We start from the raw sequence: 72,089 nt of genomic DNA on the forward strand, positions 1-72,089 counted from the left end.
ATTCTTCATTTCACCCATGTGTCCTACTCAGTGCTTGCTTTTTTCTGGTTAGCTGGGCTTAAGTTATGTCCCGATCTTCTGATTGTTTGCTTGGGTTGTAGCTCTGTGTACAATCTGTGAGATCTGTGTAGCTCAACAAACTAGATGTATGATCACACCACAGAAGATGATCGTCATAAAATTCTGCTCACTGAAAATTCAACAGCAACAATAACGTATCTGTTAGCAGCATGATGCACCAAATCCAGCTCTTCTGTGGTCCTCAGAGAGCCAGTCCTCCTTCCTGGGAGGTTTCACATGACATGAAAAGGCACAATTTGTTTTAAAATTCTGGCTGTCGTGCCCTGTTGTGGTGTTTCAGCATGGTATATATGGTTTCTGGAAACTAAAGAGAGAAACAACAGTCTTCTCTATGGTTTCCACACTCACCATAGCTTCTAGTGATGTCTGAACCTGGCACTGTGGTCTCCATCATAGCTACCACATAGTCCCTTGGAAAAAGCCGCAGCTGCCCCTGCCTCCATCTACTACTATCCCACTCTGCCTAGCAACAGATGAGTCAACATTAGTGCGCACTTAGGTGGCTGAAGACACCACCGTGTTCTCTGTACACATTTCTGGCTGTATTGGGTGACATTGTGCCAAATATGAGAGTGGTGTGCTACATCTACACAACATTTATGACACACAGAGATGTATTGCTGAAGGACAACTCAGAACTTCCTGGCCTGGGTGCCGAAAATGATGTTGTGCGTCTAACCAGACTCCCTCCTCTGAACCCACCGAGTGCATCCAGGCATGAGAAACAGGAGATCGATGCAGCTATTCCTCAGTAGATCTAGGAGAACTACCCTCATAAGTACCACTCTTGGTCCCAAGCCATGGATGCATGGTTGCTCCCCAGTAGTCGCCATGACAGAGTGCCCCATCAGGGCTTCTTGACTGTCCTGCAGAGGCACATGTAGGTGACAAATGTGATCATGGCCCAGATGTGTTTATGACAGACAGTTCTGTAGACAGCTCTTCAAGTACTGCTGCACACAAGCCGTGCAGTGTAGATATGCATGTAAGTTTCGGCGATGCTAGGCAGTGGGAAGTGTACAGGCTTGGTGTACTGCAAAAGTCACAGGCTGTATCCAACAGGTGGGTGCTTGCTAGCATGGGGAAGGATGCTGGGAGAGGGGCAGGGATCATAAAAGGTGAGCCCAGTGTTCGAGCAGCCAGAGCTTGCACACCAGCAGAAGATGTCTTTTCATGATGTCTTTCCTCTTTGCACAATGCTTTTCCACTACCTGAGTCTCCATGATGCTGCAGAAATAAAGATGCATTTTACTAAAGCGACGTCTTTCCTTTTTGATGTGGGGCAGGGAGAAGGTGTGTTTGTGAGCATACAGAGTGTGGTGACGTCCATGGGGACTGATGTCTTGGCCAGGGACAGGAAACAGAAGACTGCCCTTGAAGCTGAGTGAAAGAGCTGGGGGAGATGTGTGTAGAGGCAAAGTCAGAAGCGGGAATGGGGGCCGGTGAGTGGTGGGTGGTGGAGGAATGGGGAGCTGCAGCTGCTAGAGAAGAAGTTCAAAGCAGGCCCTGGCACAGAACAGCAGGGAAGCTTTTCCTATCAAACAGAAGAGGGAGGCATGTGGGTGGGAGGATGGGCAGCAAGGCCTGTTTGGTGCCAGGGACAGAGCTGGGAGAAGGCTTCAGTTTGTGCAGGAATTGCAGACTGACCCATCGGGGTTTTCCCCCCACTTATTCGTTCTCACAGAAAGCCTCAGAAAGTCTTCAGCAGGGAAGGAGAGGTGGAGGTATAGTGGAGATGCTTTATCTGGGGAAGGATTGCCATGGAAAAAGGCAATTTCTATGGGTGAGTAATTCAACAATTCAGTAAATAGCTGGTTTGACTGAAGGACAGGGGAAAAAAGAGAAGGGAGGGGTGGCAGAGAACATAGCCCAGGAACTGTGCGGACCAATGGCAGGTGGCATAGGCAGGACCAATGCAGTGTGAGTTTGAATTTCAGGTGTAGTGGCTGATGGGATATATGCCCACAGCAGGATGCCTAATTGGAGAGGGTGGAAGGTACACTAGCAAAGAAATCACTGGATTGTCTGTCAGGTACATGTAGGTAAAAATCCATAAAATATGACCACACAGGGTCGCTTGTTATCACATGTGAACCCAATCCGTGCCATCCCCTCAATCACCAAGTGGTTTCCTGGCTTGTTTGTATTCTTCCTATTCTAAAAGCTTGAAATGTTTCTTCTAAGACTTGGTTACTAGCTGTCAGCTCAGACTACCTCACAGGACTGTTGTTATAAGGATAAGATTGAGAGGAGTAGAATTATGTGAGCTGCCTCGAGTACCTCAGAAGGAAAAAAGGCAGGATACAAATTAAATAAACAAATTAAAACACACTGATACTTTTGGCCTCACTACTCTTACCTTTGACCAGTCCATGGCTGGAATGCAGCCCAAATGGCTTCCCCAAAATTGAATTTATTCCACAGACTGAAAAAGAAGCAACACCCCTCTATGTTTGAAGCTCAGTGTGATTAAGACTGAGAGACACTAAGAGATCATGAGACAGAGAGAGAGGGAGAGAGAGATTGTTTTCATTATAATCAGATTGGAATAGCATTCTTTCCTGTGAGTAGGATTCTTCCTGCGAGTAGGATTGCCGGATCAACAGCATCCCTTTCCCTAAGATTTCAAAGACAAACCCTGAGAGCCTGAGAGCAGAATGTGGTGATGGCACCGGGAAGGGCCCTTCCCTGACAATTGGAAAATGATATACTCATATGTGTGCTGTCTGAAAGAAAGAGAGACGCACACACAACGAGACACAATGTGGATTTCCTGCAGGAAAGGAAATACACAAGCATTATGCTTAGCTGTTCATTTTTACAATACAGAAATAAACAACTTGAATTTAAAATAACATAGATTTTTATATAGTGGCCAAAATTTGTAATGCATGCTCGAGTAACTGTGATTGCTGTTTACTGCATTTGAGAAATTGGGCATAGTTCAATTCATAACTGAATTTAGCACAAAGACCTGCTTAGCATACAGTTTCTGTTATCTGTCCTTCTTTCCTATATGAGAAGCCTTTCTATATATGCATTTTTTTTCCTGGGGTGGCAAGCACAGTACTAACAACACATTTAGGACAGGTAGATTTGATATGTTCAAGTAACTGCAGACATTCCAGATGGAAGGAAGATCCAGAGTTTGTTGCAACAGAATTCCAGAAATTCAGCAACGATTGGGATTTTGAACACCCTGCTTCATCACCTGGGTATTCCCAAAGTAATGGCAAAGTAGAATCTGCAGTAAAACCAGCCAAGTACCCCTTGAGAAAAGCAGAAGCAGCAGTCATATCTAGTGCAGTGATTATTGGACCCCTTCCTCCAAGTTCTAAACTCAAGTCCAGTACAGAGATTAACAAGTCCAAGAAGAGGGACACTTTTACCAACAAGCAGAGTTATATAATGGGCAGTGCTTACAAGAACATTCCTTGGGGACAGCATCCCACCACCCACCAGTCGACATCCCTTGGTGACAGTATCAACAGAGACACGCCCAATATTGCCATCAGGCAGACATCCATCAGGCCTAGAGTCGGCCACACTGTGCACCCAACCCCTAACAAAAAAGGACAGCATCTGGCACAAGGTAACCTGATTCAAGATGATAACCTATGCTCAGCTAAGGTGCAGAAGAACAGCAAATGAATACCAAAGCATAACAAAAGACATCTAATGAAAAGCAACAGAAGAACTGGGTGATGCCAAGAATTTGAATGAGGGAAAATGATGTAACCTAAGGGATGAGACAAGCAAGAATTTCTACCATATGCTGACCAAGGCAGACACAGTCTGGGAGAGATGAATAGAGAAGTGACCTCAACAAGAACATGCCCTGAGTCTCCAGGGTTTAGAATACTGAATGGCAGCTGAAAGGTGTCATTGCTGAAGCCAGACATGCTGGAAGTGGGTGCACCATTAAAAGATATGCACGCCGAAAGACTACATGTAAATTTCCAAGTAGTTTTTTTCTATGTTATTGGTTCTTTCATAAAAGAAAAGAGATGCAGAAATGTTAAAAAAGAAGTGCTAGATTCAACCTGGGAGGAAACAGAAAGTGGTTGTGGGCAACAGCCATTGCTTCTGGCCTGAGGAGACTGAGACTGTGTGTGGCCTAAGAGAGTTCAGTGGGAAGGCTTTGTTTAAATAAAACTTAAATTTAGAAGACATAGTCTGCGTCTGTGGGGATGCAGTCAACAAAAAATGAAAACTGTTAGTCGTAGGACTTCATTCTGTCTAAACATGCACAAGATTGTCACCTAAGCAGACCAGCATTCACTTGGTGAAGCTTTCCCAAGAATGGGATTCCACAAAACTTGAGACTGACCTTGTAGCACTGAAATCTACATTCAGGAAATCTGCAAAGACAACAAAATTCAGCCAAAAAGAATTCTAACGCTCATTTCAGAGCAGTTGAAGTTGTTAGACCCCAGGTACGAAGAGACTCCATAAGCAAGCCAACCAAAAAAGGAATAGCAAAAATATTTTGAAGTGAATGAATACATGTTTCCATCCAATGGTGCCACAAACCATTAAGTCCAAATTAGATAACCAATGCTCAGCTATGAGCCTACCTCCCTTCTGAAAAATAGAGCCAATTACAGAGTTGCTAATAAGACTACTTAGCCTATATAGGACAAGTGTTTTGAATGTTTAAAAACCAATTAAAACACTAGCTATTTTTAGTTGTAATAATTAAATTATATACGAGCAGTAACAGAATAAAATTAAGTGTTCCTCCAGTATGCCATTCCTCTAAGCAAGGAACTGACTGCTGTTTCCAAAAATGGGCTGAGGTCTGTTTGAGCATATTCTGAAGGCATATTTTGACATGCTTTTGACTTTTAACACACTTAAAAATAATGGAGCACAATCCTATCTCTTGTTCCTCAGTGACCTGAAGTCCCTGAATTCAGAAGCTTCCGATGGTTCAAGACTGCTCTCCATGACAGGTTTAACCCACTGCTTTCCTGAGGCTTCTTCCAATTTTTGCAGGAAGAAAGATTCATCCTTTATACAGGGTTTGTTCCTGGGGTTTGTATTTCTTTGCTTTTCTATATGTTTTTTAATCAGCCACAAGGTAGCACGGTAGTTTGGCTGCAGTATAGCAGATTTGCAGTGATACTTGAGGCGTCTGTTCTCATTCCTTGCATTTAATTGCATGTAATGGCAGACTTTCTTTGTTCTAGAGAAGAGGAAAAGCCTCTTGGAGTTCAACACATAGACTGGGGTGGAAGGGACTACATCACATGGGACATGGAGGGTGTCTGGCCAAAGGTCAAAGAAGAAATTCCCTCATTCATCCCTCCCATTCAGGCCCTTCTAATAACAGCAGCTCATCTGAGGGAGCAGAATTCAGTCCTCCTGAATTCTCACGCACCTCTGTCTGAGTCCCAAATATTTCTACACAATTCCTGTTTCAGGCTCGTCAGTAGCCCAAAGCGCATTTGTGCAACACTGTGTTGTGGGTCCTCCACCACCACCAGCATTGTGCACCCCCCACTGCAGGTTCTATCCTTGAAGTAAGAAAAAATGCATCATCCAAAAGACTTGAAAGCGTAAGAGATTCTCTGGAAAACAGCACTGTGAAGAGGTTGCACATATACATGAATGAATGCACAATAAATGTCTCATATAGAGACGTCCCCAGGTTTTTATGGTTTTGTTTCCCCCAGGGACCATCCATGAAATTTCCTATTGCAGAATCAAACCATTTGCCCATACACAGCAACTGCACATGCTCAGATCATCAAAATGAATCTACCAGGCTACTGGAGAAGGGCAAAAAGAAGACTGTTCCATTTGCATCTCAAAAAAAGTTAAACGTTTTCAGTCATAACACTTCCTGAAAATCAACCTTTTAATTTGAGGACATGTTTGCAAACTATTTGTCTTTTCCAAGGTTCATAAATTGGTTTTCTTCTGTGAAATCATTGGCTGTTTCTTCCTTCAGCCTTGAAACATCTATCATTCCTTCTTTAATGGCCCATCACTTCCAAATGAGTCATGGTTCTTTCATAGCAGCACTAAGCCAACTTTTAAAGACATATTTCATCTTTATTGTTTTGACATTTTCATGTAATGTTTGAAACAAATTGGAAAGTGTGCAAAGTTAGAGTAGAGAAGGAGATATGTGACTAGCATTGGTTATCCTGAATTGCTTGTAATGATGGTAGGAACTGGTACCCAAGGTCAAGCAGTTGCTCAATTGCTGGAGAACTATTATGTCAATTATTAAAAAAGGGGGGGGCAGAATTTAATACCAGAATTAAAGCTATCTCATAGCTCAAGCTCCACAAACCCAAGACATTGAAAGCTAAGGCTGATCCCTTAATATGCATGCTGGCCCTTAATAGACATCCCCTACTATACATATAATCAGCAATGATATTTTACACTGATTATGTAATACTGTAAAATAATTCATACATGAGTGATGATATTATACAAGTCACAAACTGTACTTGCTTACAACTTGCACTTAATAGAGTCACACTTAGCCCAAATCCAGGTAGAATACCTGAGCCAATCCAAGATTGTCCTAGTCCTATATGGACTTATTAAGCATCTGAGCCCTCCTGCATTGTAAAAGAAATCCTTTATGAGTTAAAGCATGCCTGCTTGAACCTCTTGGCCTCTGCCTACAATTTACTGTACAAACAAACATCATTTAGCAATGTAAATTGGAAGCATGAAGTTCTGATCTTGAACAATAGTGGGTGAGAAAAGATTGGAACATATCTGCTCTTCCATGCTAGGGGCTTGTGGTCTGACCTTGTGAGGTCACATTCCATAACCAAGGAACATGCATTGCTCATAGAATTCATTAGATCTCTTTTTAATATAGAATTCATCTGAAAAAATGGAACACTGCCAGCAGCCTCACTTCAAAATGAACTGAGCACCCTCAATATAAATTTGCCAGCCATTGCTGTTATGGGGCAAAACTTTTAAAACATTGCTCAGCATATCACCAGATCAATGAAAGATACATCTCAATGAATAATGAATCAATGAATGATGAATAAAGTATATTGGCGGTTTTTCTTTTTACCAAATACTACCACTTTTGATTTATTGTTAAGACATAATTCATATGCATTATGATACTGACCAAACTGATCCACTCAGGACATTGATAAAAAAAATCATATCATCAGAGAATAATATGTTTACCTCTCTATGTAGAATTTTGGGCACATGATAATTCAGATGATGTAAAAACACTAGCACATTATTTTAAAAAATGGTGCTAAAATACAACCTGCATGGATACATTTATGTGTTGGAATGAGATTTGTAAGGGCAAAATTTGAGCCCATTCTCACCTTCAAATAGGTTTCTGCTTAAAGTGCTTTTAATAACGATAAATACCTTAGATCTTTATTTTCCAACTTTTCCCAAAGGTAGCATCTATTTATTTAATCAAAAGCTGTATTTAAATCTATAAAGACTGCAAAAAGCTGTCCACCCTTAACCATATATTTTGATATAAGATGTTATAAAATATAACAATTATCCAGAGTAGATCACCCTTTCCTAAAACCAGGCTACTCTGCTGAAAGGAATGGCATTTTCTTTGGTCCATTCCTTTATTTTATGCAAAAGACTCTGCTTTCTCTTCAGAGCATCTCAATCTTTTCCCTTTTACAGCTTATAAAAATGACACCAGTTGAGCTAATAGACTGATACAGTTTCCATAGTCTATCCAAATAACTGCAAAATTGCAAATTAATTGGATACAAACTGCCACAGTTAAAAAGCTTCCATGTAGCCTGAAGTGCCTGATCTTGCCTAATCTTGGAAGCTAAGCAGGGTCAGGCCTGGGCAGAAGTGGGATGGGTGACTTTAGTGTATGATTCTATGATTATTGCTGTCAACTGCCTAGAGAGCTTTGGCTATGGGCAGTATAAAAATGTAATAATAATAATAAAGTAGACACAGTTAGACTTCTCACTCTAAGATGTAGCTAGGCATAACATCTGTTGCTTTCAAATTCTGCAGAAAACCACTGAGGTACTTTATTCAAGCTTGCCAAGGGAGGGGGTCACGTCTTTAGGTTTGGCGAAATGCCAAGCAGCGTTTTTTAAATCATTCAGCTTTTTCTGCCTAGTGACAGCTTACAGCAGCAACTATTTACTAAATTATGTCAGGCATGCTCTGTTTCATTCCGAGCCTAGTGTTTCTGGTGTTTTGAGAGGAATTCCTGTGTTCCTGTCAGCCTTCATGTGGATTTTTGTAACACCTGAAGCATTACAGGACCAAGACCATCTGATTCATCTTTGCTGGTCTACTGGCAGTGAAGATAAAAATGGCGCCTTCTTGGGATGTGCGAGCAGAAGAGAGGGACCCACAGTATGCATGCACGTGAAATTTGTGCACAGGAGAGACCGTTTTATAGGAATACTCCTCCTGATCACCAAGATCCTCTGGAGCACCAGTAGCAGAGAGAAGAGCAGTGAAGTGATCCTGAATTATACCACCTTATTGAGATAGGGGATAACTGAAGATCCCGGATATAAAAATGTATTCTGGTAATTCTGTAATTACCTATCATTGAGACAAAAAGTACAGGAAGATCTCATCTGCAGGTAAATCAGCAGACACAGGAAGCCCCTTGGTTTTTCATTTCGACAGCAGTGACAACTGAGGTGCTCGAACCTTTTCTCCTGCCTTAATTCACTTCATGACGTAAGCCTGCACACAGGACATTAATCCTGCTCATGTTCGCCAGCAATTGGCATACAAAGGGTTTCTGCCTCTAACACAGGAGGTCAAATCTAGCCTTCATGACTAGTAGGCCTTGAAAGCCTCATCTTCCAAAACTATCTTGCGAAAACCAGGGTTCCCTGAAGGGACCTTGGCGGCTTCTAATTAGAAAAATGTATAGGTGCTGGAAATCCTTGGGGATTGAAGGCTTAGCTGAAAAGGACCATTTCACAGTCTTTCCAAGCTTTGTATTTTATATATAACTCACAATAATATTATTTTTGGTGCTTGTTAAGATAAATATGCCATTGTGGTATGTGAAATAAAGCTTGGGGTCCAATATAATGTCAAAACCTGCTTCCAGCACTATCCTGCCTCGTCTCCTGGAGTTTGGAAGCAGAGCCAGGGACCAGGTCAAGGGCTGGCATTGCTGAGCACCTTCTGAGGACCATCCCCTGTGGCCCCATGGATGTACCAAGGAAATAGGGCACTCAGGAATGAGGTACAGAGGGCATCTTGGCACTGAGTCTACTGTCCGCTTAAGAAAGATAGATTGCTGGCACCAGATGTTGCCTAGTATTTCCACACCCGGCAACTTAAAGGCTTGTTACAGAAATAAGCATTGGGGTTTATGTAGAAGTATCATCACAGCAAACGGAAACAAATCAAAGTGAATGTTTATTAATACAGGAATCTGTTACAAGATATTTGAAATATAAATGTACCATTTCTGATAAGTTACTAAAGGCATGAAGGAAATCTTAACTTGCCTCTATGTTTCTATTGTCTTCAACAATAATTTGATCAGAATCTCATAAAGGGAACATTTCTGGGGATAAAGCACTAAAGACATGCAGCCATTTATTACTAGGATACTATTTATTGATGTTATTTACTGATAGCATATACAATAGCCAAGTGTTAGATTCCAATGAAGCAGTGGATTGAAAAACTGTCCAGAATGCATGAGTTTCAATTACAGCATTTTGTTAGATATTCTATTTGAAGAAGCAAGTGGGAGACTGACTGATTTTGAACAACCAATGTCAATCTATTGTACAATCAAAAGGAATAATTTCTATTAAGCAGAGGCATCTTTTATCTGTGTTTTTAGTCTTCTATATGTGAACAACATCCATAATCCACAGTGGAAATGCAGTGTGCTTACAGTCTATTTTTTATGGCAACAGAGGAGGATTCAATCCATCTGCGAGTTTTACTTTCTCCCACATTGTTTTTTTTTTTAATGCATTTTCTTTCCATCCTGCTTATAAAGAAATGTGCACATTTTTATAAGTTATCAGAAATGAACTCAACAAAATTCCCACCTATAAGAAAGGCCAAATCCTATTGGTAAGCTACTCCCTAGCACAAAGAAGAGTATATGGGACCTGCCTACCATATGAGTTGATAAAGATGAGAAGCCTATCAGAAAAAAATAGGTGGCAACTCTAATTTGGCACCACAAGTATGGTTGGATATGCAAGGATACTAATCCAGAATTTTAAGAGCCAAATGCTCAAAGCTTGAGGAAAGAATTTATCCCTTTTGCTTTTGCTCACATGTCCCCATCCTCACCACTTAATCTCAAATTCTTTCCATCCTGTTTACGAAGAAAGATGTTCTTAGCAAAAATGGAAAAGAGTGAAATTATTATCTGTGCCTACTGCAAAGTTGGTGATAACACAATGGTGGGAGAAAAAAGAGGACCAACCTTCCCATAAGGCAGAGTAAGGAATCACCTTAGATTCTGGGTGTCCTGAAAGGACCCCAGATCAGATCGGTACTATGGTGTTCAGGAAGGAAAGAGTTAAACTCTCCCCTTGGAAATTCCACTCCACCCCCAGGATTTATAAAAGGAAATTGATCCAATGGATACTCCCTTTTTTTTTTTGTAACCCTTCCCCCATAGGTGAAATGCAGAAAAAATGCAGGGGAAAAGATAGAGAGAGATTAAACCCTCCATTCCTGGAACACCATGGCCCCAATCCCAAGGGCCATGTGCATCTACTCTGGAGTAAAAGCACAACAGTCAACATTTAGACTTCCAGAACTGTAGAGTATCAGAGAAAAAGGAACAAAAATGCTCCAAACAAATCAAATCTCAGCACAAAGGACATGGTGGGTAGGGGGCAGAAAAGAGAGAAAGGGGCTTTACATCTCTTCTTGCTGGTGTGGGACAGAGATTGCAGCATGAAGCAGAGATTTCCCCAGTAGTACAGGAAACACACAGGAAATCTGCGGAAGTCCAATGATTCATGGCATTAAGAGCTGTCCATCCGGAAGACCCCTTGTTCATCAGTTTATAGATTAAAATGACTCCACAAAATGACTCAGGTTTTTGTTTGGTTCTTATTTATGTTGCTATGTAGATTCTAGAGGAGAATTAATGAATAAAACCCTGAAGTATAGATAGGAAATATGAGGAAGAATAACATTTGATGAAGTTAATGAGTGAAAGAAGGAGATGCCTACAAGCTTAAATGAGTTTAATATTTGGAATAGACATATTACTCCCATTTCCTGTACATCAGTTTAATTATATAGCCTATTTACTTATTCAAAGTTGCAAGACAAGAGGTGAAAACACCACGAGAAAGCAAAAAAAAGGAAAACATTTTGAAATGTGTCATTTTTAATGAATTCAAAAGAACAGAGAAAACATGATTTCCAAGCCAGTGGCAGAAAAGATGACTCAATTATGCACCCCAGAGTGGGAGTTTTCCCAGTTTCTGTACCCTTTCACTTGCTGCTGTAGCAGTTCCTTTCCACAGGAGATGAATGAAGCAATTTGACACAGAACTTGCAAGAGACAGCAGCAGTAACCCAAGTGGCTTTTGAAACAATGACACAAATTGTGATTTGGCTGGATTTTGCCAGCATCTGCTTCAGAGTGCTCCAGCAGGCACTTCCAGCTGCAACTCTGCTCCACAGTTGTTGGAGACTCCATTGATAGAATTACTGGGCTGCTGTTGCTATAAATGGAAAATTATGTACTTCCTTCTGCCAAAGAATGTCTCAAGAGCCATTCTTCTGTTGCCCTTGCTAAACAAAGAAGGTTCAGAACAGAGTTGACTTCCCCACAGAACTCAGGGCAAGATACCTTTTCACAATTATTTCCTTAGCACTTATTTCTCTTCAGTTCTTTGTTCCTTTAAGACAACATTCAGGCAAAGTGAGTCCCTTTCACACCAAGGGCCTAATTCAGTTTTGGAGAAGATCACAGGGTGAGTCTTCCAAAGGATGTTACCTTTTCATTAGACAGCACTTGCTACTCCATCCTTTCCTATGTGAAAGACAATAAATTAAAATGGGTTCCCATTTACCTTTAGCTTCAAATTCATTGTATAGGTTGTGAATCCTCATAATAATCAAGTACACTTGTCCTGTGACATTTGGCATTTGCTGGTGGGATCAATGGAGGGTCCTGTATGAATCGAACCAGCACAAATATGACACCACAACTGGCATTCACAGCCCTGGAGGCTGGTGGTTCCAGTGTCAGTGGTTTGGTGCATCCATTCCAGATTTTCATCTGAACCTTAAAGGGACTGTCCATGGTGCTGAACTCTATCCACAAAATAGCTTCAGCACCATGGACTGTTTCTCAAGTGTTCAAGATGAAACAGTAGGGTGTGTCTATAATTAATATCAATATTGGTTGTATACCAAATACTATAAGAACAAGCTCTCAAGCCATAAGGTGTCTTGGGTAAGCTTCAGTTCAAGAGGAGTGACCTAAAGCCCTGGGCAAGCCAGTGCAATTGAAATGAGGAAGGGGCAGCTACCCTTGTCACAAGCAAGCACAATAAGCCAACTGGAGATAAGAAAAAGAAACACCAGACACTCTCACCTGGAGGTACAATATAGCTATCATAAATAGCAGCCATTAATTGCCTTCTCCTCTAAACCCTTCTGAAAACCATCCAAGATGGTGGCCATCACTTCATCTTGTTGAAGCAAGTTTCATGCATGGTTTGAAAAAAGTATTTATATGTGAAAAAATAATTTCTTTTCTTTTTCCCGCATCTCTCCCTTGTCAGTGTCAATGAACAGCATCACTCTGTTCCATTGTGTGTTGCTACTCACACACACACACACCCCATCCCAATGGAAATGTTTTACCCCTCCTCCATGAGGGGGAGGAATGTATCCAGAGCAAAAGGCACAGGGGGTGGGAGAGATATAATCCTTCCCTCCTGGAGTTCTCCGAATCAGGTTTCCCTGAGATTATACTGGAGTCAACAAAAATACCAGGCTCACCGATGCTTACACAATTAGCACCATGCGCAGTTTGTCCCTTCCCCCCTTCCCCCACGTTTTTCTTAATCTGAACAGCCCCAAGCAATTAAAAAATTGCTAGGGGGAGTCACTCCATCCCTTTGCTTTTTTTCTTGTCCTGTTCCTGTTTTTGCCTAAACTCATTTCTGTATTATCTGGCAGAGATGGGCACAGGGGAGTGGTGGAGAATTATGTCCTGACAGAAGGAATACAAAAAAAGCAAATAGGATTCACAGGACAGCTAATGCTTATGAACACACGTGGTATGACTCTTCAATGTATTATATGGTGACAGGAAATTAATGTATCATGTGAACCTGCAATGAATATTGGACAGTAAATGAGCACTCTGATGGCAGGATGGGAAGGAGGGCTTGACCGCAAATCTGAGGCCATGCAATGGCCTTACATTCACAATCAAACTCGTTTCAATTGCAAGCCCTCAGGCCTGTAACGAGCACACATCATCTGACCTTTTCTGCATCAGTCTCTGTACTTTAAAACCAGGCCATGGCATAAATCTACTGTACAGGTATATGTCAAACAGTTGCTTTCAATGTCTCATCTAGTTAAGGTTAAGCATCTACAGACTGCAAGCCCTAAGCTATTTAAGGTCAGAAGCATTTCACAAGAGACATACTAATTTGGTGCTGGCAAATTATATTTAAGCCTCTCTCTCTTGCCTGCCTGCCTGCCTGCACCCAAGTAAACAAATACAGTATGGAAAATGGACAAGCATATTTAAAAGGTTTTTAAAGGAAACACGCAAATACACACAGCCTTGGATGACCCTGCTGAGTATAAATGACTACATCAAGTTTAGTAGATTTTGAAAATGGAAAACAAGGCATTCAGGATTTGATGGTGAGGCTTCATGCATTTGAAAGCTGTGCTGTTCGATAGGTCTATGACTCCATATATGGCCACCAGTCTTGGCTTATAGGGATGAACAGCTGTAGGATTTCAAGGTCTCCATTACAGGTCTGTCTTCTGCTTTCTCCCTGCTATTTATTTACTTTTAGCATCTGCTGCAGTTTTTTTCTCTTTGTGGTGGTAAATTGGAGGAGGACGGATACACATCACTTGCACCAATGGCTGGCTGGGAATTATATGACATTGTAGCCCCAACCATCTGAAGAGCCCTGGATTGGGAAAGCTGGACTGACCAGGAGGCTGTCCTGGAAAGCTTTCTCAGGACAGCCTCCTACTCTCATGTCGGAAGCTCATACTCTTCTAGCATTTTTAGCGCTCTTGCTTTGATTCCTTAGCCCTCCCTTCCCCTACAAAATGTGCCTGCAGATATCACTTGGATGGTGCCTTTTGCAGAACCTGGACCTTGTTCATTTATAGTCCTCTTTGTAGTAAAGGGCAGTATCCAAGCCAACATTGGTGCCATTGTAAATTACATTACGCTAACATATGTAACTTGTAACATAAGGCCAATTGCATTAGCTGGCCAACAGTTTCTCTGGGGAAAGCCTTCACATCAGCTAGTTCTGTTGGTGGTTATTTCAGAGGTCACTAACCCTAGGGCAATGCAATTCACAATAGCACTGGTGTTGCCTTCACCAGTTGTTCATTGTGTATACCAGCAAGGAAGCTGTAATGTCACAACCATCGAGTTGTCTATGTACTGGGTAAAGTGACATCCTGGAGTTCTTTTGCCATGTCTGTACATCAGTTGGCTCTTTCCGTGCATGGCGAAAGGGGGTGTGTTATTGACATGCAATAATTATAACCTTTGTGCAGCAGTGGTGTTGTTGTGGTGTATTTTGTCCTGGTGGTTCTTGTTTAAAGAGGTATAATTTTGGATGCTTTACCACTTGAAGTGCATGCAGTCCTAACTGCATTGCACAAGCATTTAGCATCTGCTGGCATCCATATGTTTGTCCTGCCAGAAACTAGTAACTGAAGAACCTTGAATTCCATAATTGGGGTTAATTTACACTTTTACGAGTGCCTTGAGGAGACTCCACTTGGATCACTATTTCTTCTATGTATTTTCCCTGTGTAACTCAATATGCCTAGACAACAGTGAATATAGCTGATAGTAGAAATGTTTACACATATCTTTCAAGAAGCGCTCCAAATATCAAAAATTTGTAGCTTTCACAAGTTGCTTTGAGATTTCAGATTTGCTCACTAGTAAATATAATTAAAAAGCTATTTTTCCACAGCAACGTGGCTTCCTTAAGTCCTTGTATAGCCTACTGTCTTGTGTTTCAGTCTATTCCCACATAGACAGTGATGTGCCACTTTTGCACTTCCTTGCATTTAAAGGAAACACTTATGAATTGGAACCATGTGTCATCTGTGTGCTGACACTTTTCTGTAATCATATCTCATTTCTGCATGGGTGCTGGAGAAGAGCAGAGACCTTTCTTCCCCTGTTAACATGCATTTACTAGCTCTGATGCAACAGAACTGTCTTCTATTTTTTGTAACTTTGTTTATTTGTTTTAGGATATCATGGCCTTAAAAATCTTTTCTCATATGTGTGCTAGCTGGTAGCAGCCAAAAGCACTCTCACCCCAACACAGTAGGGGACCAAACTAAATTGTGCTCCATGCTCTTCCTTTAGAGAAATAAAGCAAGATATAGCTGCAAACTGCACAGGAGAAGAACCATATTGTTTGCCCTCAGGAATCAGTCAGCTGATGCTGCGCCTAATTTTTTTTTATCTATAATCTTCAGCCATTAATTTTCAGCCATTTTTAATCTATAATTTTCATGGTGCAGGGGAAGTGGAATGAAAAGAGATCACATCTGGAAATGAGGGAACAGTGGAGAATTTAGAAAAAAAAATCTTAGTGTGCAGTGCTTAAGGGTTTGCCTTATTGTACCAACATACCTAGGATCTGCATGCATGTTTCTTTTTCAGCTTAAATCCTCTTCTCCAGCACTTTGTAACTGTCCCAGACCTCTTGTGCTTTTTGGAAAAGGCCTAGAGGACTTTATAATACTGCTGTGTGCAGAGTGCAAGAAAGCTCCATAAGATTGTTTTCTTTTGAGGGTTTAAAGGAGACCACCATCACCACTACCTCCTCCTCGCTCAGCTTTCATGCCCCTGCAGTTGATCTGCTGAGATTGCCAGTTCACAAAGAAAACTCCTCCTGAATTCCACATCAAATCAGATCTCCAAAGGGATTTAAGTTTCTGAGTCCATATGAATGTGCTTGCCATTTAAACAAAAACAGGGTCTTATACAACTGCACAAAACCACAGTAAAGCCGTATTCCACACTTGTCACTGTATTATCAAGTTGCATCCTCTGCTTTGGTGCTTGCTGAGAAAAATCCCCCCTCCCCTGCAACCCACAATATCAGAAAATAAAAACGAAACATTTTTTATTCCTTATAACAATGGCAATATGGTTCTTATTTTCCGGGAACCCTCCATGAAAGAAATTAGGAGAGTAAGTACTCGGAGGAGGGCTTTCTCTGCGGTGGCACCCAACCTATGGAATTCACTCCCCAAAGAGGTCCGCCTGGCACCGTCGTTACTGGTTTTTCGGCGCCAGGTAAAGACCTTTTTATTTAAACATCATTTTAATTGTTAAAACATATGATCTGGCCAGGGCAACTTCTTCTTCCTTCTCTTTCTCCTCCTATATTTTTATTTACTTAATTTATACTGATAATTTTAATCTTATATTTATAAATCAATGTATTTTTTGTATTTTGTAATTAATGGTAATTTATTATGTGCTATTGTATTTCATTGTATTTTATCGTGTTGTAAGCCGCCCCGAGGTTTCGGCAAGGGGTGGCATAGAAATGTTAATAATAATAATAATAATAATAATAATAATAAAAAATTGCTGGTGATTTTGGGCAAGTACACAAAACTGCCTGCCCAGTACTTAGCAAGCCATACTTAGCAATCCCCCCTCTTGTCAATGTCTTTGTCAGTTTCATCCTCCACTTCATGCTTCCCTCGTGAACACTTTTTTAAAAGACTGCTTCGTATTCAGTTGAAGTAAAAATATCTAGTCTCAAAACTCCTTCTCTTCTGCAGCCACCAGCCATTTTCAGCTTCTCACACTGTTGGTGTCCATTGTTAGCTGTCAGATAGAAAGATGGACAGATGAACAGATGTTATACAGCAGTGAGTAGGATTGTTAAAGATGTGCAAATATCATGGCAAAGCAACAGAACAGAATGGGAATTGTGAAAGTTTCGAAGCAGAGCAGTAAAACTAAGAGGCAAATGAAAAATGCCAAGGCACAGCAGTAAAATTTAAAGGAGAAGTATACACATTTCCTAGTAGGAGGCATTTGCCCCTGTACCCCTGAAGAGCTCTAAAGAAACCCATTTGAATTGTGAATGCATTCAGGACATCCTCCAGGATCCTTTGTTCAAGATTTTTATGAGAAAAAGTTAATCCATTCATTTCTATGAGGAAAAAATAATCCAGGCTGAGGCAAAAGGGATGAGGGAACATGGTAGTGGCAGGGCTGGGGCTGCAAGGAGAGGAGGGGATTTTGCCATTCCTGCCAGCCAGCTCTATGGCTGTTCCTGAGAACCCATGATTAAATTAAAAAGACATGAGAAGACACCATCATGAAAAGACACCCTCAGAACAAATCCTCTGAAGTAACCCTGCAACTGGCTGTGGCTTCCCAGCGCTGCTTCTTTGCAAAACCAAAAACAAAAAAACAACACTTACCATGGAAAAACCACACTGGGCTTGGATGTCACACTCAACCTTCCTGCAATCACCCATGATAACAATCCACTACAGCTAATGTGTGAGAGCCAGTGTGGTGCAGTGGTTAAGAGCATGGGACTGGGACTCTGATGACCTGGGTTCTAGTCCCCGCTCAGCCATGGAGCCAACTGGGTGACTTTGGGCCAGTCACAGACTCTCAGCCCAACCTACCTCACAGGGCTGTTGTTGTGGGGATAAGATGGAGGAGGAGATGTAAGCTGCCTTGAGCCCTTTGTAGGAAAAAGGCAGGATATAAATTGAAAAATAAATAAAAAATAAATAATGTAATGTGCAAACCAGATCACTATGGCTGTGAAGGAAGCAGAAAAAATGACCACCTCTTGCTCACAGAAGGGGTTAGAAAGACCAGGAGGGGATTTCACACAGCATTAAAATATTAAAAAAAAAAAAAAAAAAAGCAGTCAAAGGAGAACCAGAATCGGGAACTCCCATTCTCTGTGATCTGTCCTTGGTTCTGAAGAGGATTCCTTACCCAATGCTGCAGATCTTCTTGCTTTTGACTGTGCTTTGCAGACCAATGGTAGCAAGGCACACATGAAAGAGTGATGAAGAGTGTTTCAGGACCATGTGGGCCAGCCTCTCCACCCCTTTGCATCATGTCCACACACCACATAGCCAATCCCCACAGTAGAAAAGCTTCCCAATCGTCTGTACACTGGGCCAGCAGAGGAAAGGGCTTTGCTTATGCACTGATGTACATACAAATTGCTCCAACACAGAAGGGATAACCTGGGCAAATTAGTCATTGCCCCTCATGTGGAAGAGCTTTGTACATGTTTCTTTCTTCCATGGTTTACAGGTGGATGGGAGAGAAGCATTTCTGCCACAGGAATCACCATCTGGGTATGTGGCTACAATATCAGCAGTGCATAAGCAAAGCAAAGCAAAACGTGATGTGAGGCTGATCCATATTCATTTTTATTACATTTCTGTACTGTCCAATAGCTAAAGAACCCTGACCAGTTTGCAGTTTAAAAACCATTAAAATACATTATATATAATATACCCATTTGCATACAACATTTGTAAATAGACAACAGGGGCACTATATGTATGCATCCAAACAATTTCTAAACAATCAATAAGAGAAATCTAGGATCTGGCTGAAGTTCTAACCCATGTCACATTCTTTTATAATCCTAGGCATGTTCAGACAGAAATATTCCTGACACCACCAGCAGTGCTAATATTCAGTCTAAACATATGGATACCCTTAGTGTGTTAGAGGTGAGCATTATATGAATCTCCCCAGTATTTTCCCAGGGAGGGTCATAAGTATCAAATCCAACAATGTCAATGAATCAAATTCTCCCCTAGTAATGGCAAACATTGGCCCACTCCTTGCCAGTCATAGACAATGTGCCAGTTTATTTTTGTTTTCTGGTGCCAAACAAATAAGCCTATACAAGGAAAATACAAAGCATGGGACTACTAATTATTCCATCTTATTATGTTGTTTTTTTAAATAATTCTGAGCTAAGTGCAGCTCCACTATCAAGATTAGGCTTCAGTTCACAATGGTTAATGTTAAGCTCTCGAATGGCTTTTAAGTTTATGTATTTTTTTTCTCTTTAAATGGTTCCAGCATGCAATCACAAAGAGTATGCATCTAAATAATTAATCTTTGCAGTTTTCTGATGGCCTTTCCGTTTTGTTGCATTTAGGCTGTGGCCCTAAGCATGCGTACCAGGAAGCAGGTTCCATGCTGGACACTCTTCTCGGGAAGCCTATTGATCTCATATTATGAAGCAAATCATCCCAGAAGACAAAGGGCTCAAAACTGATCTCCCAGATACCCCTCCTTTCCCACACACACACATGCATTACAGCCATCCCCCTTCATTACCGTCTCCAGACTATCTGCACAGCATTTTTAGTGGACCGAAGGTGCTACTGGGGGAAATAAGAGGCTGGAAATTGCTCTTCTACCATTGCTGTTGATCCAACATATCTCTGGATCCAACACAATGAAAATAAAACAGAGATAGCATGCATGTGAGTAAAAACCTCGGAATGCAATATAAGAAAATCTTATAAAATCTTATTTATTTACAATAAATAAATAAATAAAACCAGTGATTTCTATTAAGCACAGTACCCGCTAATATGATGAATGGGGTGGGTGCCAAAAAGGGAGTAATTGGTCCACTTCTGAGCATAGTTCATCTCTGTGTACAGAGCCACATTACAGGTCATTGTACAAATTACACACAGAGAGTCCAGAAATAAGACGACCAACAAAGTGATCCTGTGTCCCTACCACCCGCATTCCCAGCTCTGAGATTGGAAAGTAGCTCTGACCGGGAGCTGTAGCTGGGGACCTGCGCTCAGAGTATCTCCTCCTCTTGTAGTGAAGACTGGCTACTTCTCCGAGGTCAGAAAAGCAACCTTGATGAGTGGGGAGGGGCAAGGAAGGGAGGAGACTGGTGCTGCCAAGATATGAGCATCCTATCAGTCTCCTCCCCTCCTGTGCTGCACTTAGATGGCTGAAATGGTCCTTCTAGCTGCTTTGCAGAAAAGGAGGGGCACAGAGGCAAATTTCACCTCCATACTCCTCCCACCTATCATAGGATGCTCATATTCCTCTGAATTCAGAGAGTTACAGGCAGCCTCACTGGAGAATTTATTACTATTACTATCATTTCTGTATTGCCCCACAGCCAAAGCTCTCTGAGTGGTTTGGAATAATCCATCATACAATGGTTTGTGCTCTGAATATTTTAGAGCAATACATTAAGTGCTCCCCTTTCACACCAGCTTTCTCTACTCCATCATCCCATGTGATTCAAAGTGTTGCCTTTTCCTAGCCATGGAAAGAAGTGGTGTATTTATTTTCCTGATACATCCCTGATTGTGCTGGTTCCAACTATCGAGTAAGGTCCCTGAGAAACAGGCTGTTCATCTTCTACTTTGTTATTCTTCTCCACCCCTCAAACTCAGGTGAGACCATGACAGTTCACCCAGTACATGAACGCACAGAGAGGACTTGCATTAATAAAAACTTATTCAAAAGCAGTAATGAACAGGGAGAAGTAACTTGCTTGAGGCATGAAAGATTCAGCTTATCACACATCTCCAAGAACTAAACTGCACATAAGCCGCACCATCTCCTCCTAACTGCATCCTTCTCCATGCCATCCACTGGGTGACCCTTTTCTCAAGCTTCCATCTTTTAATCTGGCAAAGTATGGACAATCCAGTCACTTACCACATTAGTGGGTCACAGTGGGTAGGATGTTAAGGGGCATATTGTGACAACTATAATTATGGATATTTAATTAAATCTCTTTAGATTGGGAATGTTCATCTCAGGACTATGGGTTAAATGAAGGCTGCTGTGTTGGGGTCCAGCTTCAGCCATCCAGGATCCCACAGATGGCCATGCCCCCTTTCCCGCCTTACTCCCCCTTCTCCTGACCTTGCCATTGATTTTAGTTCTTTGCCCTCGAGCCCACTCACCACTGGAATGCAGCCACTGAGAGCATTGCCAAACATGAAGTTAGTCTAAAAGAGACTCAACATACTGCTTTAGACATCATTCTTCCCAAATAGGAACCATTTTTTCCACGATAACAGCCCCTATAGTAGGAATCTGGGTGATTCAACCATGCAGGAATAGCAGATCATAAAGGCGTCTCCCATGGACAATGGGCTAATGTGATGAAACAGACCCAATCGATCAATCCTTAAATCAGACCTTATATAGTCATACCATTCCTACACAGTCCCCCACCTGATGAGAACTGTTTATTAAAATGAAGGGATTCTTATATGGGTGGGACAATGTCTAAGGCACATCCAAATTTCATGACTGAAACAGCTTTCAGGATCAAGTGAAAACTTGTACAATTGATTCATCCTGCATTTGTAATAATATTATTTGCTTATTTTATCTGGCCAGGGTGACTTATTTTATATTGTTAATTTGTTGTATGCATTATATTTTAATTTTATCTTGTGAGCCACCCCGAGGCTTCAGCGAATGGGGCAGCATAGAAATGTTTTAATAAATAAATAAATAAATAAATAAGTGTCTTAGTACAAAACACAACAAACTGAATCAGGGGACAGACTGAGGTCTTTGCCCCAGGACGGTTTGTTATGATGTTGTTTGTATAGCTTTCAGTTGGTGATAACTCTAGGAACATGCTATTTGGAGCAACTGGCCAATGCTAAGCAGAAATGCATAGCTGGGAAACCATTTAATTCCCCACCCGCAATTCCATTGTTAACAATTTATAGTAAGAAGCATGTCAACTCAGAAGCCGTTTCATATTTTCTCAGAAGTAAGCAGGGAAGAACTGTTCATCAGCAGCACTCTTTAAAGAGTAAACATGAGCTCAAGTCTAGTCAAAAGTAAGAGGCATGTGTCTCTTCATGTCTACTCAAAGTAAATAGAACAGGGAGTGGAACTAAGCCATTCAATGTTCTGATCCCTCAGTCAAGGAGATAAAAGGTCTCACCCCTGATCAGCAGTTGATCAGAGGAAAGTATTTCCACTGCTAAGCACTGAGAAAGGGAGTAAAGAACACTTTACTCCTTTTCGCCTATGGGTTGGAGTTTCCCCATCCTTGATTTATATACTGAACACACATTGCAGGTGAGTTAAGACAGGCTATCCTGGTTAATGCTCCAAGGGCCCGGGAAGGGGAAGGGTTGCTCCCTTAGTCTACATTCTACTTCTCATTGCCAGTCAGCTTGAAAGGATGTAGCAGTGGAGACTTTAGCTCCTCGACTGCTGCCAGAAGGGGTGGGATGGACAGAGGCCCCAAGAACGACCTGTTAAGGTGAGCTGGCTAGGAGCTGTTTGGATCATCACAATGGCAGGTCTAGTACACTGAGCCAGGGTGATGATTCCCCAAATGAGGGACAGATGGGGGGCTTTCCCAGATGTCACAAATTATAGGGTGCCCACACAAGAGTTAAGAAAAGGAGGCATGTAGATGTTCGTTGGAAATCCTTGTTGTTTCATAGAAATTGTGTCGCTTCCACCCAATTACTGTCTCATACCTTCATTCTGTGGAGGCGGAAGTCAATTACATCTTGCAAAGGTCATTTTTCAATCAAATGAAGGTTAATTTGTTTTCTAGAGCTTTGTGTATTTAGATTTTCATTTGATTGTAAACCAAAACATGTATTCCCTCTTATATTTGAGTGTTTACTATATAATACATATCTTTGTGACTCTGGCAATTGCATTTGTCTGCGATGTGTTTCTTTTCTACTTCAGAGTGTATGTCACAAGAATGTGCCTTCGCTTCTACAAAACTTTTTAGCCTGACTCAGATTTGTTTTTGAAGCATCTTTGCTATTGCTCCTCACAATATATTTTCTGGTGGTGGTGGTGGTGGTGATTAAAAAATAAAAATAAAAATTAGTTGTGGAACTGCTCAGCGATTCTACGATCCTGGCAACCTCATTCTATGACCCTGGTGATCTCACAGGCAATACCCAATCAGTACCATGCACTAGGGGATCTTGCCACAAAGTTGCAGAACATCTTTTTCCTCTTACAAGACTCATCCCTAGTGAGGAAACATATATTCGAATCGCTCACAGTGTGGGTGCTTCCAAACTAGCCTGAGCCTTCACAAATGTAATATATGTCTTCCTTGTTTATCCTCAGTGACTATCTTGCAGCAGCATCAACAGCAATAAATCACATCATACATCACCTTTTATCAATTCTCCTTTTACTCTCTTCCCCCAAGTAAATTACATGGACGAGCCCAAGAAGTTAAGAAAGGAAAGCAGGTAGTTATGATGCATTAGTGTCACGGCTTGGATTGTTGGTGAACCCAGTGAAGAAGCTTCAGAAATGTAAATTGCATTTCCATTGTTGTTGCTAGGAGCTGATCATTTTCAAAGTCTTTCAAATTCAATGTCATAATTTTTTTTATTTTATTTTATTTTATTGCAGCCGCTGTTGTTATTAACTTGATCAGGTCAGTGGCAATCTCCATGACAAAGCCAAATGTCTGGAGTACCATTTCAGATTCAACTGGGCTGGGGGCATGGTTTTCCAGTGGGGAGGGTAGAACAAGATTGTCAGAAAAATTTAAAAGGCCAGCTTGAATAATAGCCAAATGTTAATAATAGGAAAGTAATATATTTGAAGAGCATTCACCGTTACTGCATTTTATATCATGTAATAGCTTTTATACCTATAAGAACAACATACTTCTTCTGTACAGATAACAGAGAGATCCACACAGCTTACCAAAAAAGAAGAAGAAGGGCTAAGGGATTTGTCTCTTCAGCAAGTGTGCCATGTACATCTGCTCATTTAGCAATAGACTCACATTGTATAAAACCAGCATGTTGGTCGGAAAGGGAAGTATTCTCTATGGCTTGAAACACAGGGAAGGGTCCCATGCAGTCCTCTCAATCATGCAACTTCTGCATCTGCTTGCCTTGCATGTGAAATGAACAAGTTACCCATGCAGACCTTAATATACGAAGTGTCAGCCTCAACGCCAGCTATTTTTAACTACTAGGCTTGCTTTGCTCCTTTTATTGCCTTTTCTCTTTACTTCGTTTATGTGAATTGGCTCATTGCATGTGAAAAGGAGAGAAGCGAAGAGAACTGGAGAACAGCTGGCTTTGACAAAACAGGAGGCAAAGGGCAGCAAGTAATGGAACGACACAGTTATTCTGAGGTAAATCTGTCAGCAGGCGTCAAGAACCTGCAGGGAAATGTTCATTTGGCAGGGCCAGGTGCCCTCAACTCACCTCAGTGCAAGATAGACAGTAGTAGGCTTCCTCTGGTCAAAAAAAATCCAGCAAGATGGGTGGAAGGTAGAACTGGGAAAGGTAGGCAGGAAATGGGAGCAGAAGCCTTGTAGTGAAATCCAGCTGAGCTGTAATACAGTCGATTGTTTAGAGTTCTCCAGGAACAGCTAGAGATATAATCATCCCTTTATAAGCGAGATGAGGGCTGCACAGCTTTGCTCAGTCCAAATGGAGCCTGTTCTGTGTGGAGGTGTACTGTGTGTTGGACATTTTGCACAGTTCCAAGTGTTCCTGTTGTTGGCATGTGCCAGCAAGTCATCTCTGACTTTCAGTGACCCTATGAGTAAAGGCCCTCCAAAAAGACCTGTCCTTCACATCCCTGCTGACTTCTTGTGAACTCAAGGCTGTGGCTTCATTTATGGAGTCAAGCCATCTCATATTTGGTCTTCCCTTTCTTCTTCTATCTTTGACTTTCCCTAGCATAATTGTCTTCTCCAGTGAGTCTTGCCTCCTCGTGATGTACCTAAGATACAACAGTTGCAGTTTCATCATTTTTTGTGTTTCTGGGAAAAGTTGGCTTGATTTGATGAAGGACTCACTTGTTTGGCTTTCTGTCAGTTCAGAATGTTTCGCAAAACTCTCCTCCAGCAACATGGTTTGAACACATCAGCTTCTTCCTGTCAGCTTTCTTTGCTGTCCACCTTTCACACGCATTCATAGTGCTCTGGAATGAAATATGGAGGATGATCTTGGACTTGGTCTCCAGTGAGATGTCTTTACTCTTGATTATCTTTTCCAATTCCTTCATTGCTGTCCTTCCAGGTCTGTCTTTTTCATATTCCTTGACTGCAGTCCCCCTTTGAATTGATGATGGAGGCAAGGTATGCAACATTTAAGTTTCACAATTTCAGTTTCTTGATGGTTGATATTCAAGTTGTATAATTCTTCCGTGGTCATGATTTTTGTTTCCTTAATGTTCAGCTACAGTCCTGCTTTTGCCTTTTTTTCTTTTACTTTCATCAGAAGTCATTGGAATGCATTGTTGCTTTCTGCCGATAGTACAGTATCATTTGCATATCTTACATTACTGATGTATCTTCCATCAGTGGCGTCTTGATCTGCAAAAAATTCCAAAATGGTAGGCTGAGACATCACATAGTAGCAAACCTGTGTTTGGTTAAAAGGAATGATTCCACTAGCAGCAGCAATTAGTCCTAAATACCAATATGACAGACACATTTGCAAGTGTGTGTTTGTGTTGATACTTAATTTGCTGTAGATGTATGCAAAGCATTATTGGTATATATCTGAAAGTGACTCTGATTTCCTAGTGGCTGCAAATAAATCACAAACTGTAGTTTGGACATTTCAACTGTGATATATTTCTAAGATCCCATGATCTGCTCCCATATTTACTATCCAGACACTAGAGGCTTCTCTACATGAAGCATTTAATGCAGCACTTTAAAGAGATTAGAGCATCCTTCACACAAGGCTTTTATTCTGAGGGTTTTCCCCTCTCCTTTTCTCTATGTTCCTATATGTCCCTTTATGAACACAAGGTGGTGCTGTGATGCAGAGCAGAAGTGTGAAAATGCACTAGGCTTCCATCTTAAATAATGGCACTATCTAGGAAAATGCCAGACTTTCCTCACTCTAAAACAGCCCTGTGGAAATAAATGGAAAACTGAAGAGAGGCCCTGAAGGAAGATGAGTTCATGAAAGCACTGCAAATGTCCATGAGGGAGCACACGATAAGTGCCTCCTGTACAAAATCCGTAAAGATTTTGGGATGGGCCAATAGGGTAGCTACAAGGGGAATAGGGCCTTTTCAGCAGTGGCACCCTAGCTGAGGATGCCGTCCAAAGGGAACCTCACCCAGTGCTTATTTCATTGCCTTTTTGGCACTAGGTGAAAATATTTCTAACCTAGCAGGCATTTTAAGGACAGATTTTTCTGCTTTTAGATCACTGCTCTTTTATCACTGCTTCTTTCACTTTGAACATCTGTGCAGTAGTGTTTCTACTCTTCTCTATTGATGTTACGTTGACTTTTTTATGTGCTATTTTTACTCGTGAGTTTTATTGCTTAAATTTTATGCTTTTAATTGCTTGTACACCACTCAGGGAACTTAAGTTATTGGGCAGTTTTAAAATATCATCAACGGAAAAGTTAAAAAAAAAATCAGAGAGGCTGTATTCAAAGAGGGTGGGCAAAATGAGGGATGCTCCATTGTGAGAGTGGAGTTTTATTCAGTTCAGTATCCAATCCTATGTTTTTTACCCTTCTGTCAGAATTAGAATGGGCTGAGCAAAGAAAAATCCAAGGCTAGAACTTCCTGAGTGAGCTTCTTGAGGGAAAAGGGCAGAGGAGATCTTGATGTTCTACCCGTTTTGCCTCACTGTACTGTGGATGGTTAAAATGTCCATACATGGCCTAGTTAAAAGTCAGCAGCTGCAAGGGCTGTACCATGTCAGGCTTCGGGTGATGAACTGCTTCTCCACACTAAAGGAAATAAAATAAATCCATTCACATAGGTAAACAGAATAGCAGGGATGAGGTTTTCAAGCCTGGCCTAGCCTCCTATGGGAAGGGAAGCTAAATAAGATCAAAGACCATTCAGTTAGGTGAACCCTGACCTATATGCTGAAGGGATACAACCTAAATACAGGCTTATCAAACCTGCTGGAAATAATTCAAGTTTCATGGCACTCCTTTCTTGATAAGGTAAAACTCATGATTGTGTCTTCATTTCAGAGAACTGAAATATGAACATCTATTGAATTTCAGGAAGTGGTCAGCTTTTTCCACACCTGTTTATAAAGATCCTTTTGACACAGGAAAATCCAAACGGCAAACTACGCATCTCACCAATTGTGTTTGCTCAAGCTGACCACTCTTATTTTGAAATAAAAAACAGTATGTGACCTTAGTTCAAAAGGTTCAGAAACTCCTCCACTCTGGACTGAGCCAATGTGTGCCAGTGTCATACTGAACATCACCCCTACAATCAGTACCACTTGCTCAAAAAGGTTCTGTCTAATGCAAAATGTAACCAGTTTGGGGACAGCTTGTTACTTAAAAAATCATAAACACCTTAATTCAGTCTCCCCTAAACTGGTGTTCTCCTGATCCAGATGCGTTCAACTACAATGCCCATCACCTTCAGCCCTCATTGGACATTCCAGCTGGGGAAGATGAGAAGCACAAATAAACTCATCAGGTAGGCATTGGATTAGGCTGTTTGAAAGTAGAGTTTGGGTCCAGTGCTTCCTTCCAGAAATAGGCACTCAAAGATATGGGCTAGGATGACCACTTGGGAATCACCAAAAAACAGAGAACTGTTCTGTGTAAAGGAGGACACATGGTCATGCTCAAGGGGTGCAAGTACATATCAACAACGGATGAAATTACAAAAACTCTGCCTCTCAATCCAGAAAGGGACAGAAGACTGGCTCTGTAGCTGCTGCTGTTGAAAGGGGCTTTGCTGTTCTGTACAACTGCCACATAATTGCAGGCTTAATCTGAATGCCTACAAGCAATTGTAGCAGGAGTGGATGAAGGTCATAGTCCATCAGCGGCTGAGGAAGTTTGCCCAAGTACTCCTTTCCACAAATGAATGAACAGGAAACTGGCTCTTCAGCCACTGCTAGGGAAATGTGCCTGTGTCTTCCAGATAACTGACACATAATTACAGGCTTAATTTGAACGCAGACAAGCCCATTGTGGAAGGAAGCAAAGAAGGTCACAGCACATTGGCCTCTTTTCTTCATGGAGGAAATATCGTAACATGGGGATGCATCACTGTGGAGTGTGTTGCCAAAGCCAGCCCTGCTGCTAGGATGGTGTCCTCAAAAAGAAAAAAGAACATGCATGTGCAGCAGAAAGCAATGGCACGCTTAGCGAGACATGGACAGATCTGCAAAAACTGGCAGATGGAAGCCTTTAATGAGCGTTTTGCTGGCTGGCTGCCATTTGTAGAAATGTGCCTGATCAGGAGAAGAAGGGAGCGGGGGGAAGTTTTGGAAGGCTAGAGGCTGAATCAGTTCGAACTCTGCCACTGAAAAATACCTAATACTTTGGGTTGTACAGCACAAGGGAATCGCATTACATGAAAGGCCTGTTGCCTTCCCTTGGTTCATTTTGTACATGAACCCCAGAAGCGGCTTAAACAGAGTCAGAGCACCAATCCATCTAAGCCAATACGATCAACTAAATATGGCAGCAGTTTTCTGGGAATCATGCAGAAATTAGCAAACGATCTCCTAGTGAGGCCCCATTCTCTCACAGTATGGGTAATCTGCTGAGGGCCACATGTCAGCAATGAATGGGGGCAAGACCAGAAGTGAGCAGCTCATCCCATTTCTCTTTCTGCCTCCCACTTTTTTCTGTCTTCCTATTGAGTAGGATAAAAAATTTGGTTTTTACATGGGAATCAGGGTTTTGATTTTCTGACCTGAGTCTCTCCTTTCTTATGTGATCTGTGAAATCTCAGGCAACCTGGTTAGGTACAGCTAACTTGGATTATGGTTATGCTTGTCCCCATAACACTTTGTTTCTTGGTGCAAGAACTGTTTTTCCACTCCGATGATGTTTTTTGAATACACTGAAGAGTCTTTATTTTTATTTTCCATTTGGTCCTTTATCTTACAGTCTAATGACCAAGGAATGGAAGATCTGTTTGTTTCTAGTGCATGTAACTGTTGCAATCAACAACTCTTTCCTTTCAGTTCTGTTTTGCCACAAGTTGTATATAGTTACAAATGAGGGGGAAGGAGTGAATGGGGAAATGAATGGCTTTTCCTTTACAGGGAAGGTCAGTGAAAAGCTAGAGGATATATTTTGAAGAAAGAGCAAATGGGTTGGATAAAGAAAGTAATGAACCAGTTCTAAAGGAGGGGTGGAGACAGCAATTGCTGCACATTCTTAACAGGACAGCAACTGTATGACAGAAACTTTGGATCATACTGATAAAGTGCTGGGTGTCAGAGTCATGCTGTGAAGGGCAGAAATGAGATCCTGGACACACCCATTTGTGTCATTCACAGTCTACAAATCTAAACAATTAGAAGGACCTCCTATCTCAGGGCTCCTCCTGATTTGGACATATATGAACCATGCCTTCTCAGGAAACATTGCGAAGACATCAGCTGAGGATCAGGTGTATCAGTGTATGTCTCTACTTCCTGATTCAGCATCATGTTATACTCTTACCCATTTGAGCTACATGTGCATAGGTATAAATATGCTTGCTCTCCCTTTCTGGGAGCTGAATGGGGAACTGGATAAGTTTTAAGGCTTTTGGGTCCAATGGGCTTTGGGTCTACATCTTTCAGGAAACTGTGATATTGTGGCTTATCTTTCAGAGGATTTGTGGGCACTAATCCCACACAGGGTGCTTTGTATACCAAACACAGAGAGACAGCTCTCCCCTGAATTTGCCTGTAGATTCCAAACCTAAAAAACAAGCTGTTTCTACTGGGTTGCTGAAGATTTGGGGAGGTTCAAGCTCATTTATGCAAAGTACATCAAATCACATCATTCTGATGACCAAGAGCATTTGTGGTTGTTGGTCGGTTGCAGGCTCTGAGGCAGCTTCAGGGCTCCATCTGCTGGCTGAGCACCAGAAAAGCAGCCCTGATAGTTGTAGGATTAGCCCCTCAATCTACTGCAACTACCAGGGCCCTCATGTGAACCACCTGGGAGCCCTGCAAGAAAGCCTGTATAAGAACTGGCTCTTCTGTCCAGAAGTTTCCTTGGCAAGGAAGTTTTCCAGATTTGCTGCAATGCTCCTTGGTTGTTGTGACCAGTGCTCTTGGACATTGCTCCTGCTCCAGCCCTCAAATGTTTTCATTGCTTCCTTGGTTTCTTGATCCCTGGCTTGCTTAAAGATGCCTTTGCCTTCTAGACTGGACTTACCTTGCTCTTCAACCCATGGCACTGGCTTTGGACTGTTGGATAAAGATTTGGATTCGTTTGGGATTGAACATTGGTCTCTAGCCTAGTTGCCTGGGTCCTGGTGCTAGTGTTCATTAGTCAGCCATCCATGCCCTGGATGCTGACAGTCGGTAATGTTTGTCTTCCAGGAGATACTGGCCAGGTATAAGACATAAGCCAGATCAAGTCACCTGAGCTTCCTACAGGAAAAACCCAATGACTAGCAGTGTCTCAATTGCAAGTGAGCTTCATTGAACCCTGTCATCCAGTGACACATGAGCAGATATTTGGAACTCCCTTGTGTAATGTTGATCCAAAACCTCTGTGTATCCCAGTTATTCTGCATATTCATCTTGAGGCTCATCGGTTCATGCCACAGTGATTCCCTCTAGAGCTCCTGGTCTACACAGCAAGTAGATTCATCTTTCTGCTGATACTTTTAGTCAATACAGCCTGATTCCCTTCCTTTCTACGGTTCATGTGTTTTTCTTTCCTCAGCAAGATCCTGTGAGGACTCATTCTGATCAACTGAGGTTCTCCAGTTGAAATACAGTTTGATACCTTGACGTTTCTGACTACCCAGTATGCTCTCAGGGGAGGAACAACTCACTCTTCCCAAAGGTCTGAAGTGATTGCATGCAGAGAGTTGTTCACATTAGGTGAAGGGACACATGAGATTATGTCAAAAGCAAGGTGGTTGTCAGGCTGCTTGCGTTGTCAGTCCCCAATGCAGAGATCTTCTTTGGGTTTCCCACCTTAGTTTCTGTATGTGGAGACAGCAGTACTTCTGCCTGTGTTTTACTACTAAGATATGGGCCCTTCCAATTTCTTCATAATATCTCCCTTCTAGCTTAACTGAAAGCAGAGGCTCAGCTGCTTTGGTTAGAACTTTTCTCTTCATCCCAGAACCGATTACAGTTAAAAAGTTCCTTTTGTATATTCATTATCCAGCTCTACATCCTGACCTCACCAGAAACCTACTTCCTTGAACCTCCCGTAGCTCCACATACCTTATGGAAAGATAATGCAAAGCACCTGTATTGTTCTTCAGGTGCTATATAGATCCTTTATCCAGCAGAGTTCCTCATGTGAAAGATGGAAATTAGGACATATAAATACCTTTCAAAGAGATCCTTTTCTCTCCTCACAACTGTGCAAATACTTATCCCAAAAGTAACAAGGCTAAGAAGTAGTGCCATTGTAGACCCTCAGTGACAGCATCTTTAATTAGCAAAATAGAGCACAGGAAGGAAGATGATCTGTTGCTCATCATACAGGTACTGCTTGCCAAGTATTAGAGCACACACAAAGTCAACCGAAGGGGCACATAAAGAAGCTTCCTTCAAAAAACTCAAAGGTTAGAACATCAGAGGCATGTGAACACACAAGCCTTCAAGAGATTTTTGTTGTTATTAGAAACTAAGGATGACTTGTCAAAAGCTATTCAGCCTTGTTCCTAAATAAGAGCAGAACAGAAGCAGGAACTGAAGCGGAAAGATGAGGTGCTTATAGGAGCTATGTTGGTTTTGTACTGCAGATAATGCGATGGTATCCATGGAATTTGCACCCCAGTTATGTTTTTCTTAACTGCATGTTGTTAAATCTTGCTGTGATGTGATCTAATTTCTGTGTTATCCAATAGTCCAAGTTCTCTGAGTGGCTGACAATTCAGAAATTTGCAAACTAATGAATAAAAGGTAATAAAATATAGCATATGATTTAAATGTACAATATTAAAATAGTTAAAAACATTTTCAGTTTTGTTAAAGACAATTGACATAAACGCCCCATCAGATGTCATTAAGCTGCTGACTGATCCAAAGATATCAACAGGGTCACATTTCTCCAACTCTCTCCTAACAAAGGTCATCATACAGGTTGACCAAAGGCTGCTTCCATATCAAAGGCTGCTTCAACGCCTGAATTGGAGTGAAATGGATCTAGATCATCCAAGAGTGCCTGGAGCTGCTTCACCACCATCCACACAAGAAGTTTACCAAGGAAAAGAAGACCTAAATCTCTGGTAGGTCCAAAGAGGTCTTCTTCAGGAGTGGTCTCACTGCCACCTCTTCCAGGCAGCAGGGAAGCCCTCCCTCTTGCAAGGAAGCATTTACCACTCCCTGGCCCAGCCAACTCTCTCTGCTGGTTTGTATGAGCCAAGAGGGGCAAGGATCCAATCCAGAAGTATTACATGAGCCTGTCTTAGCACCTTGCCGGTGTCCTTGAGCTCTACAGACTGATACTCATTGAAGAAAACTGGAGCAGGTTCTGTTATGGATACCTGATTTGCCTGCTGTATCACTGGAGTCTAAGTCCTGATAGATGCAAGAGGTTTTCTTCTGGAAATGCCTAGCAAATGTGTTACAGTGGGCTCAGCTGGTGTTACAGTATCCTTAGATCCAGCATGTAACAAGCCTAGGATGACCCTAAAAAGCTCCAATGGGTAGACTAGAGAACTATAGACAGAGAGATGTTGCTTCTTTGCCTCACATATGAGGGTCCAATTGCCTGCACCAGGAGTTTTTATCCAGCTGTACTTAGGCTGTTTTCTATTTGGTTTCTTACTCCCAGCTATAAGGCATGGAGCCTCATAGACAGACAGGGTGCTCAGGAGTAATTGTGCTCACCACCCAGAGCATTTCTGTATCCCAGTGATCAACCATGGTTTCAATAGTATGTCAGACATATTGGCCAGAAAAATCCCTATGGAAACCATCTAACAGGAATACTAGGCCACCACACAGCAGGGTGAGGATCTGGCAGATGGTTTAAAAAAAAAAAAAAAAAAGCTACCTTCCTTGCAGAGTGTCCCAGTTTGCCTGTCTGTTGCTTCAGATCTCAGTTTAACCTGACTGCACATAGTGAATCAGCTGTATAGTATATTAACAAGATGTCCAGAATGTTGCACAAGGAGAGAAGGATGGAGGTTATATACCTAGGGCCACTTGAGCAGAGCAGAACACGTGGCCCGCATAGGAACCCTACACCTTTTCTCAGGGGGTCCCAAGCCTGCAATTGCATTTGCAAAATGCATTCTTCAGAAAAGGACACACTTTCAAGATGCACATTTGGTGGCCTGAAACAAAACAAACACATATTTTCTATCAATAGGGGAAAGCATGCTTTGGGGTGTGATTTAAAAAAAATGTGCACCCAAATGCACTTTCCCCATGCAATCAGCAATAATAATAATTCTAGAGGCATTGGTGCTAATGTGGCCATTGAGATAGAGTCCGGCAGAGTGGGGATGATAGACACAATGAAAGAGAAAGAGAGAAAGCAAGGAGGAGAAGGATGGTGACAGCTGTAGGGAAGAGAGGAGGCGGACAGCAGCTGCAGGAGGAAGAGAAGGCGGGCACATGCCCTCTGCCTTAGGAGACAGAAGGATTTTGAATATGTGGGGTGGGACAGAGGAAAGGTGCAGAGAAGAATGATGCTATTGTATTAAAAAGCTATAGATTGTTTTTAGGTGGTGCACTAGGTAAAGGAGACAATGAGAGATCATGAATATTGCCTGGCAGTTGGAAGGTGGAAGACTCAGCGCAAAGTTCTACTTCACATAGTAGAAAAGTGTTTTCCTCTTTTGATTGATTCCACCTGCAATGGGGTTTTAAGGGAAATACTTGGGGTCTATCTTTATAGCAGGCCTAGTGCCCACAACACCTGTACAGATTTTGGGACTTTGCTGTTTCTTATTCCATCTGCTGTTTGTACCACTAAGCCAGATGAAAAGTCCTGGAGAACTCAAACTTGCAAGTTTGCAGAGGAATAAAAATAAGGGGGAATTTTTACAGATTTCATGGCAGTGCAGTAAACTGGAGGTGAAAACTGCACGTTTCAAGGTACAGCAGTAAAATTGAGGGACCACTACACAAACCTCAAGGCAGTGGCCATTTACTCCTGTGCATTTGTGCAGATGTTTGAAGATTTTGATTTCCAGTGCTACTTCTCAGGTTTTAGCATCATGGGGTGAAGGGCACTGAAAAGAGATGAGAAAGGATGGCAGCAACATTTTGATGTTCTTACCCAACAATGCACAGTGAAATGACCTGCCACGTTTGAGTGTTACAAGAACCCACTGTGGGTTTTTAGAATGGCTTGTTGCTGATTAGTGATGGTGGATTGTCTTGTCATTTCAACCAGGTCTGTATGTTTGAATCATTCCCATATCTCATTAAAATGTATTAGGTTGCTGTCCTATAATCACAGACTTACCTGGGAACAAATCCTATTAAACATGATTCACCCAAGTGCCTGGGTATGGATTTAGGGTTGTCAAAATGAATAAGCAAATTGAACGTACCTGTGACATCTGGGTATTCAACATTATTTCTAATACACTGTGAAAACTATAAGAATATCATTAGTCCTATTATAACTAGACAAAAACAAACAGTGGATTTATGACTCCTAGTCTTTCTGCATGTTTTGTCAAATACACAAAATGCTAATCAGCAGAGTATAGAAAAACATCTATTTCCGTTTTATGCTTCCAATCCAGTATACAGTTCTTTGTGCATGTATCCATCAGACAGAAATAAATGTATCCCTTGGATTAAATATTCATTAATCACAAATGCATTATGCTAAGAAGACAAGCTTTTATACAATTTTAGTGATTTTCCAGAACGATGGAACTTGTGCTTTTGTTTACTGCAGCACACATTTAAAAGACTAAAAACCTTTATGGTCTGGGATAAACAAAATAGCCATGCTGGGGTATGAGAAAAATATAATCATCACAAGCTACAGTTGAGCATTGCTTTATTAGAACCTACCAAAATGCCATAAATGTGTTGCATGCTTTCAAATTCTTATGAAATCCTCATCAGGCCGGGTACTACATGGGGAAGAAATAACAAAAGTCTGAAACATGGCTAGGTGGTGTGGCCTTTGACGTCTGCAGTACAGATAGACTCAATCTAAAAATAGAAATTTGCAGACTGAATGAATATCATTCATTCACTCATTCATTCATTCATTCATTTATTAAAAGCTTTTCTAACCCATCCACTATTAGCATCTCAGGGCAGCTTACAAAAAAATCACTGATGTTTATTGCAGGTCTCAGGTTACACTTGGCAATGCATTCTGGGTCAGAGCAACAGTCTTACTGGTCTCCACTTCTGAAAACTTGAAGACCAGCTGTAATTCTGACCTGCCTCTTTTCTTGAGTGCAACACAACTTCTAGAGGTGCCAGACCTAGTCGTGAAGTGGGATGAGCCTCCCAGTTCAGGTAGCAGGCCCGGAAAGGCAGCACAATCATGCCATTGGGCCTCTCCGCTGTCACTGTTGAAGAGCCACGTGCATCTGGAGTGCCGGGCAGGCAATGGCTTGAGTGCTTCCTTGACAACTTTCCTGACATGGCAGCAGGAAAGCAGCCTGCCTGCCTGGGCATCTAGTGGGACAGCACTCTGGGAAGCGGGTTAAAAATGGTAGAGGCAACTCACAGGAAGCCTACCTGGCCAAAATGTCTCCCTGCGAAGGTTCCATAGTTGCTACTCTTTTCAGGTTCTCACCGAAAGAGAGGAAAGCAGGACAGCTCTGCTCAGCAATATTGTATGTTATGCTAGATTCTCTTTTTGCCTGCTTGCAGCTAAAAGTAATGAACTGTGTTATTCAGCTTTGTGAATAAGCTGTTTAATCTTCATCCAATGGTGTGCTTATTGCTTCTGGATCCAGATTTTTAAAAAATAAAAACCACTTGCCTCTTGGCAAGAGAGCTCATTACCTCTAAATAGCTGCAAGCACATGGAAGGAATAATTACAATAAAAGGTCTTTATGGTGACTCTTGATTACTGGAAGCCAGGCAGGCTCCCTCCCCATTCACTGGCACACCACTGACACTCCTCCCTCCCCTCCCTTGCCCTCCCCTCCCCTGATGTCACTTTCCATGGTAGCTGGGAGAGAGGAGCCCTGGTCACATCTCCTCCTTGTGGATCAATCTCTCCCTTTCAAGGCAACAAGTCCACCATATTCTAAACTCCCTAGGATATTTTTCCAAGGGCCAAAGAATAGCTCTGTTAAGAACTTTCTGCTCAAATCATATACTGTACATATAAAAGGGTCTTTAGAGTCTCACACTGAACCCATAGCAGGGGAAGGATACCAAACAAAAAGTAAAAAGCTTAGTAATAAACTTGGCAGCCTAATTTTATAGGTTAATCAACAGATTTCCCATGCTACACAAAGTTAGGCATCTCTAAATCCATTGATTTCTATAGCTTTGTGGATGTCTAGTTTTGTATAACATCACACTGTAATCCATTGGTACTGCTGAAATTTAGGACTTCGGTATTTTTAATGCTAATTTGGTTGTGGCTAACAGATTATCAATGCCATATAGTGTGCTTGAGAAAACTTCCTAAAATGTCCTTCTGGGTCTCAAAAAGCACTACATCCCCACTGTGGAAATACAGAATCTCTAAAATTATGGTTGACTTAATTGAGACCCGTGGCCAGCTTCTCTATCAGACCATGCTACTCTGCCATGATAACAACAGCCTAATCTGCAAGCAACAGTAGATGATGCGGGGGGGGGGGGGGGCTTGTTTCCATGCAAAAATAAAAAATAATACAAAAGGATCACCTATTGATTCTTGCAAATTAAGCTACTGTTATAAACACCAGAGCTAGTCATCTTTTTTCCCATTCAGTCAGTTGGGAAATTTTAATATGAGGGTCAGTCCAAGACATTTTGATTTCTATATCCCATCTAAGTCAGTGTCGATAGTACACAAAGCCAGTGCTGCTATGTTGGCCCCTGAGTCAGAAAAACACATAAGCATCTTTCCTCATCCCTAATAGTAAAAACATGAGAGCAACTTAAATCACAGAATTTGCTGCCTTTCTAGGCACCCCAATCAGCTACCTCACCCTGCCTAATAGCAGGGCTAGACTTGTATACACCCATGATCCCGCAACTAAACATTCTTTAATCAGTGTGCCTAATTAAAATAAATGGAGCTGGGGACAACAGGCAAGAGACTAATCAGCATCTGTGTGTTCTCTCTTTTTTAATCTATTTCCAGAAGGGTAGCCATGTTGCAGTTCAAACCACCCTTAAGAAGGGCTTGTGATATCTTGAAGGGAAAAAAAATCATTGCAGCTCCTGAAAGATTAATATATGGCATTAAAATTAGCTGAATAAAAAACACTTCTCAAAAAAGTATTGTAGCATCTTAAAGATTACATTATGTAATCAGCTTTCAGGACAGACCATTACAGCCTCCCCCAAACTTTCAGATGTGTTGGACTGCATTCCCCATAATGCTCAGCCAGCACAGCCATTGGCCAGGTAAGGGAATCCATTGTCTTTACAAGCACAATCCTATGTCCACTAGGTGCTATCTAGATGACCACAGGATAGGTCAGCATCCAGCCTTGGAAAATGTGACTCCTTATGTCTTCATAGCAGCACAGTTCTTTTTGTGCTAGCCACAAAGGTGACTTCCAAGCCAGTACAGGGGGAGCATTCTGGCAGGGTGGGAAGGGGAAAAATAAAGCACCATCAGTATACAAGGCATCCAGATCGGCTCTCAGCCAGTCTCCTGCACAAGCAGGGGCAAAAGATATAGACAGTTGAAATTGGTCATCTGTGCTCTTTTCAAGGGAGGAAAAGCACAATATCCTTCCATTCATGCTGTTCCCACACTCAACTGGATGCTCACAAACCTTCAAGTTTGGAGATTTACAAACAGTCACATTGGACATCATCCCATGCAAGTTTTTACAAAAGAGAATCTGTAGGGTTTAGACTTGCATCCTGAGCTGCTCCAAGACCCTCTATTTCCATTCTTTTTCAAGTGCTTCTTCACCCTTTTTATTTTTCAGTTATTCTGTGGGGCATTTTATAATTCTTGGGGATGTTCAAGAGAGACCATTAGGTAAGGAGGGAAAATTACTGCCTTTCATGTATCCAGTTGGCGAAACATTGATTCTGCTGCTCATACTTAGAAGTCTGTAAATTGGTGCTTTCCATGCCTTCTGAGAATTAAAATGTCATGTTCGCACTGGGCAAGTAAGACGTCCTCAGGTGCTCATTATAGTACTCAGACTAGAAAAGTGCTTCCAACCCCTGTGCTCTCTCTCCATGATCAGCTTTTAAAGGTTAATTAACAACAGGAAATGATAAAAATGTATAACCTACTACTTATCATCTTTTAATGGCTGCAATTTTTGACTTTTCAGCATGAGGTGGCAAGGGGGTTGCTTGTTTTTTTAATGTAGCTCCCAGCTGTTGATAGCTGAGGAACCCCTTGGACAAAAATACATATTTAATAGCCTAAAGCTTCTGAGCCTCTCCTCTACACAGGAAGTTATGGTTTTATGTTGCTGTTTTTACTCTGTCTTTGCAACAACAGGATCTCTAAACAAGTTGCTCATGGATGAAAGTTAATCAGATAGTTTGAATTCGTATCACCATGAAATTGTGCACCGCGAACTTGAACATCTGAAAATTTTGAAGTGTTTCTTCCTTCTACCACTTGCCACAAATAAATTTTAAAACTCAATATTGCTGACTCTCAGCTTACACAAATAAAAATCTCCAAAGCTTGGATTTGGTAGGGGGATAAAAACAGAGAAAGAGAGATGGAACTCCACCATTTGTGGCTTTCTTTGTTTTTAAAGGCTACAGAGGTGAGGACATATTTAAGGTTAATAAAAGCAGGAGGAAATAAATAGAAGGGTATCCCACACTTTCATAGTACCCAGGATCATTCAGTTAAATGAAATAGTGCAAGATTCTAGATGGAGAAAAGGAAATACTTCTCCACTCAAAACACTATTAATTTGTTACTGTAAGATGTAAAATTGTTGCTGTATGGAACAAATATGGAAAATATGGAATTTGTTGCCATAAGATGCATTGCTGACTACCAAACAGGACAACTTTTAAAGAGTTATATAAATTTACAGTAGGAAAGACTTTCAGTGGCCCCTAACATCAAAATGGCATGCCCTTGAATCCCAGTTACTCAGTGGTGTTTATGGGTTTCTTTAAAGACATTATGGGATACAGAATACCTAACTAGGTAGACTTTTGGTCTGCTCCAGCAGAGCTCTTATGTTATTTTGCATGACTTTTCTCCACTTTCATACCTCCTACTCTGCATCCAGGCTGCATATGAAGTCCCATGACCATTATGTTCCTAACTACACTCCCTATTCTGGTGGTCAAAGGTGGCAATTTCTCAGGAAAACAAGGAGCTAGCATGCCCTGTTTGGAAGCAGAATGACACCCTTGGGGGAGATCTACACTACAGCTCCCTGGGTTTATGGGTGGCGGGGTACAAAACACAACTGGGGCACATACTAATGAATGTGGCACAGTTTCTACTGTGCTGAGAACATGATTATTATTATTATTATTATTATTATTATTATTATTATTAATGTATCACACACAAATGCAACTGCAGAAGAAATCAGAAGAGTTGGAAAGGGGATGTATGCAGGGAAATGGCCCTTTATGATTCATTGGTATTTGGGCCTGTTTGTTGGTTTAGCTCAGTTAGCTACATGCAGGAGAAAAGAAGCAGAGACAGCTGAAATCAATTGACAGCTCCTCTTGCTCCCTCCCTCACAAAACATCATAAAGAAAGAGGCAGGGTCCTGTCATTTGATGCTGTCCTCCCACCTCCCATGTGGTGAAACCAGCAGAATAACTCCCCCCCCCCTGCATTTCCCTCCACCCAGCAAGCAAAAGCAGCCCACCTTCCCTGCTGGCATTTCCACAAGTTAACACAATCTTGTAAGACCATTGAAAAGCATGTATTTCTACTCCTTTGTAATTTTACTTTTGTGTGGTCTGATCACCCAGCCATCCAGCTCCTAATGGAGTGAGAAGGGCTCTGCTTTGACCCCCCTAAGACCATCTGTGATAACTAATACTGGTCCATTAGGTGGCCAAAAGTATTTGAGTTTAATCTTCAGGATCTCGCCTTCTAAAGAGCAGTCAGGGTTGATCTCCTCTAGGACTGACCGGTTTGATCACCTTGCTGTCCAAGGGACTCGCAGGGGTCTCCGCCAGCACCACAGTCCAAAGGCCTCAATTCTTCAGTGCTCAGCCTTCCTTATGGTCCAGCTTTCACAGCCATACATTGCAACTGGGAAAACCATAGCCGTGACTATATGCACTTTTGTTGGCAGGGTGATGTCTCTGCTTTTTAGTATGCTGTCTAGATTTGCCATAGCTTTCCTCCCCAGGAGCAAGAGTCTTTTAATTTCTTGGCTGCAGTCCCCATCTGCAGTGATCTTGGAAGCCAGGAAAATAACTACCTCCATTTCTTCCCCATCTATTTGCCAGGAAGTGAGAGAACTGAATGCCATGTTCTTAGTTTTCTTAATGTTGAGTTTCAAGCCAACTTTTGCACTCTCCTCCTTCACCCGCATCAAGAGGCTCTTTAGTTCCTCTTCACTTTCTGCCATTAGAGTGGTATCATCTGCATATCTGAGGTTGTTGATATTTCTCCCAGCAATCTTAATTCCAAGTGGTGATTCATCTAGCCCCTCCATGTTGTTACCTTATTAAAGGACAAATACACAGGCTGAGCCTGTTTCAACTCTGTTTCAACTCTGTTTCAACTCTTGAAACATTGACATACATTCTTATTTTTCTAATTACCATAATTGTTCATTCAAACTATTCTCAAATGCTGGATTTAAGAACAGCTGGACTTGGACTTGCAATGCAAAGCAAAGCACTTCTATCATTTTCATGCAATCCTCACATGGTTGGGCCACTCAACCAGATCATACCAATTCCTTCTCACTCAGGTCTAAGAGGAAGAAACCTCCATTTTACAATCAATTGCAGCTCTCCATGAAATAGTTATTACATTATTGCATTTCATTTATATGCTACCTTTTTTTCCTCTTGTGGTTACCTGACTAAGATCATCTCATGGCCAACAGTCTCCAGTTAGCAAATCCAATTATGTTAACTGAAATGCTCCCAGAGAGGACTGTTCCTCACATGGGCACTTTATTTATTTCAGTGCCAGGCCAACCCCTTTTTATTTTCCCAATATGCTAAGATTTATTGTTATTTTCAAAATAGATTTTTGTTGTTATTTGATGCTGATGCTGTGCTTTGTTTTGTATTACTGTTCTGAGACCCTGGTGAAGGATGGTACAGAAAAGCTTTTAATTAATTAATTAATTAAAAGTCATCCCGATGCCAAGCAATGAGGAATCTTCAAGAACCCAACCCTGGGCTGGAGAGGAGCATTGTGCATCAGCCAGGCTACAGGAATCTTTTGGAAATCTCCAACCAGGCAGTTTGGACACAGGTAGGTAGGAACCCAGAGAAATATGCTCCACTGAGAATGGAAGTGTGAGGTGTTTTCTTTGATACAGGAGGTAGAATGAAAGTCTTGCTGAGAGAGGGAGGGCCCTGATACAAGCATAGGAAGAGCTGTTCTTTGGGGATCACAAGTTTTCAAACACTCAGATAGGCAGCTTAATACAGGGATAGGAACAACTAGACTGTTTTTCAGTTTATTTACGATTTGCCACTGAGTTGTCACTGTACAGTGCTCATTGCTCTGTGCTTTGAAATGGATTATATATATATTTCCATTCTGTAGCTCTTTACCTGAATCCTTAATAAATATTTTACCTTTTTCACAAAAAGCCAGAATGTGTGCCTTGAGGAGGGCAGGGTGAAAGGGGAGAGGCTTATAAGAGTGTGTCATATTATGAGTCACACTAACACGGATTTAACAACCAAGCTGAATGCTTGGTTGTCCTCTCCTAGAGACAGAAGTTGTCCTCTCCTAGAGACAGAAGAGGGCTCCAAAGAAGCTCAACACAAGACATTCCAGAGGGGTCCTCAGCCAGTTGTTCCCAAGGGACTGAGATTGCTTGGAAACTGAGGAGACCAGGTCTCAGTGATGACAGCTGGTACCTGTTAGCTCTGCTGCACTAGGCCTTGCACCCACAGCCAGGTTGCCCATGGGTCCTACGCACAGGGGAAATGGGATTGTGACATCAACAGGCCCCTCCAATTAGCATATTCACTAGTCTTCATCCACAGTATTGATGTGCATATAAATGGGAGCCATGCATACAATGCCCATATATGTTCATGCTATAGGTACTCAAAGATGGACTATATCAGCCTTATGCAACTTGGGGCCCTCCAAGCAGCTGGAAGTATGTCTCATTTGGTGGCACAGCTTTGCCACCACACTCCTACCCGCACACATGTGTTCACTATACCCACAGAGACTTGTGTGAACAGTGTTCTTTTCACTTAAAGATGATAGTATAAAATCTCTTAGAAAAATGCATACACTCCTAAAACACACACACCGTGTTATAGGACTACAAATAACTAGGAGTATGAAAATATTCAGCAGATTTGGGAACAGTAAAAGGGACACAGATCAGATGACAGAATTTCTAATTTCAAATTCTATGAATTAAAACTTGGACTCTTGTATGACCATCTATATCCATGATGAAAAGGGCAAATCGTTATTTTGGATTTTATCCACTCTCAAGTTGGTGTGACCTTTTCTTCCCATTTGCTCTGTGTAAAAACATTTTTAATTAGTGAAGAAACAAAAAATCGCCAAGATTAAAAAATTAGGCATCTGAAGGCACCAGTGTCAATTGAGAATTTACAGAAATGGCCTTAAAGCCATTATCATACAAGTGTTGAGATGCCAAAGTCATGCCTTGGATTCCGTTTTTCATTTGTGGGAGATACACACTTCATCTATCCACCCCCTTTTCCTTTTAAAATTGAACACACCTATATACACACCTTATGCATGATGTGAAGAAAGGTAACTTTTTCTCACTCTCCCATAATACTAGAATTTGGAATCACCCACTGAAACTGATTTGCTGTAGATTCTGGGTAGACAAAAAAGGAATTACTTCTGTGCATAATTAATATATGACAGCCTTCCCCAGCCTGGTGCCTTCCAAGTTTTGGACTTCAGTTCCCAGCATTCCTGATCATTGTCCATGGGAGTTAAAGTCCAAAACAACCACAGGGCATTGGATTGAAGAAAGATGACTATATGGAATCTCCAGATTCAAAGAGAATATGATATAGAACACCATTGTTGAAAAGGAACAGCAGGAAAAGTTTATTGTCTTCAGGGTCTTTTCATGGACTTCTTTGGGAACGGCTGGCTGGTGATTGGATCAGAACTGGTCTGATTTGATTCTTTTGTTCTTAGTTACTATACACAGAACTATCTCGATATATGGCTCCAACCATAACAGCTACTTCAGAAAACAATTATAACTTGGAGCAAAATCCCCTGGAATAGGATAGCCTAAACTGTGATCAAACATTTTAACACTTACCATTATTCACATATTTTTATTCTTCTGACCACAATATTTCTGATTGTTTTACCTGGCCCATCTATAAGCAAGAAACCCTTGGATTTTTAAAAGAATTGCATTAAATTAATACTAGCCAATGTTGTTCATATTGCTAAAGGTAATGCACTACTTTATTCACATAATAATGTCAGCTCTTGTGCCTGCAGAGAGAAGTAAGGTAAATGCTAACTTTACTCCCTGTACTGGGGAGCAATATACATGATTCATTAAGGATGCCTTCTTGAGGGTAAGTGAAATTGAATTGTTCCCTTAGTTAAGAAAGAGTCAGAAATCAATTTATTCTCCTTATCAGTCAAACAAAAATTTAGTGGTAACCACTCTCTGGAAAAGAGAACGTTAATAAAATGTTTCAAACACAGTTTAGCTCGAGAAGTCCATAGAATAATTTGAATGTATTACATGTATAGATTCACTAGCTCCTCCACCACCTCATGCTATTTTAAATCCTTCTTCCCACTTAGAGTAAAATCACAGCTACTAAGGACATTGTGTTCTTTTGCAGATTTCAAAATATGTAGTAGGAATGTGCATCTGTTTCAATTTATTTAAAAGTGTTCTGGGCAAGTGGACAAAGCTTCTATTCAGCACTTTGGGCACAGTGTCAAAACTGAACTGATAAAAAAACTGAGTCCAAAAAAAAAAAAAAAAAGACCCTTCCCCTCAACTTGAGGTTCTGCACCTCCAATCTTATCATTCTCTCCAACCTACGTGGCATTTTTTCTCAAACAACTTGATATGGGGTAGAGAAGAAATTTAAATGAGTGCATCCTAATATTAGTAGTAAGTTTGGACTTTGAGGAAACAGTATGTTATCACACATTGCTTTGAAATTAGTGGAAGTGTTTTTGGATGGAACTCGTAGGTATTACAAAATCAAACAATTTTGTCCTTATTTATTGCAGTAGTAGAGAGATAATTCTATGTCACTCTTCAGCATAGCTTCCACAGTTTATAGGAATAAAAGAAAATATGAATAAAACAGAAACATTATATTACAATTCATTGATTCATTCATTTTAAAGCTTGTCTTTGCCTGGGATTGAAAAGACAGTAATGTTGGAACCAAGCAAGCTTCTCTGGGAAGGGAATTCCCAAACAGGGTGCCACCACTAAAAAAGCTTTGTCCGTCTGATCTATGCCTGCCTTACACAAGATGGAAAAATGGCACTTAAAATGTCAGCCACAGGTAGAACACATCCTGTCCTTCTAAAAACTGGAGTCAGACTTAACATAATGACTCCCAGGCAAGTGGTGAACATAACACCACTAGAGCATGTGATGTTTTCTGCTACACTTTACAGGGTGAAATATCTCTATGTGTGGCAGCTAGCTTTGTTTCTTGTCTATGTCTGCCCTTTAAGATGGATGGATTTCATCTGGATTTTCCCTATGCTCAAGGATCAGCTCTAAGTATTTGCAAATGGAATACTTTTCTGAGGAAGACCCAAACAAAATTTAGTCTTTCCAACTTGGCCAATGGAAGGATAATCTAATTAATGCTGCTCTGCATACCCTGGAATAGCCTTCACTTCCCTTGTACCCTCAAGATGTTTTGGGCTCCACCAGCCCCAGCCAGCATAGTCAATGTTCAGAGCTAGGGATATGTGAGGAATCCATTGGATTCCCAGGTTTGGATCCCCAGATGCCAGCCCGTTTTCTCACAGCTTTGAGTCTGACTTCCTGGTGAGTGTGCAGAGCAGTTGTGCTAGTGCCTGTCAGAAAATGAGCCTGCTGCACAAGCCTCATCTCTCTTTCATGTGTATGACTTGCAGCCTTTGTTTATCATGAAGGTGTGCAGAAGAAGGTTACAGTTGTACAACCAGAGTTCTGTAAGAATCAGTGGAGATCCTCTCAGTTCGGCTTGCTTCCTAAGTAAGGAGAGAAGAGGGTTGGTCTGGAGAGGTTCATCACAACCTTAGTCAGGAATGCTGGGAATTGTAGTTCAAAAGAGGCCATTATGTCAGGGGAGGAGTCCCTGCAGTACTTTTAGCCACTACTGTGGGAGAGCCACTTTCCTGCGGCCCAGAGTCTGAGTTGTTGGTGAGCAAGCCCAGGCTTTGCTGGCACACTCACCAAGAATTGAGCCCCATGTGTTGTCCAAGCAGTGCTGTTCCTCCATTCCCAGCACTGCAGGCAGAAGCAGTGAGCAGGGAAGAAGACTGGCCACTGGGAATGGTGGCCAGTACTCCCTGTCACACCACCAACACTGCTGGCAGCCAGGAATGGTGGCTGGGGAAGGTTACTAATTGTAGAACCCGGGTCCGCAAGTCCTCGTGGCCTCCTTCAGGGCTTGGCTCACTTCTGTAGAGACAGGCCAGCCCTGGAAGAAGTCCACCACAACTATCTAATCCAGAGAAAGTAGGTGAGCATGCAGGTTGCAGTAGTGAAGAGAAACAAGTTCAGGAGTCTCTTGGCAGTGCGGTGTGGTCTCCCACCAGCTGCCCATCTAAGCCCACCTTTGATGCCAGTCCTAATAAACACATTAAATTCATTTCATTTACATTCTAGGTTAGCCATTGGGTTTACTGAGGTCTCTTTTTGATTTTTTGAGTGTGGTAGTCTAGGCCACACTCTGGTTATGATTTGATAACTGGTATTTGATTGCATTCTAATATTGTACTTGAACCTTCAGCTAGATGATTTCATTAGCAGTTTTGCTTGGGCTAGTTATAATACAATTCTTTTAAAAATCAGACTTGTTTCATTTCTCTTAATATATGTTATCAGAAATGGCTGGACCCTGCCAATAACTGCTCAAGAGAACCAGATTGTGCAGATTAAAAGCAAGCCCAGTGTGTTTTCATGCCTAGAAAATACCAGGAAGAGCATAGCAGTAGTGGCAGGCATGTATACTGAAGCCTGGTGAGGGGCTGGGGAAAGAGGTAAATTCTTGATACTGAAAATAATGATAGAAGCTGCAACAGGTCACATCTCCACAGCATAGTCCACTCGAGCCCAGACAGAGTAGAATTCTTCCAGACTGTGCCACCAGAGCAGCTTGATTGCCAGTCCCCTAATACTAGTATCCTCTAGATCTTTTGGCCTACAACTCCCATCAGCCCCAGCCAACATGGCTAATGATCAGGAATGCTGGAAGTTGTCGTTGCAAACACCTGAAGGGCAGCAGCCTGAGGGTAGCCTAGAAATTGACCTAAGTGGATTGTATCAGGGATGGGCAGTCACATGCTCCCCATATTTTGGGACAACAATTTCCATGATGCCTGACAATTGGCCATGCTGCCTCAGATTGATGGGAATTGTAGTCCAAAATATCTGGAGGGCACAAAATTTCCTGTGCCTGGATTAGGCACCCCAACCAATTCAGAGAAACCAACTGCAGAACCCTGAGGTGTGTTTTATTCTGTTCTATAGGAGATCCAGCTGTTGTCGGCCCCAAACTCTGAAGAGCATGAAGCTCAGTATAATAAAATGGTGGGTGCCTTTTACAGACTATTTAATGGATTAGAAAAATATGATTTAGGAGCTAGCTAGATATAACCTCCACAGACAAAGGAACAATTTTACCACTTTGTACACACCAGTAGAAACCTGAATGTATGCTAGTCTTAAAGAAGACCTCATCACAAACTTTTCTAATAGCAGGTCATCCTTATGATACAGCTGGATCCTACACTGCACAAGCTTTTCAGCCCAGGTTGGTCAAGACACAACAAAGAGAAATTAAAAACGTTCTTGAAGCTAATCGGAAGATTACAGATTTGGCTGCTGTAGATATTGCAAAGTGGAGGTGCCAAGAATCAAAAGACACAGACAGCAGGCACTGTAAAGATCCAATGCTTGCTTATACTTGAGATGGGAAGATGTTTCACACTCTATTTTGCTAAGGTTTTCATTTTTCCACTGGTAAATTCATTATGTCTGATTTGCACATTGGACCGAGGAAAAAATAGTGCATGCAAAAAATTATGCATGTTCTTCTTTATTCCCTCCCCCCCACAAAGTATATGGATTTTGCATGCGTTTTTTCAAAAGTATTTGTTCTTTCTTCCAAAGTAAGTTTTTCTTCCCAGGACACATCATAATCTTCAGAAAAGTATGAATTGTGAGATCTAGCTGTATTCCAAATTGTGTTTAGATTCCGGAAATGAAAATTTGATAAGTTAGCATTGATATGTGAACTGAACAAATTTCTCATTCCTGCATTATATAACCTGCTGGGCTGGTGAAGAAATATGCCAAACATGCCAAAAGAAAAGCTGCTTCATCACAGCATGTCAATTCCTCATAGGATCCCATAAAGTTACTGAATGAACAAACCACTGTTGAAGAAGAAAATGCAATTCTTGGAAAACTCAATGACATGGATGTCTGAATGACAGAAATATCTTGATGGCTACTTAAAATAGGCAGGGGGCAGAAGTTACAGTTAAACCAGAAACACACTAGAAGCACTGCAAGTCATACATGGAATTCTTCCCCTTTCTGCCCAAGATTTTTGGAACTAGGAACTATTGCACTCGACATGTTGCAATGCTTCTCAATTTTCCGGGAGCGCTTTAAAGTGCTTTGAATTGATAAAATATATCTCAAGCAGTCTCAGGCTATGCAGTGATAAATTCTTAAGCAAAGGTCCTCATCATAACATTCCCCCATAGCCACCCTCCCCTGTAGAGTCCAAGGGCTGGGTTGATCCATATGAACAAAATAGTGGTAGGAAATTTTCCTCTGCTAGGAGCAGGTCTTTTGTAAAGTTAATGGGGGTTAATTGCTCACTCAAGAGCAAGCCTCTCAGAACACTTTATATTATACAAGAAACAACACAGTGTGGTTAAGGATATTTGTTTGCCCCCAAGCAATATGAGGATTGCAGTTAAGTCAGAAAGAACAGGGATTCTGGAGTGAAGGTTGATGTTATTAGGGTCTCCGCTAATATAAAAGTGAAGTGCTACATTCCTGCAAGACCTTATTCCACTGGACCATTGCAATCCACATTTTGTTAGTAGCAATGGCAAGGAGAATACGGTTTTCTGACAGTGAACCTGCTCCAAAGAAATGAAGATATACACTCAGCCTCACAGATATTCTGTTATAGATCCCTCAGTTCCTCTCATCTGTAATCCTAATCCAAGATGTGTTTAAATTCCATCAGAAAGATTCAATATATAGAACACCCAATTATTAGAGTCTCAGTTCTTTCCTGAAAGGCAGAAAGTTGAGCAAAATTCTCATAACATTATTAGTTTAAATCCTTTCTGAAGAAAAGGGATTATAGTAGAAAGAGTCCAACTTCTGTTCAGTTAGATGGCATCAGGAAGGGACAGCTCTGTTTGGAGTTAGTTGTAATAAAGCACTTTTAAAGGGTAGACTACTTCTCAGCTGTCTTAATATAACAGTGAGAATATTTGCAAGTATATGTAGCATACTTCAGTCAACATTTCTTTGTATATAGGAGATTCCCCACCACCACCTTCCTGAACACCCCAGTAGACACATGCTGGGTTCAAATATGCCAGTCTGAGTATGGGTTGAGTGTGGGCTGTCAAGGAACTGTGAGTTGCTGTTATAATCTGGGTGGTTGTGTTGTGTTAACCATAAATAACTCATGAGGATAAGTCATGCCTTGTTGCCTGGTTGTGGTTTGTTCATGATTAATGAACCCCAGTTTGTCAGTAAAGCTGAGCTCACACAGCAAAACAACCCATATTTGCTTCAGTGACAATTCACATCCAACCCAGTGCCAAGTTCAACCACAAACCCTGCATGAACCCAGGGGTGTGACACAATCAGGGAAGGAAACAAGGTACCATCACCTTTTTTTCCTGCCCCACGCATGCTGATCACAATTACCTTAGTTGTATGGAGCTTGTTGTGTCATCCAGACCCTGGAGACACAGGCAGTTTACAATTGACTGGTTGTGCAAAACTAGTAATTATCTTGTGTTAAGTGGAGAAATGCTGGAGAAACACAGAAGAGTCACCTTGTGGACCTCTGATTTAGGCAGTGTGTTGAGAGTGAGTCCACTAAGGAAACACCAGAGAGTAGGGGGTGTTCCAAGAGTATCATTTAGTCTTCTCCTTTCCTGAAAGTAACTTTACATCTGGCAAATTGGCCCCTTTATTTGGACTTCTCTATAAATATTTTCATATACACAGTGATTATCATTTTGCAAAACAGTTAAGGGATAAGAATACCAAACTCATATCAAGAGCTTAATGACAATGAGAGCAGGTGCTCAGCTCTACCTCCTGGAAATGTCAACTCTGGGGTCACAACAAACCTGAAGCTATCTCAGCTATATTTACACTACTGTCAGCTTCCAAGTGTTGGGACTGTGTTCAGCTGTCAAATCTGCAGCTTCACTCTCTCTGCCTCTCTCTTTCTCCAGTTAACACAGAATAAATGAGTGCTAACCTACCCAGCTCACTCTTCAGGGCAGAATGATTCCCATTCCACCAATGAACAGAGGAAATAGCTTTGCTTGCCAATGTCTCTACACACATCCGAGATAATGAAATGGCCTATTGTACAGGGAAGCACATGTCATTGCATCTGACAACACTTGAGAAACTTCCATCTACCATCATCCTGAGTATCTCAGAGTGGCTCTGAAAATTGCACTGATGTGACGGAAGGGGGAAGTACTAGTGCCTTCCAGTTTTGGGTCCTCTTCATCATGGTATGATGAAACTAGGTTGCAGACTTGCAACACAGTCCTGTGCAAATTTATTCCAAATTAGGCTTTGGAATATACTAGAGTATACCGCAAGCTGTAGTTTTGTGAATAGGTTCATCAATCCTGATAGTAAAAATAGATGATGAATGACACCAAATGTCAACATCTTCAAAAGAAACCCTAGTTTTGCAGATATACAAAAATATTTAAAGCAAAATCTGAGGGGCAATTCATCCCAAAAACACTGCTGAAGGGGGGATGCTGAAGGGGGGGGGGGGTGAGCATGTCCAAAAACTATGAAATGAAGAGATGAGAGTCAGAGAAGAATAACTGGATTGGGAAGAAGAGGGTGGACTCCTCCGGAATGGCTGGCTGGAATCTTGAACAGGAATACTCCTATTAGAAAGGAGAATGTCTTGCAACCTTTATTACAGATCCCACTTTTTCCTTCTATTGCCGATGTTCAAGTGTGAATGCTGATCTTTATACAACAACAGGGCCAGCCACACACAATGAGGAAAGAGCTTACTCAGGAATTCCAAGTACAAAACAAAACAAAACAAAACAAAACAGAAAAAAAACCAAGAGGGCATTTTATGTAAGCCGTCCTGAGGCTATGCGATGGGATGGCATACAAATACTCTAAATGAATGAATGAATGAACGAATGAATGAATAAATAAATAAATAACAAAACTGGCCAAATGAGGACTGAGGGTGGCTAGTGGCCACAGAATGCCAACTTTCTTTGGGAAGGGAAAAACTAGTAGAAAGGAGAAGAGACAGAATGGAATTATCTTGGAACCCTGAAGAGAGGCCATTCATGTTGCAACATTGTGTTACAGGTCCAACTTGCAGGGTTCTATACACAGACCATTACTGGATCAAGTTCTCAGTTTTCTTGCAGGGGTGCACCATGACTAACTGGTTCAAAAAGAAGGTTTATGAGAATGATATCCAAAACATCTAAAATAGACCTTTTGAATTTCCTTTGGTGCAGTGTCACACTGCAAGGCCAATGTGCGTATTCCCTACTAATGGGGACCATTAAAAAAAATTAATCTGCAATACTGTAATGCCAAAGAGTGGTAAGCAAAACCACATACTACTCCCTTTGCATTAGCATAATGATTAAAGCCATTCTCAGAATTCACAAGCATCAGACATTTGGCCATCAGCTCCAGTTTCACAACTACCCACAGAGGTTTTCTGCAAAACCTTTCGACAGTTTAGGTCTGCCATGGTAATGAAGCTCTAATGAAAATCAAAGGCATTTAGCATGAAAACAAATGGGGAGCAGTGCTCAAAAACTCCTGGAGTTTTCATTCTGTGTTCTGTCAATAAAGATCAGTATGAACCAATATTTCAGCTTATCTTCAGCTAAGGTCAAAAATCTGACTGAAATAAGGGAAGCTAAAAGTAAAGAGAACATCTGAAGGGAAAATTCAACATCTATGGTTTAAAAAAGAAAACAGCTTAAATGGAAGTCACCATGTCTGAAAAGGACAATTTTTGGAGATGGTTCAGCTGCAATTTTTTGTTTTGTTTTGTTTTTGTTTTGGTCAGTCTAATATATATATATTATTCATTACATTTCTATACCACCCATAGCCAAAGCTCTCTGGTCAGTTCACAACTTAAGTTACCCATCCAGATTTCAACCAGGGCCAAACCTGCTTAGCTTCCAAGATTAGGCAGGATCAGGAACTTCAGGCTATATGGAAGCTACGTATATACGTGTGTATGCACATGTGCGCCTTAAACCAAGAGAGACCATTAGTTCTGCATTGTTGAGACTGACTGGTAGTGGCTTTCATGCAGGGGTCTTTCCCAACCAAAGTTGGAGATGCTGATAATTGAACCTGGAGCCTCTACTACTGGCTTATGGACCCTCTCCAAAGAGTCATTGTCCACAAAAAGCATATTCTTTTAGACTGGGGGTGCAATCCTAAAGGGAGGAGTATAAATCCCCAAATTTAGAGGATCATGCTCATCTTCAACTCTGCAGCTTTGCTAGATGGTGATTTTCAGCAAGGATATTTCAGAGGGAGGGAAGTAAGCTGGAGCAGCTTCTGGCTACCTTGCTTCCTGGCCACTCCAGTCTTCTCCTCTTCCTGCCTACAGTGTGTCCAATCAAAATTTCTGAGAGCAATACTGGGTGTCCCTAAGGATGTCTCCAACGCAAAGATAAGATTGCAGACCAGTCAGATCCAAATTGAAGTTAGGATCTGGGGGGCCATTCTTGTGCACTGGCTCAGATTGGTATACTTCCCAGTTGGCCTTGCTCCACTAATGCTGCAAGATGACTTCAAATCCAACTGGATTAAATCAATTGAGAAGAAAATAGCCCTCTTGGGCCTCCCCCTGAGGACTGTACTAAATATGGGTTTTGAACAGGCAACGGAAACCATTAAGCAGCACATTGCAGATATTGAAAGACAAAATGACCTCAATAGAGACCCTGAATTCTATCTTAGGGAGGACTATCGATACATTGTAATAGCTGCACCCTATCTCAAACAGTTGGAACTCCATAAACACAGAAGGACTTTTTCCTTGGCCAGTCTTAACAGACTCCTTTCAGCAGTTTTGGAGGGATGATACAAAAAGACCCCCTGGTCAGAGCACCTTTGCCCCTGTGATACAGAACAGATGGAAACCACAGATCATGTCCTGTTGAAGTGCACAATCTACAGGGATATTTGCACTGCACTCATTTTCCCACTGATGAATCGCTTCCTGGGCCTCATGGAACAACAATATATTTATATATTGCTGTCTGACACTAACCCAACAATAACATATAGTGTTGCCAAATTCTTCGCAGCTGCGATGGGTGTCCAAAGACAGATCCTGGGGGAGAGTGGCTCTACCTAGCTGAACAAGGATAAAGTCTGGGATTGTCACCGATTTAAGATGACTGATATTGTGTTGAAGTATTTATTAATCCAAGTGGAGTTTTAATATGGATAATGTTTTATGTACTTACTTTTTAAATCTGTGTATTTATTGAATGGAGCTGGTCTTTGACCACAATAAAGTTTATCTATCACTCCAGTCTTCTCCCCTTCCTGCCTTTTGTAGCACCCTCTTTCTCAACTTCACCATGGAGCTGGAGCAGAAGAACCATACTGTAAGAAGTCAGGGGACAGGGTCTGAACTCCAGATTCCCAGACGAGATCCAAACCCTGTCTGTGACCCTGTGGTCCTCCTTCACTGCCTAGGGGCCTTAGGATCATTCCCTGTGTGTTCCTCTCTGGGTGGAATCACATGTGATGCTAAATATTCACTTGGACAGGTTATTGGTTATGTTGGTTCCAGCATGGAGTCAGCTCCCCCGTTCCTGCTCTTCCCCTTCCTTGTAGGAGTTGGACTTAGTTAAAACAAAGAAAAAAAGACCTGCTTGTTTTCCCCACAGAGACCCTTGCCTGATGGCCAGAAGAGAATGGACCAAAGTGGTGCAGAAAAAGGTTTGGAAGAGATGGTGTGGTGTAGGGTCCCCCAAAGGGCACCATCTTGTCCAGAACCCCTGCAGAACTGACTGCAGATGCTTTCCTGATCCTACTACACTTCGAAGAGACACATGAAGTTTGGCCTTGTTCATCTGTAACAGATTCTCTTTCAGAATCCCCTCTCATCTGTAACGGAATTATCCTTCCTTCAAGCATGGACAGGTTTGCCTGTTGACAAATTTTGTCACTGCAACCATGCTATGTACAGAAATATTGAGCTGGAGGCACCAGTAGTTTGACTTTGTATAAGACACAAAGCTTCCTGATGGATCGTCTTCCTTCCTTCCTTCCTTCCTTCCTTCCTTCCTTCCTTCCTTCCTTCCTTCCTTCTATTTTGGATAACTGTAACATATGGGATATGTTTAATATGTTCCGTATGTTAACATCTAGTTCCAGCAAGGGAGTCACAATCAGTTTGCATTTCCAATGTGTTAGAACTTTGAAGTTTATTATAGATAAACTCCCCACCAGTACACATTCCACGCAGTTTATTTTTAACATTTTAATTGGTTTACGTCCTCATTAGCAAATCACACTACTGTCTAGAAATGCTCCAAACAAGCAATTATTGTGTGTGTTGGGCTGAATTGTTTTTCTTTTTAATTAGTACATCAGGAGGTGCCTCCTAATTATATATTTATTTACCTATGATAATAATGTGGCTTCTTCAAAAAGCAGTTTTAATCACTTGTGCAAAATATAAATTATTGTTTTTCAAACTCATTTAGTCATAATTATCCCTTGTGACCATACTATTATTTTAATTTATAAAATAGACAGAAAGTCCTTTGTGCACAGAAAAGAGTATTATTGTAGGGCCATTTCCAGAAAAATTTTGATACTTTGAGATGAATGATGAATCCTAGGGCCTCCCAACCCTCTCTGGGGTGGGCCATAGGATTATTCTGAGTCCTGGCTCTAAAGCCATGTGACCTTTGAGCTGGGATCCCAAATGTGATGCATTCTTTCTCCTGCACAACTGGCATGGGAATAATGATGCTGGCTGCCTCTTTGAGATCACAAATCAACCTCGGAGAGGAGGAAAAGAGCTGAGCTGAGGAGGAGAGGAGGAGAGTGGGACTGATGACTTAGATCCATCCAAATGGAGCCCTGGCCTTCTTCCCTTTTCCTCAGTACCACACCATCTTAGACAGATGAACATTTCCTCTAAATGAATTAGAGGGCATGAGGCAGGGCAGCAGCAAAGATCACAACTGCCATGACTTGCACCATGCATCAGTGGCAGTGGTGATAGAACTGCACCCCAAGGCTGCAATGTTATGCATACTTACTTGTGAGATATCATCATTAAAACCCATGGACCAGCAGCATCCTGTGTGGAATACCCTCTGGGACAGATGGGGACAGGTGGGGTCTTCTTGGCAATGAAAGAGGGAGAAATCTGTATTGCACAAGCAAATGTCTGCTTCCGTGACGTTGGCTCCAGCCCTCTGTATGTGGATACACCCTAACATTTAATAGGCCTTAATTTCTTTTCAAGCTTTTCTAAATGCAGCTGATAATCTGCCATATCCACTTTGGTTTCATCACAGAATTGAGATCCAAGCATGGCACAAACAGCATTTCAAAATAGGACTTATACACACATTTTTTAAATGATTTCTTTCACTTTTATAATTATATGCTGCACTTTTTCTACTCTAAAAAGAACTCACCAAAATTCCTCATTAGACTGAGAAGAAAACTGGAAGGTCATGATATCACCTAAAGAACCTGTAAACAATCATGAGCAGAGAATGATGAGTGCAAATAAAAGGCCTTCTGTAGAAAAGCGATTTATGTGAATTCAACATGACTCTTTCTCTCAAATCTTTTTTTTTTCTAGGATATTTTGGTGCATCTTTGAGATAAAGATGGATGGATGCGATTCCTACCACTCCTTGTTAGGCCTGCAAATACCTTCTTTTTAGGAGAAAGAAACATTTTCTCATAGCTGCTTCTGTTTTGCCATCATAATTCCAAAGGGGATTAATTTTACATCACTTACAAACCTGAGGGAAATCATTATCTATTTCTTTCAACTGTAATTGCATTGGCTTTTCCTTTCAAAACAGCTTCCTTCCTTTCAGCTCTTATTATTTTAATTCATTGATACTCTTGTATTAAGATCAAAACAACCACTAGAAATGTCACATGGAAATGTGAATAAACTACATAAGGAAAACATACTAAAAACCTGATTCTATCACCCCATGGCAGGTGCAAGGAAGCCTCCAAACTCAGAGGTTTCCAAGTGCTCAGTAGCAGAATCTCTTCCACTATAACACCCCCTTTTTACCCCCGTGAGGCCCATTTTCCACCTTGGGGTAGCAGCTGGTGCAGTTCTTTCTGCACTTGCTGATGGAGTGGGAGGCAAAGGAGGGTGGGAGCTTGTCCTTCACAGTCCCAGCTCTAAGATTACAAAACATCCTATGGCTTCCATAGGATTTTACCCTAATGTTACATGCTGCACAGAACATATTAACAGTTCAATTCAATTCAAGTAACATCATTTGGAGATATGTATGTATTGTCTGCTCAGCTACAGAAACAAAACACCCTTAGCACACAGTACATTCCTGTTGTGAATGATGATATTATGCTCTATTGCTCAACAACCCCTCAAAGTAGACCAGTTTATTGCTACTGTGTAATAATGAATAAAGAAACAGTGGGCCACAGAGCATTCGCGCCACTAGATTCCCAGCATGGCATAATTTAGGCAATGAAGATTTCCACTAAATTTCACTGTGTTTTCAACAGTTCCTCCACTAATAGCTACCAAGAACTTTTTAAAATGTATTTTAAAACTGCCATTGTGGAGCGGGAGACCCATTCCAGCAGGTTGAGTAGAGGGAGGAAAAGAAGAAATGAGTAGCTATTCGGCCAATCCTGAGGAAGGGCCTCCCTCGTGAAGGCTTCTCCTTCCTCACCGGCCACCAGCAGGCTGAGGGGAGGCAGAGCAGGGCCATTTGCCCAGTCCTGCTGAAAGGATTTCCCCCCCTTCCCTCCCCATTCTTGAAGAACAGTGGCTCTCATTCACTCCTTTGCACTCACACAGGCCTGAAAATAACATAATTTTAAAAGGTGTGAACATGTCTAGACACTCCGCAGCCCTCTTTCTTCCCATTTTTAGGAGCACGGTGTGGAGAGCGCTGAGAAGAGGTGAGGGAAGATGGTGACGACGTGAGAGAGAGCACAAAGAGTGACAGGAGGGATTTGCCATTCTAGTTGGGCTGCTCTCTAGCTATTCCTGGCAACCCAGAATGAGATTGAACTGCCAGATTCAGGTGCCACAAGCCCTTGTGGGTATGAATAACCCTGAAAGAGGTTGTGGGTTCTCAGAACAGCTTGTTCATGAAAAACAAACTACCCTGCAAAAACCATGAGGAGTTTACACAATAGAACAACCTGCTACAAGTCATTATCCATGTGGGTCAAGGGGATACTCTAAGATCTTACCAGAAGGAGGTTATGCAAGCAGACAATACAGTGCATCAGGAGGAGCTTTGGGAATCAGAGGAAGATATTCCCGAGAGCTGGCCCTGGTTGTGCATGTATTTGGCTGGTGTAATGGTTTAATACTTTGGCCACCTAATGAGAAGGAAGGACTCACTGGAGAAGACCCTGATGCTGGGAACAATTGACAGCAAAAGGAGAAGGGGATGGCAGAGGATGAGGTGGCTGGATAGAGTCACTGGGGCAGTGGGTGTGGGCTTGGGTGGACTCCAAGAGATGGTGGAGGACAGGAGAGCCTGGAGGAATGTTGTCCATGAGGTCATGAAGGGTCAGACACGACTTGGTGACTAAACAAAAAACAGTTTCCGGGATTTGGCCTGAAGTACAAAAAGTTCCTAAAAGGCTTATCTTAGTAACAGCATCCCTTAACCCCTTAAGAAGTGTCAGAAGCATTCCTTTGGAAACCCCAAAATGAATAATTGCTTATGTACAAAGTATCTGATTAAGAGATGAAACTTGTTTAATAGTTCAATAGTGCTGGTGCCCATCTCATGCCTGTGTTTCTTATATCAGCTATTGGGGGGTTGTGAAGTATTTGGAGAGAATTGGTTGCAGTGGAAAAGAGTCAGCTTGAAGAAGTCTAAGTGGCAAAAACTTGTTTAAGTTCCTTAATGTAAGCATTTGGTATGGAAAATTACGAAACTCCAGTGAAGAAGCAATTCCTCCACAGGTAGTGGCAGTGTTGGAAAGAAAATCCCCAGTGACACTTCTAAAATATGTACAATTGTTTGGATAAATCATAATATTCCTTCATTTCAGGAGTAGCCTCAACTGCATGTACTGATGAGAAACTATAGAGAGATCCTTCCACAGCAGCACACCAAAATAATAGCATCTGTACTTTGATGGAGAAAGACATCATGCTTTCCTATTAGTTTTCCTTCCTTCCTTCCTTCCTTCCTTCCTTTTTCTTGTAAAGGACTTAATTGATGTAATTGCTTGTTAGAAAGAGAGAGAGGCAGAAAAAAATTATGTGAAGGGAAGGTCCACCATCTCCTCTTCCTCCAGCCACAAGCCTGTTGCTCTCTGTTAGCTCTCTTAAGAGCAGCAACATTAAAAGGTTTTTGATGGTGTCTAAGGAGAACCTCATGGGCTTATGTGCTCTTTCCTTCCATACTAAGCAATTACCTAACCTTTTTTAAATCACTTCCAGCCCAGTCCTTTCCTTTTCTACTATGCAAATCCATATATTTACATTTATTTTTAATCATTCTTGTTGCAGAGTCTGCCTTGAGCCTTAGTTGCTGTTTGTTTAATAGTTATAGGCAGTGTTACTTCTTTTATTTTTGTTTGTTTATTTATTTATTTATTAGATGTATATCCTGGCTTTTTTTTCCTTACAATGAACTCAGGGCAGCTTCATAATTTTCCCTCTGCTGCTCTCAATCTTATCCCACAACAAGAACCCTGTGAGATAAGTTGGGCTGAGACACTGTGACTGGCACAAAGTCACCCAATTTATTCCATGGCTGAGTGGGAACTAGAATCCCAGTCTCCTGAGTCCCAGTATTATGCCCTTAACCACTACACCACACTGGCTTTTAACCCCCAATCCTATTTTGGTTTTGATTGAATGATTTGATTGATTCCTGTTTTGATCTGTTCTCTTCTAAATGTTGGATACTAAAGGCCTTTTGACTGTGTCACATAGCTATGAAATACAGTTATCAGCTGTTTCCATAAATGACTATCATCTTTAAAGCTAAGACCAGCATCTGAATGCTTGGACTGCTAGACCCAAGTAAAAGGGGATGCCATAGACAGTGTGTAGCCTGATGTGTGTGTTTTGATTGTCTTCCTTGCAGGTCTGGGGTGGCAAAATAGACTGAAACAGCAGGGCTGCCAGTCTGTGAGCTTGGGGGAAAGAGGTGAATGACCTGAAGCTCTTTTCACATGTTGACTCAATTTTGGCCAAAAAGGTGGTCCTTCCAACTTAACAAAACATTGGACTGATCTCAGGTCACAGTCAGCTTTGTGGGTTGCCTGCTGTTCCTAAAAGCCCCAAGAAGGACCTGAAGGCATAGGTGACACAGAAGCTACGCCCCCTCCCCATGCCTCAATTGCCACTCCGGAACAGTGGTAAGAACCACGGTTCACTTCTGCTCCCACACACTCACTGCCACTGCTTTAACAAAAGAACTAAAAACAGCAGAAGTGGAGACAAAAGCCTTCAGTTTTGGCTGCATGGAGTGTGGCCTGATGACTAGCCTGCCAGGCCAAGATCTTCAGAAAGGGTTGTTTGATAAGCAAGGTTACTAGTATCCCTGATTAAATATTTAAGGAGCCTAGAATATGTTCATTTGGTTGCCAGATGGACGATAAACACACTGGTTGCCGTGGAATTTCCATCTCATTTCTATGTGTCCCACTCTGTCCTATTATACAACATCCTATCTGGGCCAGCTTTACCCCTCTTTAATCATTCTTTTCAGGAAGTTGCTTCCATTCAGCTCAAAGGTGAACTGTCTTATGTTCTGGCTTCTTTGTCTCTTTTTTCTTTTGCCAGGGATGTACAATTATATTTCATTAATATTTGAACAAGAAAGCATCATTTGCTCTGTAAGCATTCTCTCTCTGTCTCTCTCTCTCTCTCTGTATTCTCTGCTGCATTCACATTTCCCTACTTATTTACCCTTAATTCATAGGCCTGCTTCACATGTTGGAAGGCAGTTTTTGTAGACAGCAGCACCAAAAAAAAAAAAAGGTGTCCTAGCCCAGGCAATGTGACAACCCTTCCCAGCTACAGAAGTTGACCAACCTGGCAATGAAATTAAGTTTAGTGGTGCCATGACAGCACACCTGAAAGCCACTGGCAGTCTGGCACACACCACTCTCTCCTCCTGCCTTAGTGCTACTCTTTGACCAGAGCACCTGCCGCCTCAGGCAACTGCTTCACTCACCCTAATGGAAGGGCCAGTCCAGCTTATTCGACTCAGGCAGATGCTGAGGCCTCAACCTGTTAAGGAGTCAAGAACCAGGACTGCCATCTTTCCTCTCACTAACTGTGGGGTCCTATAGCTGAGTTGGGCCCTGCACTATGTCCATGCCTTTGGGTTCCTTCTGAAGGTTATTCTCCCAATTGTGCATCTGCCCTTCCATTCAAAAGAGCACACACCCATCTTTCAGCCTGAGGAGGAAGGAGATATGCTTGAATTGCCATCCTTGGCCCAAGGCGTTAGCAGCTCTGGGCTTTTGACAAGACCTTCAAGGAGTCCAGAGAGTTCTTTGGGAGTGGCATCAACACTGCCTGCTTCAAGTGGCTTGAGGCCGCTTCCTCCAGTAAAGAGGCATCAGTTACCAAGAGGGGCAAGGATCCAGTACAACCATGGTTAAACAAGCCTATCCAAACACAACACTCTGGAGCTGTAGTAAATTGGAACTCATCCAGGAGAACTTGACTAAGCTGTGGTCTGGACATCTCACCTATTGCAGTGTTATAACATTGATTTCTAAGCCCAACAGATGCAAGAGAGTTTATCCTGGAAGTACCTAGCAAATTTATTGCCTCAGGCTTCATATGGTTTTAAGATGTCCAGAGAGCAAGTTTGCAGACCCCGAATGACCCTAGAGAATAACACTGGGTGCAGAAGAAAAGATTGGATAGAAGCAGTGAATTATTGTTTCTTTGCTGTTTTCACTGCCTCTAATTATACTTAACTATAGGCACATACCAGGGCTGAATTGCATCTACTAGGAGTTTTCCTCCATCTGTACTTAAGCCATCTCCTGCTGAGAGAGAAAGAGAGATGCAAATATATGATGGAGCTCCTCTCCTGGTGTGAGTTCATCTCTATACTACAGTCATCATCTAAGGCCCTTCTGCAAGCACCTCCACTGAAGGAAGCTTCAAAGGTAGCAAAGGGAAATTGGGCTTCTCAGTGGTATCTCCCCACTTACCAAGCATAGAATGATCTCCCCAGTAAGGATGGCCTAGCTCTAGCATTGTGATCTTTTCAAAACCAGGTTAAGACCTTTCTCTGTGATCAGGTACTTGACAGCCTATGATAAGCATTTTAATTGGATTCTGAAATGTCATATTCTCAGTTCTTAAAATTCTGTGTATGTGTCTGTTAACTGTTGATATATTGGTATGTGGTTTTATATTATGTATAACATTGTATTTTAAAGGTTTTTAATCTTGATAAACCACCCAGAGAACTTCAGTAATTGGGCAATATAAAAAAGTCATGGCTGAAAATGAAGTGAACTAGCCCATCAACTGTTATTTATTTCCTAATATAAGTATTTATATTTAATACTTCCCTAGCACTTAATATTTTTGCAATCCTTAAGCATTTCACATTAAATTGTATATATAATACAACACTGAAACAATATAAAATAATAAACATTTGAAAATTAAACAGCAGGAATTGCAATAAACTAGGCAGTGACATAATTCACTGTATGTCACACAAAGCCTAAATAAACAAGTATATTTTCAAGAGACACTGAAACCTTGCCATGGGATTCTGCCTCCTGAACTGTGCATGCACAGGATTCTTATATTTCAATTATACACTGTACATATTGTCAGTAAACCAGAACTAGCAAAGATATTTATCTGGCCAGCCGATGCTTCTGCATGGTTTCCACCACATGAAAGAAAGATCAATCAGCCAGGTAAGTAACTGAAACAAGCCTTATTTTTGAGATATATAAATGCAGGTTTGAATGGTTTGCAAATGTATATCCACCAAATATATCATGCTTGAGTCTAATTGCTAGTAGTGCACTGGGCTATGATATACCCTAACTCAGCATTTTTTCCCAGTTGCAATGTATGACTGTGAAAGTTGGACCAATAGGAAGGCTGAGCACCGAAGAATTGAGGCCTTTGAGTTGTGGTGCTGGAGGAGACTCCTGTGAGTCCCTTGGACTGCAAGAAGATCAAACCAGTCAGCCCTAGAGGAGATCAACCCTGACTGCTCTTTAGAAGGCCAAATACTAAAGATGAAATTCAAATACTTTGGCCACCTAATAAGAAGGAAGGACTCCCTGGGGAAAAGCCTAATGCTGGGAGCAATTGACAGCAAAAGAAGAAGGGGACGGCAGAGAATGAGGTGGCTAGATTTGTTTGTTTGTTTGTTTGTTTGTTTGTTTGGAATTTTTGTATGCCATCCCATTCGCATAAGCCTTGGAACGGCTTCCAACATTATAAATAAATACATATGAAATACATACATATAAAATCTGGAAACATCCTGGCTCGATATTATAAAACCAATAAATAAATCAATAATTATTAAAATATCATTTGAATAAAAAGGTCTTGGCCTGGCGCCGAAAAACAAATAACGACAGTGCCAGGGGGACATCTCTGGGGATGGAGTCACTGAAGCAGTCAGCATGAGCTTAAGTGGACTACGGGGGATGGTGGAGGACAGGAAGGCCTGGAGGAATGTTGTCCATGGGATCATGATGGTTCAGACACGACTTCGCAACTAATAACAGCAAACTCAGCATTCCCTATCCTAGTACCCTGCCGATGTGGTAGGCACTGGCAATAGGGGCTGGGAATTATGGGAGCTGCAGTACAGCACCTCTAGAGGACACCCTGCTGGAGAAGACTATCATAAATACTCCTTAAAAGAAAAAAAATCTAACTTTCTACCAGACCAGATGGATTCAGCTCCCTGTTTTAAAGTTGGTGCCCATGGTGCATTGCTTTTCATGTTAATAGCACTGCAGTCTTTCCTCTGTCTTTTTTAGCAGACACATTACAGTCTTGCTGTGAATTGCATAATTAATATGAATTAGAAGTCTCTTTCCTGTTCTCAGTCCCAGCTGGAATGAGCACAGCCACAGTGAATTCTGTTCTCCCGCTGGCTTTGGGGAAATCTACAGGAAGAGCTGACCTGTCAATTCATCTCTTCTTCCCTGCACCAGCCACCTGTTGTGGAAGGATAAAGAAATTTTTAATCTAAGGAATAAGGTTCAAAGGAAAGGATTTATGAAATTTTCATCATAGGCCAATTTGAGCATGTTTATTTTGGCAAAACTTTTTGGTGTAATCCTAAAGGAAGGTAAATGTTAATAGCTCATCACCTCTAGTTTTTAGAGCCAGGAAGCTGCTGAGATGCTATTTCACATCTTAGCAGGAGTTCTCCTCTCCTTTGCTTAAACCCTTAGAGCTAAAAGAGAACAAATGAGGGGAAGTGAAATGCACTGTGACTCACCTCTCGTCTCTGAAGGAACTTCCAGAACAAACACAAACAATGGTCTTGGGACAGGTGCTTTAATTCAGCCCAAATAATTCCTGATCCAGCAGGCCAAACGTAGCCCAACATCCATGTATGTTGTCCCACCATACCCTTGATAAATGTGCTCTTTTTCTCATTTGTGCTTTAATTTTCCTCTAATCCTAGAGCATTAGTGGTAAAAATGCAGCAATCATTCATTGCCACCTTAAAAACTTGGGAGCAAGTTGGCAGATTTTTGTAAAGTCTGCTGCATGAGAGATGACACAGCAGTTGCTAGTTTTTCAGCATTGCAGATTGACCAATTCTCTGATTCTTTCAACGTGACCGTGCTGTTGTCAATGTAAAAACAATACACTTCAGCACTTGATAGCTTCAGGACAGTTGGCAGCTACTACATTCTGCCATTCTTGACAATACCAGAGTCAATTATTCATGAACTTCAATTGCTTGCTAATTTTACAATATAGGATAGCTAATTGTGTCCTTTGTGTTATTGTGATAATACAAAGGCAATGTGAAAGGGATGTTGAACCCTTCCCTGGTCCCACTTTTGTTACCTTGTTCTCAGGATGACCCCAACCCTTCTGGTTTCCTGGGGTCTCCACTGGACTTTTTCTTGATTATTAGTTGTCCTGTCCTCTCTCTGTTTCTGTCTCTTTCTGCTCTCCTGTTTCTATATCTAACACCCACACAGAGAATAGGAGCAGCTTGTCACTTATGCTGTCACAGAAATTTCCACCATAGAACCTTTTCTACTTGTCACATGGATTCTCTCCTCAAAATTTAGAATCTTGTCTGAATTTATTTATTTAAAACATTTCTATGCCGCCCCCATCGCAACAAAGCCTTGGGGCGGCTCACCAAAGAATTCATTGGTGACACAACTTTAATCCTGAAAATTACTGAGAAAAATTGGTTTTAAGATTGGACGCTTGCTGTCTGGAAGCTTTGATTTCTGTCCAAACATTGGAGCTGTCTCTCACCCTACAGCTAGCCATCTCCAGTCCACAGGCCAAAAGTTTTGTACTAGGCCTCTGCCCCTCAGCAATGGGCATTCCCCTTGACCTGGCCCCCTCTACAGCCTAGCAAAAGGAGCCAGCACAGTGAGTTGCCAAGTCACAGTAATCACTTCCAGCTCCTTGAGTTTCCCCTCTGCTTTCCTGGGGTTTAACACCTGCTGTCAGAGAGAACTCGCCCTAGCTTTACATTCACACATGCAAAACACTTAGCAAAATAAAGTTTATTCAGCAGAAAATATAGAGCAGGCATAAAACTCTAAGCCCAATGTTGTTGAATATTTCTCTGCAGCAAAGATTCCTATTGCACCCCAATCTTATTCCATGTTTCTAAAGAGATAAGGAGCTTCCTGCCCAACAGACTTATAGATAGAAAGAAGCAAACAGACAAAGAGAGGGAGGGAAAGGGAGAGGGAGTCCATTACGTGTCCTGCACAGCAGATTCTCGCCAGCAGTCCCTTGCGTGGGCAGGAAGGGTGCAAGAAGTTCACGTTCCAGCATGAGGTGCCAGGCCTGTGTTCAGAGCGTGTCCCCTTCCATATCCCGATACTTACACACTTTCTCTCTGCACCTCCTTTTATGGAAAATCAGGAGGTTGCCACTGCTTCCTAGACTTAGACTAATTGGTGAACAGGTGCTCAATTACTTTGGATTATCTTATTTTCTGCTGTCCACTATGTGACTGTGTCTATTTTCTATGGGTAAAAAGGTGAGTTCTTTTACTATGTTTGCTGGCTGCTATTGATGGTGTAATTTCTAGAGGTTTCATGACAATGGGTGTCCTCCTTGTGGGACTGCTTTGCCTAGTCTCTTTCAGATGAAATGTCTTATGCCTGACCAAGAACTTCACCGTTCATCTTTATCCTGGCTAGCCCGGGATAGTGGGTCTCGTCTCCTGGATTCAAGCTCACCCCAACAGGGCCCATAGACTGGAAGTCTGGCACTGCCTCATAGCCTCAGAGCTTGTCTTTGTGTCACTAATATTGACACTGCAGGCACCACAGTCCTGCTGCAATGAACAGGAGCTGCATCTGAGCAGACATGCCCTGCATTGCATTAGAATGTGACATCTTCGGTTGGCCCTAAAAAAACACTGGCTTCAGTGAACTTGATCTCTAACTTTCCAGGTATATAGTTGGCTGTGCTTCCCTTTATTTCTCCTCGCTGCCTATCTAGGAACCAGTGTGTTTTGCCCAGCACAAGAGACAGATCTGCTGCGGGGATGTGTGATGAGGCCAGGAAGACTGGAGCAGCGAGTGTGAAAGCCATACTGCCTGGGTACCACGTGGTCGTCTGGCAGGTAAGACTGAGCAAGAATATGCATGCTGTGAAACATGACATATGAACCCAGCCTCTGTCTGATCAATACACTAAAATAATAGAAAGCTACCAGCTACCTAGGAAGGAAAACTTCAGCAAAGCTCAAAAGCAGCAAACGAAATCTTGCTTGCATTGCCGTTGCTGCACACTCCATATTCAAAGGACAGGGAGACCTCTTTTAGCAGTGCTTCTGGAAACAGAGACCATGAAATCTTTATCACATGCCCACAGTCACATCTTAAAACTAACATCATGGCATTTTAAAAAAATATTGAGAGGCAGGAATAAGGAACTGTCAAACAATTCCTTCACAAAACACAAGCATTAAATGCTGCCTGCTGTCAGCCTGAATCACTTTTAAGTTAGAGAAAGGGGGAATTAACTACTGTGTTAGCAGAAGCTGCTTTGATCAATACGTCACTGTTAGCCAGCTTCAGTCAAAGCCTATTAGATAAAGTTAATGGCCTCTGAGCCAAAGCATGTTCCTAAACACTTTCTTTGTGAATTCCTGGAAAAGGGCATCTGAGGTGTGGAGATGGAAGACCATAGATGACTGTCAATCTCTTTCTGGTGACCACATGCTCTGGCTGCCCAACTGGGAAGCAAAAGGGCTTCCTCCCCACCTCTCTCATTACAAGTGGTGCTGTAGTGGAGAGGGCGCAAGATTAAACTGCCAGAGAACAACTCCGTTACACCACTGGCCAGTATGGCTTGGTGGAAGCTACCCAATAAAACTTGGGAAGAAAATGCTTGCTCCAAAAGGAATAGCAGTCTTCTGCAGTGCAGCTCCATTGGATCCAATGTCCTCCCATTCTCCCTACAAGCCCTTGACAGTGCAGGAAACATTTGCCAGCCACGGATCAGCAGCCCCTCCCACTTTTTGCCTTGCTAAGACAAGTCCAGCAGGGCTTTGGAATTGGTGGCCCCAATCCCTAGGCTCCTCCCTCTCCTGTCCCAAAGAATTGCTCTTCCAGTGGTGCAGTTTGTTTCTACTATAATTTTACTATGTGAATAGCGTTCCATATACTATAACAGTAGCAACAGTGACATTATAGTAATAATACAGTAATTCCACTATATAATTATACCATTCAATTCTCACTCTTGGACACATTTTAAACTATATTCTAACAAATTATAGAGGACTTCATTTGTACAGGCCACAATAAGTCTCCTTTGTTTTGTTACATCTGTTAAGTGATCCAACAGTTGTTCAGGGGTAAAGGTGTGAGAGAGAAGCCTTAACCTCCTCCAATATGCACATTTTTCCCAATTAAAGTCATCACCAAGCACTATTTATCTAATAAAAGAAAGAAAAACAGCTCTGCTATGCAGGTGCAAAAAACAGCTTTGCCATGCAGCATTGAGGGGAGCAATTTCAGTTGGGAAAACATCAGAAAGGGGTTGGTTAAACACACACACTCTTAGCATCACAGTACAAATCTTTCCCCACCCCATGGCCACTAAACACTCCTAAAATCTGTAAGATCCATACACAGCATCACATCTGGTCTGTCATTGATTGCCAGGGAATTCAAAGGAAGTCATGATTAATTCCAAGTCGGCTCCTTTTAAGAGGACTTTACCATAAACAACTTTTGCTGGATTGTGCCAAGTGGAATTAATGTGCAAAAACTGACATGTAATTTCCAATACTTATTTGAAATTGTATATACACTGGCAACCATTAGCACCTAGTGAGCAAATAGGCATTAAATACACTCTGTTGCAGCAGTATCTGCTGAAGCATGAGTTTGTTCCTAATCATAGCAGGATCTTTTTAGAGCATATGCTCTTTTTCTATCAACTACTTTCACCCCCTGTAATCAAAATGTTCTCCTAGACATGTTCCTGAGGCAAAAGGATCCGATTTCCCACTCCTTTTACAGAGAAAGCCATGTTGCCAAAGGCATCTTTTGCCAATGGTACTAAGCTTCACAAAGGCTTCAGTGAGACTGAGAGCCCCCAGACAAAGGACTGCAGGGATCTAGACAAGGTTTTATTTTGACAAAGGAAATGAGTGGGCAAAAGTATTGAGCAGATAACATTATACAAGAGGACATATGGAAAAAGGGAAAACCTGGACCTTGCTTTTGTCAGAGCTTGGCAGAGCTTGGCATCATGGGACAGGAGGAATTTCCATGTCCTGCCCAATCTGAGTAATCATCTTTGAGCGTGTGTGTGTGTGTGTGTGTGCGCGCACGCGCGCGTCAGCCTCTGTTCCTATGAATGTAGGAATCTGCCTTATATTCCAACCACAGTGCCCATCTAGACACTGACTGGCAGCAGCTCACCAGAGTTTAAAGCAGGAGTTTTTCAGATCAACTTAGAGATCCTGGAGATTGAACCTTGCTGTCTTCCATATACACAGCATGCATCTAAGCTACTAATTCAAAAACTTTATCTGGAAATATTGGAACAGATTTAGTGGATGACAATGAAGATGGTCACTGTATCCTTCAACAAGTCCTTTGATGAAAGGTTGAAGGAACCACGCATGATGGACCTGTAAAACACAATTCTGAGATGAGCACTCTTCAAATATCTGAAGGGCTGAAGAGGGCAACAACGTGTTCTTTGCTGCCCCAGAAAACAGGACTAGAACCAATGGGTTTAACTGACAGGGGGGTAGATTTTGGTTGAATATGAATAAATATGAAAGGTCTAGAAATGGGAACATGACAGGGTGATAGGCTATCTCTTACTGGAAGGCTTCAGACAGAGTGGACACAGTCATCTGTCAAGAACATTACAGCTCTCAATTTCCAGCATCAAGCCACAGACAAGTCTAGAAAGCCTACAAGGCCACATCCAAGCCAATGATTCCAGGGAAGATTGAAAACAAGACTGACAAAATAATTTGAGGCACTACTGAGGCCCTTGGGAGTTGTGGGCCACAGTTTCTCCGAGTCTCAGTGGCGTCATTAGCATGGTGAGATCATTTCATTATTTAGGGTAGGATCCTTCTTACAGGGCACTAAAATCTTGTTCATACTTCATAGAATTTCCCCAGCTATCCTATGAGATGGGGCAAAACTTCCCCACCCCAATTAAGCTGGTGGATCTGAAAGGATGTTGCATCATGCCCCCTGCAGGGAAGGCCATGTGCCCCACCACCACTCCGTGTGAGGATTTCTCAATATAAAGCACAGGGCTTGTAGCCACTCTGGGGAGAACCACTGGCAATTCCCCTGTGGCAAATGCCACAACAGGAAATCAATCACCATCTTTCTCTAGAGCAGCCATTTCTGCCTACCCTGTAATGTAGCCTGACTGACCCAATGGGGACCCCAAGTTCCTCAAGGCAAAGCATTCTGGACTTGGCGACCCTGGAGATCACCAAGGCTGCCCAGGATGAGGCAGGTAATGGTTGGGGAAGAGAAGAGATGTTCCTTTTGTGGAATGTTCTCAGCAGCAGGAGGTCTTCCATCTTGCCAAAGAGTTCTGTGACCGCAGCTGTGTGGCAGAAAAAGCTCGAGGCAGCTGAACGACAGAGCTTTGCAGCCATGAATTGCGGGGAATGCAGCAAGGAAAGGATGATTCAGTTACATAAACAATGAAAAAGTACTCCAGTGCCACAATGCAGACTGCCAGAAGGAGTTGTAAATTACAAGGCTTTGTACATTCTAAAGGAAGCTGTACTTCAGATGTTCCTTTATTCAGAATATTGACAAAGCAATCCAGACCAAAGCAGAGGAGAAAAGAATAAGAGAAATACAGAAGTGGGTTATCAAAAGAGATGAACAGGGCCATAGTAGCTTCTTACCAATATAAACTGTATGTTATGAGAAAAAAACATCAATGAAAGTATGCAAAACCTTTGACTACAGTGCATAAGGCCACTACAGAAATAAGACCTGTCTGCCATTCATGTCCTTTTTCAGGATACCCATTCTTCCCTGCTCCCTGCCAGGTTTTCTGGGCTTTCAACACAACAGACACCTGCATTCTGTGGCCACAGAGTGTGTTCAGTCTTCCCTGTCTTGTTTTGGGGAGATTCCTTCCACTAGATTTTTCCCCTAACTGTGTGTTGTACTTCTGCAAACCTCAGGATTTCTCTGAGTCTGTACATCTGTTCCTCTTATGAATGGATGGTGTTGTTTCGAGTGAGTTATTTGTCACTCAAGGAATAAGTTCTCTATAGGTATATGAGATGAAAAGCAATGGAATTGTGCAGGGATGCTATAGGCAGCCTCCTCCAAGAATGTGTGATTCTGTAAGAATCTGTTAAATAAAACCATTATTCCATTGGTATGTAAGCTTAAAGTTATCATGGTGTTCTGATCTGTTAGGAGAACATTCTTTTTTTTTCTTTTAAATTTCCCCAAATTTCTTTTCCCCTTTTCATTTTCATTCCCCTATTATTTCAGAGACACCAGGTGCTTTTGTGCCTGTAATTTCACTGGCTTCCATCCAATCAGTGTGACATTTTCAAGCCTTTTAAAACTCCTCCAAGGGAACAGTTCTGCCAAATTCCAGACAGGTAGGTAACATGATGCCCATTTTATAGGTACAGGCACACAAACTGTTTAGAATTGTGTTGTTGTGGTGGTTGGCCCAAGTCTTAGATACAATGTGCTCACCAAGGATAATTTAGTTTCCTTATTTCGAACAATACTAAAGTCTCCAACTCTGGAAACCCACATACAGTGGCTAACGATTCCAACACTGTTTCATAGTAAAACTGAACTACTCGTAACCTTTAGCAACCAGGGGGGGAAATTTAATGAACATTTTCATAATTGTGGAAATCAGAAAGTTCCCAGAGATCTGCAAAATGATAATTTCTTGTTTATTCAGCAAGCATTGCCTTGATTAGTCTTGGTGACTTCATCAGTTCATTGCATGATCCCTGATTAGCTAAGTTTAGCTGCTTAAAACTGTCCTGGCTTTGTTTTTTTCCTCTGCGATCTTGGTACAGACTAAACCAGAGATGTCCAGAGTGTTCACATGCCACTGTGTTGTCACACCAAATGTGAGCCCTTCTTATCTGGTATTACCATGGAAACATACATACATACATACATACATACATACATACATACATAAATGGTGCCAAAATAGCAGTAGATAAGAGAATAAATAGCAGGAAACCAGATAATGGCATGCGTGGGCCATTTGGGGAAATAGTTCTGCTTCCTAGAAGCAATACTTTTGCACCCTAAACTGAAAAAGGTGGAGATTTTGCTCACCAATTATGGGTTATCTACATCTCAGAATTAGGCAGATTCTTTAAATACTGTAAATTATACTTGATCCATGCAATTGATCATAGGGTTGCAATGTGTTGATGTGATGACGGGGCAAACCAGTATGTGTGATGTTGTGGATGAGGTAGCAGGCAGACAGAATGTTTAGGAACTAGTGCAAAGAACAGTAAAGTACTGGGCTCTACCAGGGCCTTCATAATGAATGCATTTGTATACTGATTTAGACATCACACAGTTCCTCATGAGTGTTTTCTGGCTAGAAGTTCTCACAGTCTACAAAACTGTTTCCCTTTTAATAATATTTCTGAGGAGGAAATTTCTTGGTCAGAAGAGAAAATGATACCTCCTGGAGGCAGGCAAACTTATCAGAATCATTTTACACTTAATCAGATAATAGTAATAATACTAATACTGGCTTCTGCTGCTGCTGCACTCTCTCCATGCCAACTGTCCTTTTGTCCTAAACAGCAGACAAGGCTGTTGCCTCATAACAATTCGGCATAGATCAAGCTGTCAGTTTCTGTTCCTTATTTTTCTTATCTTAGTCAGTCCATCCCAGTCGTCTGTAATTCTTTTTCACAGTAAGTACACACATGTGTGTTCATTTCTCATCATGCATTCATTTTTGTCGGCCATTTTGCCTAATATGTACTTTTTATTTTCCTAACAGAATGTATTTTGACTGTTATTTCACATTTTTGTGTGCACATTCCATTCTTATGCACATTTTGTATGCATTTTTAATGGAGAATTCCATTACAAAATCTTGAAATACAGCTGAGTTGCAGTATATACATTGGTTTACAAATGCAAAAAAAGGTAAGCTTG

Source organism: Varanus komodoensis, unplaced genomic scaffold, assembly GCF_004798865.1.
Source record: "Varanus komodoensis strain SLA01 unplaced genomic scaffold, ASM479886v1 scaffold9, whole genome shotgun sequence".
In the NCBI taxonomy this organism is placed as follows: Eukaryota; Metazoa; Chordata; class Lepidosauria; order Squamata; family Varanidae; genus Varanus; species Varanus komodoensis.